Source organism: Leuciscus leuciscus (assembly GCF_965113295.1).
Source record: "Leuciscus leuciscus genome assembly, chromosome: 12".
Classification (NCBI taxonomy): Eukaryota; Metazoa; Chordata; class Actinopteri; order Cypriniformes; family Leuciscidae; genus Leuciscus; species Leuciscus leuciscus.
In genome coordinates this window covers 39694584-39766672 of record NC_138736.1, presented here as the reverse complement: position 1 = coordinate 39766672, position 72089 = coordinate 39694584, and the positions used below count along the sequence as shown (strand labels likewise).

General features: G+C 39.0%; 6 protein-coding genes and 1 long non-coding RNA gene across 10 annotated transcripts in view; 3 read left to right on the top strand and 4 right to left on the bottom strand.

Annotated features, from left to right (window-relative positions):
• Positions 1-17007: 17007 nt before the first annotated feature.
• On the top strand, positions 17008-18315 carry LOC309511652 (uncharacterized protein F54H12.2-like; the record flags this gene model as incomplete). Its single annotated transcript, XM_082186877.1, has 1 exon — positions 17008-18315. The coding sequence occupies one exon, from the start codon at positions 17008-17010 to the stop codon at positions 18313-18315; it is 1308 nt and encodes a 435-aa protein (XP_082043003.1).
• A 6856-nt stretch (positions 18316-25171) lies between these two features.
• LOC309511364 (uncharacterized protein) lies at positions 25172-29172 on the bottom strand. 2 transcript variants are annotated; one of them, XM_082186560.1, is made up of 5 exons: positions 28152-29172; positions 26612-26653; positions 26483-26521; positions 25957-26388; positions 25172-25866 (listed from the first exon to the last, which is right to left on the bottom strand). In XM_082186560.1, exons 1-5 carry the CDS (start codon positions 28159-28161, stop codon positions 25244-25246), a joined length of 1146 nt encoding a protein of 381 aa, XP_082042686.1. In that variant the 5' UTR covers positions 28162-29172; the 3' UTR covers positions 25172-25243. The 2 variants fall into 2 exon arrangements, with proteins under 2 accessions (XP_082042686.1, XP_082042685.1); XM_082186559.1 differs by having other exon boundaries at positions 25172-25869; positions 28152-29170.
• A 6771-nt stretch (positions 29173-35943) lies between these two features.
• On the bottom strand, positions 35944-42664 carry LOC309511347 (uncharacterized protein). 2 transcript variants are annotated; one of them, XM_082186536.1, is made up of 17 exons: positions 42489-42664; positions 42172-42319; positions 41393-41494; positions 41126-41206; positions 40976-41032; positions 40711-40794; positions 40190-40270; positions 39916-40011; positions 39072-39164; positions 38863-38946; positions 38529-38633; positions 38112-38264; positions 37689-37805; positions 36589-36681; positions 36391-36477; positions 36137-36273; positions 35944-36105 (listed from the first exon to the last, which is right to left on the bottom strand). In XM_082186536.1, exons 1-16 carry the CDS (start codon positions 42535-42537, stop codon positions 36183-36185), a joined length of 1521 nt encoding a protein of 506 aa, XP_082042662.1. In that variant the 5' UTR covers positions 42538-42664; the 3' UTR covers positions 35944-36105; positions 36137-36182. The 2 variants fall into 2 exon arrangements, with proteins under 2 accessions (XP_082042662.1, XP_082042661.1); XM_082186535.1 differs by having other exon boundaries at positions 35944-36067; positions 36187-36273.
• Positions 42665-48089: 5425 nt separating this feature from the next.
• LOC309511422 lies at positions 48090-49518 on the top strand. Its single transcript, XR_014210599.1, has 2 exons — positions 48090-48892; positions 49079-49518. It is a non-coding gene; the product is annotated as an uncharacterized lncRNA (long non-coding RNA).
• On the bottom strand, positions 49102-59835 carry LOC309511348 (uncharacterized protein). 2 transcript variants are annotated; one of them, XM_082186538.1, is made up of 18 exons: positions 59706-59835; positions 59523-59588; positions 59215-59350; positions 59031-59120; positions 57914-57988; positions 57357-57413; positions 57107-57190; positions 56006-56095; positions 55734-55829; positions 55551-55643; positions 55380-55466; positions 53116-53220; positions 52694-52846; positions 52478-52537; positions 52205-52294; positions 51941-52027; positions 49816-49914; positions 49102-49716 (listed from the first exon to the last, which is right to left on the bottom strand). In XM_082186538.1, the coding sequence occupies exons 2-18, from the start codon at positions 59572-59574 to the stop codon at positions 49647-49649; spliced, it is 1524 nt and encodes a 507-aa protein (XP_082042664.1). In that variant the 5' UTR covers positions 59575-59588; positions 59706-59835; the 3' UTR covers positions 49102-49646. The 2 variants fall into 2 exon arrangements, with proteins under 2 accessions (XP_082042664.1, XP_082042663.1); XM_082186537.1 differs by having other exon boundaries at positions 52478-52588; positions 59706-59834.
• Positions 59836-68922: 9087 nt separating this feature from the next.
• Positions 68923-70844, top strand: LOC309511651 (uncharacterized protein; the record flags this gene model as incomplete). Its single annotated transcript, XM_082186876.1, has 3 exons — positions 68923-69821; positions 70062-70168; positions 70799-70844. Exons 1-3 carry the CDS (start codon positions 69009-69011, stop codon positions 70842-70844), a joined length of 966 nt encoding a protein of 321 aa, XP_082043002.1. The 5' UTR covers positions 68923-69008.
• Positions 70845-72084: 1240 nt separating this feature from the next.
• The window catches only part of LOC309511314 (uncharacterized protein), an 85701-nt gene continuing 85696 nt past the window's right edge, over positions 72085-72089 (bottom strand). The window contains exon 19 of the mRNA XM_082186419.1: positions 72085-72089. This exon is cut by the window's right edge and continues 104 nt beyond it. The gene's annotated coding sequence lies outside the window, so the exon portion shown is untranslated.

The window sequence follows — 72089 nt, the reverse complement described above, 5'->3', positions numbered from 1 at the left end:
AAAAACTTCTCACGATTTGTTAATCCCGATAGCTGTAATAGTAAAAACGTATAATAGCTGTAATAGTAAAAGTTTTCCAGATAGTTCCACATGTAATGCCAGATATTTCATATGCAAGCATTTTAGCCAATCACAGCAGTGGGCGTTTACACTGAAGTCTCACAGCAGACACGCCCCTTCAAACAGAGTGTTCAAACCAGGGAATGAAATCAGGCTAGGAAATATGCCTTTTATTTCTAAATTATAACAATTTTTGATCTAAAAAACATACTAACATTATAAGGGCACCCCTGGAAACATGATAAAATAATAAAAATAATCCATGGAATGGGACCTTTAAAGTGGTTTGTTTTATTTGTATTTTTTTGTTCTTTCTTGTGAGAAATACAGACAATTCTAAACTGAATTCTATGATTTTTGTGATTATTTCTTTGAATTTATATATGTAACTGGTGGTAATTAGGCTATCTGGGTTATTTTCTTTAAACAATTGACAGGGTTACCCCTGTCTGTCGCCGAATTTATTAACTTAAAATCTTCAATTCAAATCGTTGGTTTGAATTTTGATATTATTATAGGGTTGCCACCGTTACAAGTGTTACACTTTTTTTCGTACTGGTAACATTTACTTGATTATGCTGCATCATGATTAGCTGAGCTACAGGAACACTATAGTGACACAGGTATCCTGTAACCTGGATAATCATGATCATGGTGTGAGAAAACCCAAAGTCATGGATTTGATTCCCAGGGATCAGATGTATAGATTGAATGCAATGTAAGTCTTTTTGATTAAAGTGTCTGATACATGCATAAATGTGCGATAATGAGTTGTTAAATGTGCAATATAATAAATAAATGGTTCTTGAGTGTGAGTGTGTGTTACTTGGACTGTGCAACATGAAACAGCATGCTGTACATCCGCCATACAAGAAAAAGCACATATTTAGATGCTTACATCAGCTCCATTTAGACTCAGGAGTCATAAACCTTCCCAGAGAGACATGTTTTAAGTTTTGCTTTGAAAAGCGATTATGTTGTTACTGTTTTAATAAAAAGTTGTATATACTGCAGCAAAAGCCCAGTCGGCCCATTATGCCCACATCTGACACTCGTGGAGTGATGATCTGACCCTCGTAACACATGTAATGAAGCACTTTGGTGCTCCGCTCCTGTTTGCCAGATCTGGACCACAAGTAGGCCATAGCAATGCCACAAGCAAATTAATCAGAACTGGTCCTTATTTAGGCCATAAAATCTGTGTATATTAGAGTGATCTTAGTCTCAACAAGCCTGTTAAACAGAATCAATGAAGGAAAAAAGAGCAAAAAGAGATGAGCAGAAACACAAGAACTACAACTGACTTCCAGTCACAGCATTAGATGAAATCAGAAAGAGAAAAGAAGACATTAAATCTCTCCAGATCTCAGCAGAAGAGGATTAAACAACTCCACAAACAGCATTACCAGCTTCACTTATTACTAACCAGTTTGACTTAATTACTGGCATTTGTCTACAAAGTACATCATAAGTGAAGAGCATTTGAATGAATGAGGCATTTATATAACGCTTTCATATGTACTACTGTACACCTAAAGCACTTTACAATCATATCAGGGGATCTCTCCTCAACCACCACCAGTGTGCAGCATCCTCACTTGGATGATGTGACGGCAGCCACAGTACAACGGCGTCAGTGTGCTCATAACACACCAGCTATACACTGTTAGACTTTGCCGTAATTTTACAGTTACTTACCGCAAAAAAGCCCAGTAAAATACCACTTATATTATTTACGGTTAACTACTGTAATATGCACTGCATTATGGGTATTTTTTATGAAATTTACAGTAACTTACTGTATATGGAATTTACAGTACTTTACTGTTTACGCAAAAGCAGTAGTGCTACTGTAAATGAAGAAGACAGATTTTTTGAAATTTGTATATGCATATTGTATTTATGTTTTAGGCATATTAAAATATCATATGATAATGTTTTATATTTTTCCCCCCATCTTGTTCTGCAGATGAAAATCATGAATCTGCATTCTAATTTTTAAGCTATGCAAACACTGGATGTTTATATACATATACAAAAATTCACAACTGGTTCCCATACAGGCAATATAAATGTATTTTTATTTTATTTTAAATTAATATAAACTTTATATATATATAAACTTTGCTTACACCTCACAAAATTTAAATTGTTGCAAAGCCCGCGCAACAACCTGGCAGAATGTAAACTGAGGTTTGTGTGACGTGACGTCACGTGTCGTGTCGAGTGCGCGCTCATAACGGACGTCCCTGCTGAGTGGATCGCTAGACGCCAGCTGGGGATTTTTCTGAGGTAAGTACTTTTTACTGAACAAATTTATTTTATAAGTTACTTTTACAAAGTAAACCATTACCAATACTAATTAAATATAGCTAAATTTATGAAGAAAGTCACTTAAATAATAAAATCTAATAGGCTTTTAATAACAGCTCACAGGACAGTCTAATTTTCCTCGAAACTGCTGCTTTAATATCCCATTAAATGCCATAGAATTGACTGACTGCCTATTCCAGTAGATGGACCCAATCTAATATTTACACAAACAAAGGTTTTCTGTCCTTTTTACGACCAGTTATGGCATATTTTACTCGTCAGTTAAATGCGTTTTGAAGTAAGTTAGGCCTAGCGCGTTTTTTCAAAGGCACTCTCTCGCGCTCTCTCTGCCCCAGGCCCGGTTCAAACGCAAGCAAGAGATTGCTACTTTGATACTGTTACTTGATACTGTTATAATATATTGGCGAAACAGATTTGCCAAACCAAACGCTCCAGTGCATATTTGTGCTTATTTGTTTTCGCGCTCTGGAGAACGCAGGAGTTTTTATTCAGTGCCGAATTATGCAGGCTCGCGAAAACTCTCATTAACAAAGTGTAGACACGATGTAAGAGATGTTACAGCTACGTATAAATGCTGGATTCACTCTGCACAGGACCGAAATATGACATGTTAAAATAGTAATGCATTTAAAGCAATGTAAAGGCAGACTAATTGAAAAATATTAATTGCAAAATATTCATTTTTAATTCTATGCCAATTATTGGTATTTAACTGTCATCTGATTGATCAATCTAGCATTCGTCCTAGATCTGTCATTTATCATGTTCATAACATATAGTCATTTGCCAATAATCATTGCTGAAAAATAATGTTTCTTCTATTTCTCTCTTTTCCCTGTCAACAGGAGCTAACTACAGCCCAAAGGCTCTTTTAAGAGCCTCAGCACTGAGCATCTTTGGCTTTGTAAGTATGTTTTGACTAACTATCAGATGCATTATGTGATATTGTAACATAACTTGCAGTACTTGCAGCATAACTTTTTTTAGGAGCACTTGTGTGAATCAAGAAACATTTCTGATTATTTTCAGTTGTACACCTTTTTTTTCAGGATTCTTTGAATAAAAAGTTCAAAAGAACAGCATTTATCTGAAATAGAAAGCACTACTGTTCAGTCAGTATTATTTTTTTTATTATTTTTTTTTTGGGTTGTTGAATGAAATTAATACTTGAATTCGACAAGAATGCATTAAATTGACTTAAAGTGACAGTAAGAACATTTGTAATGTTACAAAAGCTTTCTATTTCAGATTTAAGTTTGAAGGGCCATAAAGTTACTTTAACGTAATTGTACATTCAGGCAATTAATAGAGTTCCCTAACAAGGGATGTGCAATAAAGCTATACTATTTAAACTAACTCGACTGGTAATAACTGCTGTTGCACAAGTTGATTCCTCATCTGTCCATGAACAAATTTAGATTAAATAAACTCCAAAACTCCAAACTTAACCATTTCTCACACATTTTCTCTGTTTTTTTTGTTTGTTTGTTGTGTTTTTCAGATCAGCCATCAGTGGTTTACCGGTATGGAGGCCAGTCAAGACCAACTGGGATGCTTTTGTTGCGTATTGTTATGATCCCTGCTTTGATTTGTTATGAATCCAGTTCTATTTTTGCATCCTCCTTTTGATTCTAAACTGAACTCAAATGGCACTGCGAATTGGGTAAGAGACAAACATAAATTACTTAATTGGGGAAATTGAGAGATGAAACCATGCTGATGACCTCTGTCTGTGGTGAAGTAGTGAGTTTGACGTGTAATTAAACTTGAGGTTCTGTGGGGTGCGGACTGATTCGATTCCATTACTAGAGCTTCCGGACAAATCTTTGGGGTGCGGACTGATGGGGCAGTGAACCCGAGGTTACCCCGTGAGTCAGTCCTAGAGCTTCTCATGTACGATTTTAGGGAAAAATCCGTTTTTTTGGATACGTTGATTTCTTAGGCGTGCCGCAAGAACACCACAGACACAGTGTAATCACCATGGGAAAATCTCAGAGTAAAACTGGGAGTTGTGAAAAATATGATACACCGGTGTATTGCCAGATGAGAAGTTTATCTATGTATTATCTTTTTACTCTTTTAATTCATTTTATAACTGTACTGAACATTTTTTTATTGTTTTTATAACTGTTTTAAAGTGCCCCTATTATCCTATTTACTACAACACTTACCTACAACAGGTTTACGTGCATCAAAGGTAAAAAAAAACTGTTGAATTTTCTCATAATATACATTTGCACATCACCACATTTTTCAAAGATTCTTAAACGGCTCGTCAGATGAATCAATCTCTCTAAATCCCTCCTTTCCACATGCTACTGGCCAGACAGCTCAGTCTGTTGTGATTGGTTTACTGCGTACAGTGCGCGTGTCTTAAACAAAAACACCCATTGCCATAACAACATCAGCTGTCCTGAGGCTTCCTACACCGTAAACTAAACACAGTAACGAACAATGACATCGATTTGACCATATCCGAACGCGAGTCCAATAATGAAACACTGGGAGAACTAGTTATTCAACACGAACCTCCATCACAAGGACGACTCAAGCAGGACGTTTCTCAGTGATATACTGCATTAATAGACACAGTTATAGATAATCGTGGCCCACAAAGTGATTAGCATAGGTATTTAAAGGGTTAGTTCACCCAAAAATTTAAATTCTGTCAGTAATTAGTCACCCTCATGTTGTTCCAACCCCGTAAGATATTTTTTTATTAAATCTGAGAGCTGGATCACTCCTCCATAGGCTTCTAAGACATTATAACTTGCTGGCCCAGAAAATGTATTAAAGACATCGGTAATATAGTCCAAGTGACTACAGTGTCTTAAGTTTATAAAGCGACGAGAATACTTTTTGTGCGCAAAAAACAAACAAAAAATAACGACTTTATTCCACTATTCATTTCCTTCTCTCTGGGCCTCGAGTTAGTTCACGTATTATAACTGCGCAGCGCTTCTGTATTGTACGTCACACGCATCACACACATGACCAGCGTCGGCCAATAGTGTGCCTACGTGTGACGTACAACACAGTTATACTACATGAACTAACTCGAGGCCCAGAGAGAAGGAAATGAATAGTGGAATAAAGTTTTTTTTTTTTTTTTTTTTTAATTGCGTTTGTCCACATTCCTCTCCTACGACGAGACAACGTTTTGACAGGCCATCCGTCCCATATCCGATTTATATCTGATTTATTTTCACATATGAATGAGGCCTGAAACCGATCTCGAAATATCTGAATGCATGTGTTTTTTTTCCTGTTTACACTGTCATAGAACACATCCAATCTGTGGCCTTAGAGCTGTTACACACTACATGAAAGGTCATTTTCAAAAATCCATAATAGGTGCACTTTAATTTTCCTTGCTTTTATTTTGTGATTATTTTAATTCCTTACTGTGTAAAGCACTTTTAATTGCCAAAGTGTATGACGTGCTATACAAATAAAACTGCCTTGCCTAATGTTGCATCACAATAAATAAATAAAATGGATGTAATTGATTGTGAGAGTGAATAAAGAATATGCTGATGTACAAGGACTCAAGTTGATTTTTTGGAATTTATTCAATTCAATAGCATTCATGTAAAATATAAATAATAATATAGTGTAAAATGGGCTGTAATACTGTAAAATGAAATTGCGGTATGGACATCATACTGTAAAATTAAATTGCGGTAAGGGCATCTTACTGTAAAATTGAATTGCGGTAAGGGCATCTTACTGTAAAATTAAATTGCGGTAAGGGCATCATACTGTAAAATTAAATTGCGGTAAGGGCATCTTACTGTAAAACACATTTACAGGTAAGCTACTGTAAAGGGGAACTTACAGTAACTTACTGGCAATAGTGCTGCCAGTAAGTTACCGCAAAAATACGATAAAATGTCTAACAGTGTAGGTGGAGCCAGTGCGCTCGCAACACACACCAGCTATAGGTGGAGCCAGTGCGCTCGCAACACACACCAGCTATAGGTGAAGCCAGTGCGCTCACAACACACACCAGCTATAGGTGGAGCCAGTGCGCTCACAACACACACCAGCTATAGGTGAAGCCAGTGCGCTCAACACACACCAGCTATAGGTGGAGCCAGTGCGCTCAACACACACCAGCTATAGGTGAAGCCAGTGCGCTCAACACACACCAGCTATAGGTGAAGCCAGTGCGCTCAACACACACCAGCTATAGGTGGAGCCAGTGCACTCAACACACACCAGCTATAGGTGAAGCCAGTGCGCTCAACACACACCAGCTATAGGTGGAGCCAGTGCACTCAACACACACCAGCTATAGGTGAAGCCAGTGCGCTCAACACACACCAGCTATAGGTGGAGCCAGTGCGCTCAACACACACCAGCTATAGGTGAAGCCAGTGCGCTCACTACACACACCAGCTATAGGTGGAGCCAGTGCGCTCAACACACACCAGCTATAGGTGGAGCCAGTGCGCTCACTACACACACCAGCTATAGATGGGGCCAGTGCGCTCAACACACACCAGCTATAGATGGAGCCAGTGCACTCAACACACACCAGCTATAGGTGAAGCCAGTGTGCTCACTACACACACCAGCTATAGGTGGAGCCAGTGCGCTCAACACACACCAGCTATAGGTGGAGCCAGTGCGCTCAACACACACCAGCTATAGGTGGAGCCAGTGCCACCAGCTATAGGTGGAGCCAGTGCGCTCAACACACACCAGCTATAGGTGAAGCCAGTGCGCTCCCTACACACACCAGCTATAGATGGGGCCAGTGCGCTCAACACACACCAGCTATAGATGGAGCCAGTGCACTCAACACACACCAGCTATAGGTGAAGCCAGTGTGCTCACTACACACACCAGCTATAGGTGGAGCCAGTGCGCTCAACACACACCAGCTATAGGTGGAGCCAGTGCGCTCAACACACACCAGCTATAGGTGGAGCCAGTGCCACCAGCTATAGGTGGAGCCAGTGCGCTCAACACACACCAGCTATAGGTGAAGCCAGTGCGCTCAACACACACCAGCTATAGATGGGGCCAGTGCGCTCCCTACACACACCAGCTATAGATGGGGCCAGTGCGCTCAACACACACCAGCTATAGGTGAAGCCAGTGCGCTCAACACACACCAGCTATAGATGGAGCCAGTGCGCTCAACACACACCAGCTATAGGTGAAGCCAGTGTGCTCACTACACACACCAGCTATAGGTGGAGCCAGTGCGCTCAACACACACCAGCTATAGGTGGAGCCAGTGCGCTCAACACACACCAGCTATAGGTGGAGCCAGTGTGCTCACTACACACACCAGCTATAGATGGGGCCAGTGCGCTCAACACACACCAGCTATAGGTGAAGCCAGTGCGCTCAACACACACCAGCTATAGATGGGGCCAGTGCGCTCCCTACACACACCAGCTATAGATGGGGCCAGTGCGCTCAACACACACCAGCTATAGGTGAAGCCAGTGCGCTCAACACACACCAGCTATAGATGGAGCCAGTGCGCTCCCTACACACACCAGCTATAGGTGGAGCCAGTGCGCTCAACACACACCAGCTAGAAGCCAGTGCGCTCATCACACTCCAGCTGTAGGTGGAGGCAGTGCGCTCAACACACACCAGCTATAGGTGAAGCCAGTGCGCTCAACACACACCAGCTATAGATGGAGCCAGTGCGCTCCCTACACACACCAGCTATAGATGGAGCCAGTGCGCTCACTACACACACCAGATATAGGTGAAGCCAGTGCGCTCCCTACACACACCAGCTATAGGTGGAGCCAGTGCGCTCAACACACACCAGCTATAGGTGGAGCCAGTGCGCTCACCACACACACCAGCTATAGGTGGAGCCAGTGCGCTCAACACACACCAGCTAGAAGCCAGTGCGCTCATCACACTCCAGCTATAGGTGGAGCCAGTGCGCTCAACACACACCAGCTATAGGTGAAGCCAGTGCGCTCACTACACACTCCAGCTATAGGTGAAGCCAGTGCGCTCAACACACACCAGCTATAGATGGAGCCAGTGCGCTCAACACACACCAGCTATAGGTGGAGCCAGTGCGCTCAACACACACCAGCTATAGGTGAAGCCAGTGCGCTCACTACACACACCAGCTATAGATGGAGCCAGTGCGCTCAACACACACCAGCTATAGGTGGAGCCAGTGCGCTCAACACACACCAGGTGGAGCCAGTGTAACACATATATCCATGTAGGACCTACTGATTGTCGTTAATCATACTTTAGATCTAATATTGTCGATGCCATGTAAATTGAGTGATCTGCTAATCTGCTCTTGGGTCCCTTTTTATCCCAGCACCTGTAACAGTATTACTGTAATATTAAAGGTAAAAATTAGCAACAATGTCCAAATTATTGAATTCAGACAGAATAAATAAACATTCAATTAAATCTGAATTTTGTAAATGCCACATAAGGCCGGTTTAATAACCTTCAGCTCCTGAACTTCCTGAAAGAGCTGATAGGCTCTGAAAGTCTTTCAAACACTGATGGTAACAATAATGAACTCTTTTTAATAGAAAAAGAAACGTCACCCACTTCATCATTTTGATGCAAACACCTTTTAGTTTGAGTTTCTAGTTATTTTCAATTATTTAAAATTTTAATTAACAATATAATTGAAGCAGATTTAGACATGCATTAAATAATGAATACATCCCTAATAGGTTAAGAACATAACTCTCTAGTGTTCTTTCTAGCTTACTAATGAATTAGTGTATGACCATTGTATAACTTTTCTAAGTTAATGAGAATACTTGATTCACAAGCTGTTTTATCTATCCATGTTTGAAACACATTTTTCAGTAAGTTGTACCGTATATTTCAACATATATTCTTGTGTTCATGGTTCATTCATGGTTATTTCATGCTATAACTAGCAAAACAGATATGATTGGTTCTTGCTGCCATTTTAATGAAGGTTTGACAAATCGTATGATAAAGAATCTGTCATGCCACATTAAAGAACGGCAAAACGTGTTTGTCACAATTATGTTCGGTCTTGTCTGCATTTGTTCTTGTTAGTCTCAGTTAACCTTCATCCACCTGGGTATAGTTACAGTAGTTCCCTCGTTTACCCTGTGTATATATTCTCCCATTCGCCATTATAGCAGGTTTAAATCGACTGAAGCAACAAACTTGCCATGATACTATAGTGCGGCAGGCAACGCAATACTCGTTCCCTTACTCTCAGGGGACTGAGGTTACTATAGTAATCGAGTACGTACCCTTTCGAGAACGGTCACTTCGTATTGCGTAGCTAAACGCAGTGGGGACGCCATGTAAAACGAGACTCGACGAGGGAAGAAACGGGGGGAGTGCGAGAGGCGGTTTGCCGTCCGAAAGGAGAGCTAGCCGCGAGCACAGGATGTAAATAAGCCGATCCGCCGAGGGAGATGAGACCCAGTGAGACTGAGATGGGGAGAATGAGACATGCGGGGACGTGCCCGGCGTGGGCTCGCTCACCTCCATTCTTTCGGGCTGTCGTTTCCTCAGGGAAAAGGAAGAGCAGGAGAAGCTGCGTCGCCATCTTTGCAGAGAGCTAGCCACGTGCGCAGACACAGAACAGGCATACTCTCACAGAGAGAACAGCCTCCGGCAGAGAGTGCAGCTTCAGCATTGGGGCTTCCCAGGCATGTGACGCACTTCTTGTGCCCGTCGGCCTCGTGCAGATGGCATACGCACGTGGCGCATGTAGAGCGAGGCATTTGTAACAACGCTCACTTGCTCTTTAAAGGGATAGTTCACCCAAAAATGAAAATTCTGTCAGTAATTACTCACCCTCATGTTGTTCCAACCGCGTAAGACCTTCGTTCATCTTCGGAACACAAATTAAGATATTTTTGATGAAATCTGAGCCCTATCTCACTCCTCCGTAGGCTGCTAGGTGGCCCAAACTTGCTGGCCCAGAAAAGTTATTAAAGAGATCATTAATGTAGTCCAAGTGACTACAGTGGCTCAATCTTAAGTATATCAAGCGACGAGAATACTTTTTGTGCGCAAAAACGACTTTATTCCACTATTCATTTCCTTCTCTCTGGACCTCTAGTTGGTTCGCGTAGTGTTTTTGCGCAGCGCGTCTGTGTTACACGTCACCACGTAGGCTCACTATTGGCCGACGCTGGTCATGTGTGTGATGCGTGATGACGTATACACAGACGTGCAGCGCAAAAACACTACGAGGCCCAGAGAGAAGGAAATGAATAGTGGAATAAAGTCATTATTTTTGTTTGTTTTTGAGCACAAAAAGTATTCTCGTCGCTTGATATACTTAAGATTGAGCCACTGTAGTCACTTGGACTATATTAACGATCTCTTTAATAACTTTTCTGGGCCAGCAAGTTTGGGCCACCTAGCAGCCTACAGAGGAGTGAGATAGGGCTCAGATTTCATCAAAAATATCTTAATTTGTGTTCCGAAGATGAACGAAGGTCTTACGCGGTTGGAACAACATGAGGGTGAGTAATTACTGACAGAATTTTCATTTTTGGGTGAACTATCCCTTTAAGACTATGTTAATGCAGCGGCGAACACACAGTAGCAATAATGCAATGAAAATGAAAGGCGTAGATCGCCGGATGGCCACAGGAGAACGGCGTCAGGAGAAAAACAACTTCGGGTGTTGAAGGCATAGTCTGCTGTAAAATGGCTGGCTCAGGCTGTAAAAGGCTTGTTTCTACAGCTAAGGCTTGCAGAGGAGTCAGAGACGAGAAGTGTATCGCTGCAGGAGATAAATCTGCTATAATTGCGAATTTGGGCTCTAAAATAGACTTAGCCATGCCCAATTTGGCAGTCTCTGATGTGTGTCGGCGCGCTGCTAGCTCATTGGCGCCATTGGATGTGCAGTTGCCGCAGCACAGCTAGCACAGTGAGTGTCTGGCTCACTCATTGGCTGTGCTGCGGCAACTGCACATCCAATGGCGCCAATGAGCTAGCAGCGCGCCGACACACATCAGAGACTGCCAAATTGGGCGGCAAATGCATTTTACATGTTAGGCTTCAGTATTATCGAGGAAAATGAGTTTCCCCACTGCGTATAGCTATGCAATACGAAGTGACCATTTGCAAAAGGGAATCAGGATTATCAATTTAATGAAGAAATTGTGACAAAGTTTTCATTGACTAAAACTAGATTAAAAAGCCAAAAGTTGACAGTAGTACTTATCCTACGGCAAGTGTCAAAATGATTAATGACTTTGACCTTTGACCTTTTGACAGGTTGAACTTCCGGTGACCTTATGATTGATGGGTTGAACCTCCTTTATGAGGTCATGGGATTAACCTTTGGCCTATCGATCATGTGGTTTGACAGTTGCTTTTGCCCCGGTGACCTAGCTAGTCCTAAATCATAGTTTTGACGGTTAGTTTTTGACCTATTTAACTAGAACAGATGTTTGAACTTTGTCCCAGTTATGTGTGTGCGTGTGTGGTTATATGGCTTGTGCCTCCCATTACATTCCTGAGCAGTATATAAATGGGGTCAGTGTGTTCTACATGCACCACCAGAAACATGAGCTACATGAGCATGGATGGTTTATCCTCCCCTCAATCCCCAGATGCGGGGTTGAGCAACAGGATGATGGAAAGTCTGACTATGGCGCCGAGAAAACCTTTAGGACACATCCGTTTGACCAGTTTTCTCCATGAAATTTCGGAATGGACTAAAGCTGAATTTCTGATGTGTAGCGGGCGTGTATTGGGCTACAAATTTCACAAACCAACTCGAGTTGTTACGCTCTACACCACTGATGGCGTCGACGAGTTTCAGCCGGGGCAAGACGCGTGCGTGGTATTTCCTGAAAAAGACTGGACTCTATTTTACAAACGTGTCTGGAAGGATCTGAATGACGGCGGCGAGGAGCCTTTGTACGTGGGGGAGTGGGACGGGGTGACCCCGAATGTCCGGTACCGTGTGGTAGGTGACCATACTCAAAAGAAGCCGAATGATTCTGTTTACATATTCTGCTGTAAAGACAAGACAAAGCTCAACAACACTCGGATGGGGCCCATCCTGCCTAAAGAGCATCAGGATCTGTATGAAATGCAATTCTTGTTCAAGTGGTGCGATCTGGATCTGCTGAGTAGTGTTTTTTCAATCATCAACAAAATGTTCAAATGGTGCGACATGCATGACGGATACAACAAAATTAAAGTGCAGCTGTTTCACCCTGAGAGATGTGCACGCAGCAGTACATACGCTCTGCCGTCCCCGCCCATTTACTACAGCCATCATAAAGCTCGGCGGCCGGACCTTGTCAAGCGTCGTATATAAATCAAAGGCTGAAGCGCTCCAACGTCCCCACCCCTTTTCCACAGCGATCATAAAATACAGCGACCAGACCCTCCCAAGCAGCATTTATAAACCATGGCTGAGGACGACGCTTCAGAACCCGCTCATGTATGCAGCTGCGGTATCTCTTTCGGCAGCATTCTCGACCCTCCCGACGACGACGACGCAACCCTCCATACTCTGACTGACGCCTGTGGACCATCGGGCCTCCACAACGACTGGGCCTCGGCCAAAACTATCAAACGCCGCATAGACTTGGAACCGTGCTTTGAAAACGATTGGGCCCCCGGCAACATTATCAGCCCTGAACCCTCGGATCTCCAAAACGACTCTGGTCTGGCTATCAAACGTAGCTTAGACTGGGATCTGGAGATCGAGTGCGACTGCGGCTGCACTAAACCTTCACCATCCAACAAAAAACATGGATCTCGCAACCTGACTTACCTCATCAGCCCGGAATCGCCCAACGATGAATTCTGCACCAGTCCGGGTAACAATATCAACCCCGTCAAAGTATTGGATTTGGGCATCGAGCGCGCCTGCCCCCAAGGAGGGGTCCATAACGATCGGCAATCGCACGACTCATCTACAATCGACCGGACCCTGCCTCATTCTAATCGTGGCTTCAACGCCACAGACGGATGTTTCAGCGACGTCGGATTCAAAATCATAAAAGCCGCGACCGTGGTTTTGCTGCAACATCTCATCAACGACAAGCAGAAGGACGAGTGCGAGGGCTGTGCGATTAACCATCCTAGCCAGCTGCAACATTCCTGTCTGTTTGACCCTCCCAACTACTACTTCGACACACACTTTGACGAACTTTCAGGCAAGCTGTTTAAACCCTCTTTTCATTCCATCATCTCTACTCTCCTGGAGCGTTGCGGGTTAAAATCTCGACCCCATCGTATTCAAGGAACAGTCGGGACTATTCTGCGCGAATTAAAAGACGAACCATTCATCGCCGCCAAGGTGGAAGAAATCAGGGCGAGACTTCTGGACAAACCCTGCAAGGAAATAGTCTACGACGTCGTTGATCTCTGGGAAAATCTCCCCAACGCGAATGGCCAGTGACCAAACCACCTCCAACATGGGTGCAGCCTGTAGCCTAAAGTGGTGTATGGAATTATTGTTTAAAGAGCATTACAGAGACCAGATGACCGATCTCATGAGCAAGATTATTATGGACGCATCCCACACCGATACTCCGTGTCATGATACTGTGCGCGAGGCAAATCTCAAGAAAAATATGGTGTATATAAGAGGACTGGCTAGCTCATGGGACTATATGACGGACAAATGTGTTGACGGTAACGATCCACCCATTGTAATGATAAAACAGGTTCTAGATATGCTGTGTGAATCACAATCCCCGCTCGGGATCACCGATCTGCTGTGTACTTGTACGTATGTGACGGATGTCTGTATCGAGCTGGCAAAGAAATCAAAAGAATATGACTCCGATGATGAGGACGACGCTGTCAAAATCGTTGAAGTGATTAAAAACGTTGACAAAATTGTCGTAATGTACGTCGATTACATACTAGACAAAAACATGATGGCCTGCCGCGATTTTCTTTTCTGGTTAGATTACCACTGACGGCATTATTAATCCATTTTGTATCCTGTAACATCGACGTATAACCATTTGACTTTTTAGTCTGTATGTAACGTCATTATATCCCTTTTGCATGTTGTATTATATTAATCCCGCTATATCCATTTTTTTTACTTAGAGTGTGTATTTTTTGTATTATATCCATTTTTACTTATAGTATGTTTACTATCTTCTATTATATCCATGTTTACTATCTTCTATTATATCCATTTTACTTGTGTTATATCCTGTAACGTTTTTAATAAAAGATTGATTCAAACCGCTCATATGCGTCATTCTTTCCCAACGGTTGAAACGACAGCATGTCGGAGCTCATGAAAGAGGCTTATTATACGCCCTCCAATCCAGGCTCTTTAGGGGGTAAAAAACGATTAAAAGACGCCGTCTTGAAAGACAGCGGGGTCCGTCTAAGCGATAAACAGGTTTCAGAATGGCTGGCTGGTGAGGATGCTTACACATTACACAAAACAGCGCCTATAAAATACAAGCGAAACAGAGTGGTCGTGTACGGGGTCGATACTCAGTTCCAGGCCGATCTCGTCGACATGATCGCCTACGCCAAGGATAATGACGGTCATAAATATCTGCTGACGTGCATAGACGTATTTAGCAAGTACGCCTGGGCTCGCGTGTTGAAGAATAAGAGCGGCGCAGAGGTCACTAGAGCGTTCAAGTCTATACTCGAAGAGGGGCGTGTGCCGCAGAAATTGCAGACGGATCAGGGAAAGGAATTTTTTAACAAACAATTTCAAGATGTAATGAAAAAGCACGACATTAATCATTTCGCTACCGCTACCGATTTGAAAGCCAGCGTCGTGGAACGATTTAATAGAACGTTAAAAAGTCGTATGTGGAGATTTTTAACGGCTACAAATTCCCGACGATACATAGATGTCTTACAAGACATTATGCTGGGGTACAACACCAGTTATCACCGAAGTATCAGAATGAGACCCGTGGACGTCGACAAAGTAAACGAGGGTCAAGTGTTTCAAAACTTGTACGGCGATATAAAGAAGACCGAGAGAGCCGTATTTAAATTCAAAGTCGGTGACGTCGTCAGGATTTCTAAAGTGAGAGGTCCGTTCGCCAAAGGTTATGAGCAGAACTACACGGAGGAATTTTTCACCGTATCCTCGCGTATTCCGCGACAACCACCGGTCTACAGACTCAGCGATTATGACGGCGATGTCATCCAGGGGGTTTTTTATGAAAAAGAGCTGCAAAAAATAATTGTGAGTAAAAACAAATCTTTTAAGGTGGAAAAGATTTTAGGTCAGAAAAAACAAGGGAAATCCACGCTTGTTTTAGTGAAATGGCTAGGCTGGCCTTCAAAATTTAATAGTTACATAGATAAAAAAACTCTGCTGGACTTAAAACACCCCGACGTTTAACGGATGAGATCATACGAGCCAAGGACCGCCATGGATGACCACGGGTTCTACGTCACGTTGCCGTGCAATGCATCGTCCACGGTTTACCCCGAAAATCGCATATCCTCCTATACAACCAGGTTAGCAAAAGCTATAGACTTGAAAGGACAATGGGAAGTCGGACTCGCCGAAATCGAATATCCCAGAAGTTGGTACAGCTTTAATGACGAAGATGGTCATTTCATCCTACATACGGCCCCGGAACCCCCGGGTAGCAACCCCTCCAAAGACTCAGATACCGTTTTTTCTAATATTGCGAAATTATACATAAGCGGGGGTTACTACGCAAACATTCGTGCGATCCTCCATGCTATAAATCAACTTTGCGCACCAGTGGCCGTATTGAATCACGACGAATTAAAAAACAAGGTGTTTCTGGTCGCGAAACCCAACATTTCAGTGAGTTTTCGAGGGAGACTCGCCACTATTTTAGGAATGACGCTAAAACCTCTCGGAGGTTTAAACTATCATAAAAAACCCGATTTTACCGCAAACGTCATCATGTACGCCCCTCATCAATGCGATATCAACGCGGGGTTCTACACATTGTACGTTTACACAGACATCATCCAGTATCAAGCGGTCGGTGATTCTTACGTCCCGCTTTTGAGATGCGTACATATATCGGGTAAAAGCAACGACTCGGTCATTGCTAAATACAACACCCCGCATTACGCATCGATCAGCAAGGATCACATCACCGACATTACCATAGAGTTGAAGGACGATCAGAACCACTGCGTACCATTTTCTTACGGGAAAGTCATCGTAAAACTACACTTTAAACCAAAAAATGGTTTATTATAGACCCGGAGAGACCGCGGACTATGTCAGCTACTACCGAAATCAGGCCGGCGGGGATTTGCCGGGCTATGCCGGGAGGGGGGTTATGTACGGAGCAGGCTTAGGGGGTCTTTTCAGAGGCCTGTTCAGGATGGCTATACCTCTGTTAAAAAGAGGATTTAGCATCGCGAAACCCCACCTAAAATCGGCCGCTAAAAATATAGTATCCGACGTCGTCTCAAACGTATTTACGCGATCGCATAACGATAAAGCTCAAGACGGATCAGGTCTGATGGTCATGGCTCGTAAGAGGATGTCTAAACCACCGGGTGTGAGGAGGCGTGGTCAGTGGGGAAAGAAGAAAACAACACTTGGCCCAAAGAAACGCTCAGTCGTACGTAGAAAGCGTAAGAAGTCTGTTAGTCGAAAGGCGTCGATCAAGAGAGTTGGAAAAACCATTTTCTAACATGGCGTTTTTGCACCGCATGTCGGGAGAATGCATCAAGTCCGAGTTGGACCTATTTACGGTCCCCCTGACGCAGACCGTTATTGAGAAAAACGGCTATTTAGAAGTAGCCCCATTATCGGCCATATCGGACTCTGCACCATTGGAGTTTTTTATCGCCGGCAACGGCGATGATTATTTGGATCTCAATAACACAATGATCTATCTACGGGTGAAAATCAAAAAGCCTGACGGAGACGATATCCCCCACCCGACAACGGTGGGTCCAATAAACTACCTGGCTGCTACTATGTTTTCACAGGTCGACGTAACCCTCGGCGACCGCCTGATATCTCAAAGCTCCGGAACTTATCCCTATCGCTGCATCATCGAAAGTCTGCTCAACTACGGTAAAGATACGCTGGAATCTATTTTCTCCTCCGGGCTGTTTCACAAAGACACAGCCGGTCACATGGATGTGCATGACCCCGCAGGCCGTAACGAGGGGTTGACGAAGAGATCGACCTACACCAGTCGAAGCAGGGAGGTGGAACTTCTTGTCCCCATACACAGCGATATATTCTTCCAGGAGAAACTTTTAATTAACGGCTTGGACGTTAAGTTACGATTTATAAGAGCGAAAGACGAATTCTGTCTGATGAGGTCCGACGACGTGGCTTACAAATTACATATAGTGGCGGCGTCCCTATTTGTCAAAAAAGTTTCTGTATCGCCGCCGGTGAGACTGGCTCACGCCCAGACGCTACTGTCGACAACGGCCAAGTACCCCATCGATAGGGTCTGTCTAAAATCGTTCTCCATACCCGCCGGTTCTCGTGTTTCGAATCAAGAAAATCTGTTTTTAGGAACGCTGCCAAAGTCTATCGTTATTGGTATGGTCGACAACGACGCATTCACCGGCTCCTACGAAAAAAATCCATTCGCGTTCAAACATTACAATCTGGAATTCCTAGCAGTCTACGTAGACGGTCAACAATTTCCCGCCAAGCCTCTACAACCTAATTTCGATGCCGGTTTGGCAGTACGCGAATATTATCAGCTGGCGATGACGACCGGGAGACACCTTAAAGATCGACCGCTCCCTATTGGCAGGAGAGATTTCCTGAACGGATACACGCTCTACGCATTTAACCTGACGCCGGACGAGGACTGCGGACAGCACATTTCCCTCATCAAGTCCGGGAACATCAGAGTCGAAGCTCGTTTCAGACAAGCGCTGCCGAATACCATTAATTTAATAATTTACGCCGTATTCGACAGCCTCATTGAAGTGTCTAACCGCAGACAGGTACTGATTGATCACTACTGAGAGATGAACACGCTACAACTCACAGCTATCATGGATAAAATAGCATGCAGGACTCATTTTCTCGGCGTTCTACCGAGCGATCAACTACCCAAAAAACCGTTGAGGATCTTACCGTCGTTCTGCGTCATTAATACCCACCCGGCTCGATTGCCGGGTGAGCATTGGGTCGCCGTTTATTTAGCCCGAGAGGGGACCGCTTGTTTTTTCGACAGCTTCGGAAATCCGCCCAACAGCCCCCGCTTTCCAATCAGCATCAATAACTTTCTAGCCGTCAACGACGTCGACGTATTATATTCTGACAGACGCATCCAGGATTATTCATCGGAGACCTGCGGACAGCACTGTGTGTTTTTTCTATATCATTTAGCCAGAGGTCACGACTATAACCACGTGATGAAACTATACACCGATGATTATATTAAAAATGATAAAATGGTGTCCCTCTTTGTGAAGAGATTGAGACCGCATGTTTGTAATGATAAAATGTTATCCTGCATTCATTGCGTGCAGACGTGTTTGACGTATAAATAAAAAGCTTAAACCATTATATTTCTTATCGTCTTTTATTTATTTAATCATAAGATACATATTAATGCTCACACAAAATCGTTACATTTCCAACCATTGCCCTCGGCTGATAGCCGGCGAGTCTCCGAAATCTGGAGCCAAGCGAGGCGAATATCTCCTCGCCTTTTTTTTATAAGGTCTAACAGGTGTCGATGGGGTGAGAGTGTCGGGTTTACTCTTTAGAGCCGAGTTTCCGAACTCTGGAGCCAGGCGAGGTGAATATCTCTGTACCTTTTTTTTATAAGGTCTAACAGGTGTCGATGGGGTGAGAGTGTCGGGTTTACTCTTTAGAGCCGAGTTTCCGAACGCTGGAGCCAGGCGAGGTGAATATCTCTGTACCTTTTTTTTATAAGGTTCTACAGGTTTACTCTTTAGAGAGTTAATCGTGCGTCTGACCTGTTGATTGGGCACCATAGAAAAAGGAATGTTTAATTCGGCAAAGGCCCGTAGAAACTCGGACCATCCTAGAGGTCTCCGGTCATCCCTGACCTTTTGCGGGGCCGTAACATTTTTCAACAAATCGAGCATGTGCGAACCTTGTACGGCTTTACCCCTGAACACAAACTCCCCGGATTCGTTCCACGAGCTCAGTCCTTTAGCTTTAGACATCTTGTCTAATATGTATCTGCTGTTTTTCACACTTCTCGATGGCACATTCTTCAGAACTTCGTCGACGACAGCCCCCTCAACTTTACCGTCTTCAACGTTATCAGCCGGCGATTCGTCTTTATGACCGGGGTCAAGATCCGGTAACGAAAGCGTTAAAACACCGCTCTCACGATCCCCTTGTTTAACGATGGTCAAAAACCTGCTCAGGGTATGGGTGTAAAGTTTGACTTTTTCGTAAGGATTCAAATCGGTGCGGCGTAAAATATTTCTTATGGCGGCGTCCAAATCGTTCTCCACGGTCTGTTGAATGTTCTCGCGAACATTTTCACTCTTGAGCTTATCCAGTTGATGGTGAGGGACTAAATACATCTTCTCGGCATACTCCATCCTAACGATTTGCTATCAAGCTCGTGAGAAAGGGTACAGCGATGCTTAGGAGCGGTAACAGGAACCCTCCCTTCTGGTTGAAGACTCGTTTCTTGGCCGCTATGCCAATTTTTTTATTGGCTACAAATTTAATATCCGCTTTTCTCTTTTTCAGTTTTTGGTACTGCTGTCTGTTGACCGGAATGACGCCATAGAGAATGTTTAGAGCCACTTCGCAGAGCGCTAAAATGAATTCGTCGGACGCCGATTGTAAAATAAGGCGTCGTTGTTTAGGAGTGGCTTTATGTAGCAGTTTTAACACCGGCAGATGTTTACAAAGTCTGGCGGACATGGTTATCACGCTCTTCTTTTTTTCGGGATATAAACCACTTGACGGTCTGAAAGCAATCCTGTTCTGAGACGGTACTGCTCCGGAGTTTTTGCTTTATAGTCTATCATTAGATAGCCGAAAGGTCGGTCGACCGCGTCGTGATAACACTCCATAAAGTATTTTGTGTTTCCCGGGTACATTTGACGACCTAGCATTGCCACTTGATGAACGTCCCGAGGATTTTTAAACAGGATCATATAATTGGCGTTTAAACTGATGGTTCGGCTGGACTTTCCCTGTGCAAATAAATTTTGCACTATGTAAATAGAGCTGAGATTCCTGTGGTGGCAGTATTGCGTGAACACCCGTTGCAGTTCAACGTTAGCGCTAGCTTGCTCCATGAGGTCGTCCACCACGAGAAGATTAGTGGTGGTAACAGGCAGTAAATCATCATCATTCAGAGTCTGGGGTATTCCTTGTATAAATTTAATGTCATACAATTGAAGTAAATCATCGTACAAAGTTTGCCAGCAATCATACAACCAAACAATGTTTTCAATTTTCTTGGAAATGATATTCAAACCTTTTTCCAACAAAAGTTTTACAAAATAAGACTTGCCACTATTCGAGGGTCCAGAAACCACGCAACTGAAAGGGTGTTGAAGTCTGAAATCAAAATCGGAAACATCCTGAGACCCTCTGTGCATCATCTGATCAGTAGCCATAAGGAAGTGTGCTATAGTCGCTTAAAAGTCGACGTTTATTGTAGACGACCTTAAACCTTTTAACGACTGATTTGTTGTGCAATGTGAGAGACTTTTTATTTCTCACAATGTCTTCCGTCTGAGCCAGGATGTATTTGGATCTATCGTGCGACGTCACATAGCTGTCAACCAGACCAATCAGGGATTCGAGACAGATAGCTCGGGAATTTTTAGCATTCAGGGTAATACCTTTAGCTTTCATGGAAACTTTGCCTTTGGCCGTCTCAAATCCATACGATTTGGGACCGCTCGAGCAAAAGGTCGTTATATGGTCATCTTGGTCTAATTCGCTCGTCAGCTCCCCTAAATGATCACCCAGAGGAGGCTCCCAGTCGCCGTCCCTAGACACGAATACGACGCTGTCTGTGTCAGAGTATAGCAGACGGTCGCCGAGTCTATCCATCAATTCGTACAATTCCAGTCGGGCGTGCGCGGTAGTGAAAGCGCCTACAAAAACATTCACGTCGTGCGCCTTGCAAACATCCTCTTTGTGGGGTTTATGCTGGACTAGAGCTACGTCGTCTGAGATGAATGAGAAATACGTCAACGTGTCGGTATTGCCAAAAACAATTCTGGTGAAATCTTCAGGCTCGCTCACCAGAATCGTTTGAGGTAAGTTCTGTCTTAAAGAGAAGCGCCCCCACAAACTATTCAGAATTAATTTAGTGATTGCCCTTTGGGCTGCGTTGTACTTGATTTTTTCCGGATCGAGTTGAATACCCTCTTTTTCAAAATAGTCACGGATGTAAGCCTCTTTCTCTGCATCCGTGACGACGTTCGAAGGGTGGCCCGAGGCTTGTTGTTTCAAACGCAAGAAGGTTTTTACGTATTCGGCAAACAACGTGTCTGACCGTTGTGGAAAATGCCAAACCTCGTCTATCTTGGCTACCGCATAGCCCTTCTCGATGGCTTTTAAAAGCTCGATACTGACCCAACAGCCCGAGAGCGATCTTTCCTGGTCCGTGTGAGTGCAGCTCGTGGTCTGGTTTTGGTCGTGAGCGCAGGTTCTACATAGCGGAAACATGAGTTTTCCTTGGCATCTGTAAGGGAGAACCGGGTGCAGTAAGTTGCGGGGAGGGTACACGGTGGCTTTGATAAGTCCGTAATAGTTTTCAATCGGTTCGAAATCTGCGAAAATGATTTCGGGGTGCTCGATCGGGTAGCTTTTCCTGGCCTGGCAGAAAGGATACAGACTGGTGAAATCCAGATACCTTATTTTCTCATCGTCGCTCACTTTGTGGTATAGTTTATAGGCGTTCGTTCGGCCTCCGTAAAGCGCATCACGAGGATTCAATCTCTCTGGGGCGGAATAATTGGCCATAAATTCTATCACGGAGGGATCGGTCTTTTTCATGCGGTTCCATTCGCATTCCCACAGAACCTCGATTTGCAAACCGTACGCGTTCCTCAGAATTTCAATCTTATCGTCAAACTGGTTCCTGAGAACCCCGTAGGGTACTCCGGACAGGGGGTGCGCCTGATGGGGTTCAAAGCGACAGCAGTGCCCATGGAAGATGCACCCCGCGTATTCTAAGCCGTGCCTGACGCCGTCCTGCTCGTAGTAGCCGTCTAAAAAGTACTTACCGATCGATACTTCGCCGTGGTTTACGGCGTGATGAACATCCGCGTTTCGAGTCTTTTTTATATACTCGAGCCATTCGATCGAACCGCTTGAGTAGGACTTATTCTGATGGATGTACGCTTTGTTATGCGTGAGGGCGAGCGTGTTTCTGGCGAGATAATGTGTTTTGAAGACCCCCATCGCGCAGCTGGCGAGCGTCGTGAAGCCAAAAGGGTCGAGTTGGGTGCACTGTAAGAAAGACGCCCTGTATGTCATACATCCTTCGCGCAACAACACGACGTCGTTAACGCCGTAGGCGTACAGTTCTTTCTTGAAGTCAAAGAACTTGCCCTTCACTGTGCTGTACCACGCATCAAACTTGTCTCGGTCTTTATCCGACATGTTCTCGTAGTTGTAGAACTTTTTGTCGGGGTACGGTCCGACATAGTTCTCATTTTCCATCCTGTTGAAAAGATGGGGGAAGTAGCCTTTTTCAGTCGTCGTTAAGTCTAACGCCGCGGGCATTTTGGCGAGAGCGAATGGGAAAAATGAGTAGCTATCGATGTATCGCTGGGCAAAAGCGTCATCGTACATCAAGAGTAATTTGCACCCTTGCATTATGACCTCAATCGCGACCCCTGATTTGCAAAAATACTCGAGGATTAGAAAGGCGTCAAATCTGGAGGCGTAATGAGCGATGAAGCAGTAGCCCGTATATCGGGGTTGTCTGAAGTGGTTGATTAGCTTAGCGATGCAGTCCGTACCGTGAGCAGTAAATTTCTTGCCTTTGAATGTGATGGCGCAAACAAAATTAGCCACGTGCCTACCGTTTTCGTAACGCGTTTCGAAATCGTAGAAGATGTATTTCTCGCACGGCTCCTTAGGCTCTAGAGGTTGTATGAAGCATTGATGCTCACCAACGTTCGTCAGACGCTCGCGACAATGCACGCATTTGTCTGGGGCGCAGATGTGTTTGGTTTTCTTGTCGCCCGGTTTAACGGTGTAACGTCTGTTACACAGTTTGCAGTATTTAATCATATCACAGGAGGGGTATTCCTGACCGGGAGGTGTGTTTTTTTTATGCATTTCAAAACAATAAGCCGATTTACAGTACCTCAAGCAATCGGGGCAGTGTTTGATTCTTACAGGGAACCTGTAACATTCCGCATCGAAACAGATGTTGCAGGCGTGCTTACATCGATGGTCTCTGCGGTTGGTGTAAGATTTGTAGCAAAATGGACACACGTATGGTGAACCGATGAATGCCGTCAAACTCGTTATCATGTAGTAATGGTCGTTGTGGAGGTACAGGAAGACTGTTTTTGGGTGGGGTTTGTCAGAATTTTTGTAGGTTTCTAAGACCAAGGCGTTAGATCTGTGAAATACGACGATTTTAATGTCTAGAGCTCGTTCAAACGAGGCTATGTCGCCGAGACCGATTCGGTCTTGGATTGAGAAGCCGGCGCTGTTTTGGATGACGGTAGCCAGTTTTTCTAGCGCACTCTCGGGGTGTTGGGGATTAAGGAAACGGGCGAGACAGATGGAGAAGCACAAATTATTTGAAATATTGGTGGGGCAGAATAAACTCGTCTTTTTTCTTTTGATCACCTCGTCAACAGCCAGGTCAGTGACTTTGCGGCGTTGACCTCCTCCGCCTTGTCTGCTCATGGATACCGAAGCTTCAAATTCGACTGCGTCGTCGGATAGTAAGCGATCGTTACTCTGTAAAACTTTTTCAATTTGATCAAAAAGTGTATCCACGTCGTAATTATTACCGTGAGTTAAAACCCCGCTAACGGGTGTTTGGAGGCTGGGAGCCGTCAATGTAATATTGATCACCGGTGAATTTTGGTCGAATTCTCTTGCAAAATTCACAATCCCACTGAGCATATCGTGTAAGCGGGTATGATAAGAGGCCAAATCTGTAGAGTTAATCTCTCTCAGATTCGTAGTCCTTCTCAACGTCACGCTGTTGAAACGAGGTCGTGGTAAGACATGATATCCGTTAACGTCCCCACCCTCGCGAATCAATCTGTCAATGTCTATACGGCTTAATCGAGTCTGTGTAGTAGGGTCGACATTACCTGATGCGGGCGATTGTGAAGTATCATTACCGGCAGGGTGCTCTGTGTTGTCAGGATCAGGGTCGGTAGATGGTGGGCTGTTTAAAACACCGCCATGTTGTACAACGGGGTCGTTGTCTAGGCTTAGCAGAGGATCAAACAAATTCATATTTGGATTTACAGCTAATTCAAAAAGATCCAACATAGCAGGGGATTCTAGATTAAACAAATACTGTTCTAAAGAATCGGGCAGTATACTTAGCATTTCAATCTCGTCCGGTGACAGTTCTGTGGAGGATTGGTCTGATTGGCATAAGTCTGTGTCGTCTGACCCGTCCATTTTTAGATTTCAGACCAAAACACGAACTATTACAAAATCATAGAGTTAAAACAAGCATATATATGAAATATCAGAGTATATATATGTAAACAGCATACATGAACTATTACAAAATCAGAGTATAAAAAGCATAAATGACATATTACAAAATCATAGAGTGTACAAAGCATGCATGAACTATTACAAAATCAGAGTATAAAAATCAGTGGGTATACATGAAATATTACACAATCAGAGTATAAATGAAATATCAGATTATATGTAAACAAAGTATAGATGGAATATTACAAACGTGCAATATAAGAATTACTAGGAATAGATCTATATTCAATTTGGCTCCGTCGTCTCATCTATGATGGTGAGAATAAGGTGATGCAAAATGAGCACCAATTCTCGTTGGTATTGGCTCAACATACGATCATTTCTATCAAACCGCTGTTCAGTCGTTGATCTCATAGCATTGACGCGACGGAATATTTCATTGGCCAGATCCTGAATAAAGCGATCCTGCGCATCGAATCGGCTACGTGTCTCGAGGTGATTGGCACGGAGCTCACCACGCAATGCGTCTAATCTGCTATGGGTTTCGATTTGTCTGTCACGAGACTCAATCAATTTGTTGTTAATATCATCCTGTACGTCACGAAGTTCGATGTACTTGTTGTTTATGTCGACCTGTGCATCGCGAAACTCTTGACCTAATGATTCTATCGAATTAATGAGCCTATGCGTCGGAGGCGCGTCATCGAATGGTACATCGGCCGACTGAGGCGCCGGCACTTCTTCCACTTCTACTTCTTCCGACGACGGTGAGCAAGAAGGATATGGTGTTTGACCCGCGTTGGTGGTTGACACCTCGCCGCGCTCGCTCGTCCAAGAACTCTGTTCCCAAGCGTTGAGTTGAGGCGTATCCCAGGTAGTCACGTCATCCTCATGGCTTCTACTCGAGTCTGCTGTGTGTAACAAAAAAAAAAAAAAAAAAAAATCTTAATGGCGTGACTCCGCCGGAGTTTAAATGCAAATAATGAAGATGTTCTTACCATAAAAGAAAGCGGTCTCAGGACTGGTGGGCGGGCTACTTGGTGGTGTCAGACAAAGAGTTTTCCTCTCTGGAGAGCTCTCAGGACTGATCGCCGGGGTAAAACGATAAGTCTTTCTTGGTAGTTCGCCGTTCGGTTCAGGTCGGACCACCGCTGTAAAACGATAAGTCTTTCTTGGTGGTTCGCCGTCTGGTCCAGGACTGACCGGCGGGGTGGGACGATTAGTTTTTCTAGTCTTCTTTCTTGCTGGTTCGCCGCTGGGTCCAGGAAGTGGCTCGTCGTTGGATCCTATTGGATTCTCGACGCGCGCCGGAGTGGAATCAGGTAGGATGTGGGGCCTGTCTGTTACATTGACGGTGGGATCTTCATTGCCATCTTGCGTGAGATCGATAACTGTCTCGAAGCCGGGTTGGGTGATAAATTGTATGAAATCTAAAAATAAAATTTGATTTCTCATAAACATAAAAGAAATCTAAAATTTTGATTTCTCATAAAAAAAAAATGTTGGAGATGGATCTTGTTTTACCATTGGCTGCGCTGTCTGGATCAACAGCCCTAGCGGTCACTGTGAATTAAAATGCTTTAAATTTATAAAAAGACAAAATTAAAATACGTTCATTTTAATTTATAAAAAGAATAGTTAATACGTACTTACATGTATTAATAGCGTCAAAGGCTTGCTGCTCAATATTTGAACCTGAGATAAAAAATAAAAAACCCTGTTATGATTTAAAACACACGGTGAGGGTTTTTATGTGCTTGTTTAATGGGACACACACACACACACACACACACACACACACACACACACACACACACACACACACACAGACACACACACACACACACACACACACACACACACACACACACACACACACACACACACACACAGAGAGAGACAGACTGTGACAAAGAAATCATGATGTCATATCATCAAAATCCAGCAGATGGCGCAATTTTCACTATAACAGGGTGTCATAACATTAAACCGCCAGCAGATGGCGCAATTTTCACTATAACAGGGTGTCATAACATTAAACCGCCAGCAGAGGGAGGCATTTTCACTATAACAGGGTGTCATAACATTAAACAGCCAGCAGAGGGAGGCATTTCAATGTCATACCATTAAACAGCCAGCAGAGGGAGGCATTTCAATGTCATACCATTAAACAGCCAGCAGAGGGCGCAATTTTCACTATAACAGGGTGTCATAACATTAAACCGCCAGCAGAGGGAGGCATTTTCACTATAACAGGGTGTCATAACATTAAACAGCCAGCAGAGGGAGGCATTTCAATGTCATACCATTAAACGACCAGCAGAGGGAGGCATTTCAATGTCATACCATTAAACAGCCAGCAGAGGGAGGCATTTCAATGTCATACCATTAAACGACCAGCAGAGGGAGGCATTTCAATGTCATACCATTAAACGGTCAGCAGAGGGAGGCATTTCAATGTCATACCATTAAACGACCAGCAGAGGGAGGCATTTCAATGTCATACCATTAAACAGCCAGCAGAGGGAGGCATTTCAATGTCATACCATTAAACGACCAGCAGAGGGAGGCATTTCAATGTCATACCATTAAACGGTCAGCAGAGGGAGGCATTTCAATCTCATATCATCAAAATAAAAGTGTTTTTCATACTAAACACTATAGCGCTGATATTAAGACAAATAAAACATCGAGGCATAATCATAATTTGTGATAAATTAATAGAGTAGTTAAAATATCTATCAGAAGATAAAACAGCATAGTTTATGAATATAGCAGATAAAATAAAACATCATAGTTTATGAATATAGTCACTAACAGTAGATAAAATACCAGTGCATGTTTTATTACAGTAATGAATTGTAATATGGTTTAAAGACGTCATAGCATAATCATAATTTTATGATAAATTAATATAGTAGTTAAAAAATCTCTATCAGCAGATAAAATTCCAATAGCATAATGCATGTTTTTAAAAACACTTGTAATACGGTTTAAAGACAACATAGCATACTTTGTTAAATGAATATTTCCATCATCAGTTACAACAGATCAAACACCATAGCATAATTTATATGAATCAGCAGATGAAACTATAATCCATGTTTTAAAACACTAATGAATTATACTGTCTTTTGTATAAACAAACTTTTTAAAAATAAAACAGCATAGCATGAAATGAGAAAATACTCACGTTTATCCATTGTCTTGTAGAGGGTGGCAGATCAGTGAGTCGTCCGAAAAGTTTTAGGGCATGTGTTGGTTGAACAGGACAAATTACATTTATACACTTGTTTCAATATATAAAAATGTGTTGAGTGACCACTAGGTGCCATCCTTGTTCTATGAATGGACCTGTACAATCCGTGGAAAAACAGAGTAAGGTCACCCGTGTCACCATAAATTCGTGGGCACAGGAGATGTTAGACGTGGGCCAACGTAATTCATAGATAGAACCGTCAGAAAACTGTCAAAAACATGCTACTCCTTTATAAGATATAATGGTTTTAATTAACAACATCTTTGAAAGAGATTATGATTTGAAGTAAATTCAGACGAGAGTGAACGGTGGCACGTTAATTTACAAGACCCATTCGCACGCACACACACACATAAGGACTGATTTGGAGCGCCGCAGGTCAGAAAAGGTGATGTGAAAACACCGCCTTCAGCTCTCTAAAAAATGTAGAATGGATTTTGTTTATCTGAAACAATTGGTATCAGTAGATATTTTTTTATAACCATTTCATTTATAACCTTTTAAAAGAACAGAATGTTTTTCAACTTGTTAGTCTGATATACACTTAACAGTTTCACTGTTACCTATGGAATGTGGAGGAGCAGAAGGAGGGGGATGTCAGACAGAGAGAGCGCGCGCATAGACACCCACAGACGCGCGCGGCCCCCTCCTCTTGCTGCTGACACACACGCGCTCGGCTCACTATGTTTTGAGACACGGGTAAGCTCATTCAGGAAAGGAGTATTTTTGTTTTCACCACTTTTAATCATTTGAAAACATTATTACAACTTTTAAAATTTTTGGATTATAGTTTGAAAATCATTTTAACCCTAACAAAACATTGACCGTGTCTCATTCTGATCGTCGATTCAGAGAGAGACCAACAGATGGAGCTGCGAGCCCGTTTCATCCCTGGTAGGTTCTCTCTAAAATAAGGTAAGACAATTTTATATACTTTTATATACTTTTATCTAAAACTATTGGTTTTAGTAAGCTTTTAAAAGAACAGAATATTTTTCAACCAGTTAAATTGCTTTAGATTATATAATTTATGTTATACACTTTTAAAAAGAACTTTAGCATGATAATTTATATTATATAAAGGATGTTTTACATATGAATGTGAAATAACTAAATGTTTTTTCAACCTTTAATTGTTTTAGATTATATAAAGGATAGAATGTTTTATATTTAAAATGTGAAATAACTGAATGTCACATATATGAAATAACCACACACGCACACACATAACTGGGACAAAGTTCAAACATCTGTTCTAGTTAAATAGGTCAAAAACTAACCGTCAAAACTATGATTTAGGACTAGCTAGGTCACCGGGGCAAAAGCAACTGTCAAACCACATGATCGATAGGCCAAAGGTTAATCCCATGACCTCATAAAGGAGGTTCAACCCATCAATCATAAGGTCACCGGAAGTTCAACCTGTCAAAAGGTCAAAGGTCAAAGTCATTAATCATTTTGACACTTGCCGTAGGATAAGTACTACTGTTGACTAAAACTTGAAAAAACAAGTTTGACTTCATATGATAAAAACTCAAAAGTACATTTGACACAATACTAAGACTAATATTAAATTAAAAAAACTGCTGAAAAAATAACACTATTTTCATCTTTAGAGATCAAAACTCTTTTATTGGCATCGGATTGGTTATTAGACATTTTACACAGCTAGTTTTTGTGCTGTATCACACTGGAAGGAATTACCTGTAAACTCCCACGGCTTCTTTGGAGGTTTTTTCCAAGTGTCTGAACCTCATAGCCACTGGCAACTCCGTACTTGTGGCTCTTCTAAAGGGAAGTTGAAATGCCAGAATGAATATATAGACGCTCTTGAGATTTATACATGCATACACACACACTACCGTTCAAAAGTTTGTGCCAGTACAAATTATTTTGATGTTTCTGAAAGAAGTCTCTTATGAAGTAAAGATGTTTATGTTACAAGATATTTTTATTATTATTTTAATTAAGAAAGAATCCTGAAAAAAAACTAAAACAATGTAAGAACTGATTTTCCTGTTAAAACAAAACTCACCCTGCAATAACGCCATAAAATGCACCCTAGACAGCAGATAACAAAGGCAGAGCACAGAACCTTGTCCTGCCCAAACTTATCTCATTGTCCCCTTGTTTGACTTCAACTCATCTCCCCTCTCCCTCCTCAAGGCACTGAAAGGTCATATATATCACATATGGTATATCTTGTGAATATGTTGTTTTTCCTTTTCATGTTTGGTGTCATTTTAAAGGGCACAGTGCGATTGGTAAAATGGTCTTAATTTCATTGCAGTCATTGGTTTAATGAAAAAGATTGAGAACTTCTGTATAATCCTGTATCTCCTCTCTGGCTGATATCTCTTTAAGATATCTCAACAAACCAGGTGCTACCCCCCTGGGGTACATGGATTGGCCCAAACAACTCTAAACAACATTTGTTTAACCCCCTTCTGTTCTGATCTGGTATTTAAGGTGAGGGAACAGAGAAACATTTGGGAATCTTTTACCAGGATCATCCCCCATACAGTAATGCATGTCAGTATTTTCCTGTTGGAAAACCCTGACACATTACTGTGTGTCTCTGTCAGGAAAACATTACTTACTTTTAGAGTCATCTTTGAGTAAATTATGTCATGTATTTTCTGAATTGGCTTTTAATAATTTACTTCTGTAATTGGCATGATATATTTTTACCTGACAAATAAATGTTACATCTTGATTTATTCTGAAATCATTATTTTAATATATTTAAGGAGGCTGGTGCTACCGCAAGTCTTAGTTAAGGTAGGTCAAACTAAAGGCACATGTATGAACGGAGCAGTAGGCACGTCATCTGAAGACCTTTTGATTTCTGTCTATCACTGGTTTAGCAAGTTGTATGGAAATGGCTAAATTAAACTACACTCTCTAGTCCGAGTGGCAACCGACTTTAGAGGTATTATAGCAAACCCTACATCCACTGACTAAAATCAGAATTAACAAGTTTGTGTCCGTGAGAAACACGAATTGGCCGACGTGATCTCTGTGCGGCATTTGGGTCCATAATGAATTAATAACTGAAAGTATGGGATACTCAGAATAATCAAAGATCTAAATTAATTCATAATCAATGTTTATGATTATTTTCTAATCAGAAATACGATCTAAATTTGATTATCATATGAAATTGGAGTCAGATTAAGCGTAGAGCTAAAGTAATACTAAAACTAAGTTCCAATAAATTAAGTGAACATCACTGGAGCGCTGAAAAGACATACACGCTTTAAACCTTCGCCAGGCCGTTGAATTCCGTCGTTGGGCTAATGGATGGTCCTTACAACAATTAATTAAGCAGCAAATCACCATATTAGAATGATTTCTGAAGGATCATGTTCAACTGAAGACTGGAGTAATGATGTAAAACATTTCTTTTAAATTGTAATAATATTTCAGAATATTAGTCGCAATATTAGAGTATTGGTCGCAAGTTCGTCGTTACCAATAGAGTTCAATGGACATTGTGATGAACTTGCGACCATACTTGGCCAACGATGCTTTCGGGAAACGCACCCCTGGTCAAGAGACTTTTCAAAAAACAAAGTGTTAGTGTATTATATTCACATGTTACTGTTCACATTCACATGTTGCTTTTTCGTAAGTATTAAACCTTTGGCACTTAACTAGTCCTGCACTGGTTGTGCTATACCACAATTCATGTGGGAACATTTTTAAACAAAGACATGATTTACATTTTTATTTATTATAGGCCTATTTGAAAAATGTAATATTTTATTTCGGATAGGCTTTTTTTCCTGAATCAGGCAAGTAAACAACCACCTAACAAATATATCTAGCAATGCAAAATATCTAGCAATGCACTAAAAACCACCTTAAGCACTTAGTAACACCCTGGCAACCACCAACAACACATTAAGGTTATCCCAAAGTTACCGTAGTCGACCGGATCCGGTTCATATCCATAGACCAGTTGGTGGTAGACATGCACCTAGAGATGACCACAACAGATCTGGCCAGAGGAGAACTGGCCCCCTGAAGGTTTGTTTGTTTATTTATTTATTTATTTATTTATTTATGAGTGAGTGAGAACTGAACTGGGGCCTGTTTCAATAAGGAGGTTCAACCAACTCTGAGTTAAAACTTGAACTCTGAGTTGACTTACCCTGAGATGGGAAACTCTGAGTTTTCGGTTACAGAACAGCTGAAATGAGTTAGTTCAATCAACTCTGAGTTGACTGACTCTGAGTTAAGCGCGTGCACCACAACTATAAAAAGCCATTATCAATGGAGCACAGATATTACGAGTCACCATGGCAACAGCGCCAGACAAAAAGAGGTCTTCATATTTCTTCACATTTTAATTACTGTTATACAGTGATGGGTGTAATTAATTACCAAGTAATCTAAATACTGTAATTTAATTAAAGGGATTACTCTTAATTCTTCTGTAATTTAAAGTTTAATCTGATGTAATTGTATTAGACTATAGAACAATTCTGTATAGGCTATTTAACATACATTTTTAAAAGTTATATTTTTAATGTAACCTTCTCCCTCTACACACTTTGGTCAATTCAAGAATAATTCATGCAATTGTTTATTTGAAAGCATTAAAAGTGCTGTTTGTCTCTCCTTGTATTGTTCAAGTGTTTAAGGTTGACGAGGGATTTAGTAATTAGTAATAAGTAGACCAATAATTTCTAAAGATAGTCATTATTACATTAATCTAATTACACTGTTGAAGATGTCATTTGTAGTTAGTAATACAAGTAACTTACCCAACTGTTATAATATCAGAGGTGAAACTGGAAGAACAGTATGTTATTCAACATAATTTTAATTTTCATGTAGGGGCAATCCTGCAGGCATTAAAAGAACATGGCAGCAGCTGAAATTTTAATATAAAAACATAATTCAGTCAAGTAAGGCTTGAGCATAGTATGGGTGTAGGCTACCTGACTTTACAAACATGTGACATATTAAATAACTAAAGCATCCAGTGTCTAGCAGTGCAGCAGCATTTACAGCTGAGGGAATTCCTGAGGGACTTCAGAGCCAGTCCCAAAGATCCAAGGGCCTTCATAAAATTTAAGAGGTTTATATATGTGTTATTTTTTATATAGGCTATTTTTGATATTTCCATTTATTTTACTTTGGGTTAGGATTTTTGTTGGTCCCAATAGACTCTGATGGTAATATCTGTCTTTTGGAGCCTCCTGTCCCAACAGAACCCCAGGCAGTTGTAAGTCGCCTACTCAATACACCAGACATTATGACAAATAGTGTTATAAAGTTATACTCAACCAAACGCTCATCACATGGGGATAACTAGTTTCTGCTGCCACAGAGAGGCCTACAGAGGTAATGTTAACATTATGTGTCTACACATCACACAATCTACACATTCACATTTTTTCACATTTTTATGTGGAGAATCAAAGTTTAAATCTAAGTATAAACGGGTATTCTTATCTCTCCCCGCGCCCCCAGAGTGTGGAAGAACAGCAGGAGGACGGTCCATCAGCTTCTGGTGCACAGATGAACACGTTCAGTGATTTCCAGTAAATGCCACAGTTTAATTCTGCAGAATTTGTTTAGAACTACATTATGTAACTCTAATCTACTACTGTGTTTTCAGTTGCCAGTAAAGGAGTTATATAGACTTCATCTTATTTAAAAAAAAAAAAAATATATATATATATATATATATTTTTTTTTTATTTATTAATAAAAGATTAATTTTATTAATAAAAATGTACTGAAAGAATGAATGAGGTGTTTAAACACCACTTCCACTTTAAAAAGGGGAGGAGACCGAAAGAAACTCTGGGTTTACTGAAGAAAACCTGCTCCTGACCAGGTTAGGTTCACAGAGTAAGTTACCATGGTAACTGACTCTGAGTATAAGTTACCTCTCTTTCTGAAACAGGCTTGACTTACTCTGCTTTCTCAGGTTTAACATACCTCCCATTCTGAAACAGAAAACTCAGAGTTTCCCTCATTTTAGGGTTGACATACTCAGAGTTTTCACTTAACCTCCTTTCTGAAACAGGCCCCTGAGCTGGATGATGACATCACTGTTTATGCAGAGCTGCTTTATAGCTGAATTTAACTCAATTCTCATAATTGATTAACTTTACACATTTAACTGAACTGAATCAATGCTAAAATGAATTCAGCTGAACAATGACACTATTGTCTTGTGGTAAATGTTTTAACACCAAGGACCATGTTGGAAATAAGTGTTTACACTTTAACATGTTATCCTTTGGATTATGTTGTCTGTCTAATCCAAAATAAATCAAATCAAATCAAAAATCAAAAGTCTTTTTAGAGTCAATAGTTTAGTCCTTGTGAGGATCAAACCAGTAACCTTTTTACTTTTTCATTAAGTATTAAACCATAATATAACAACAAAGCTATCATTGACAATAACAATATATTACAAGTTCCACTCAATTACTGTATTCAAACTCTTTTGGTTCCTCCACCAGCAGCCAGGTGCACAGATGCATCACCCTAGTGCTGATAAAGCTTAACTTTTTCATTTCAAAATGCTTGTACATCTATCTGTTGTTGCCTTAATGCTCATTTTCTCGGTCTCCAAACAAATCAGTCACTGTGACAGCACTGCAAACAGAGGTGAGCTGATGCAATAGAAAGACCCTGCTCCAGATTGAATGCTTCTGCTGCTTAAGAGCTTCAAGTGTCTGTAATTATACTCAGCCACACAGATCTAAAGCCGACATCAAAATAAGACATTATTATACATCTTTACTCTACCTGCAGAAAATATGGTTGAATGGTAAAATGTTTTTATTTGTGTCTATCATGGTGGCAAAAGAAAGTGGTTCTGGTTGTATATACATATACATATATACATATACATACTGTATATACATATGATTTGTCTAGGAAGTGACACCAAAGACAATAATTAAAATATATAAAATCTGGTTGGCAAACAGACAGTATCTAATCTGAACTATATAATACAGCAGTCATAAACCGGTTAAAATCTTGTCAACACATTTGTGACCCTGGACCACAAAACCAGTCTTATGTGTAGTTTGAGATAAATTGAGTATAATGTTGAGATTTATACATCATCTGAAAGCTGAATGCATAATCTTTCCATTGATGTATGGTTTGTTAGGATAGTACAATATTTGGCCGAGATACAACTATTTGAAAAATCTGGAATCTGAGGGTACAGAAAAATCGAAATATTGAGAAAATCGCCTTTAAAGTTGTTCATTTCTATTGGCTATAGTGCTGCATCCATTCACAAAAATAAATGTTTTATATATTTAAGGCGGGAAATTTACAAAATATCTTCCTGGAACATGATCTTTACTTAATATCCTAATGATTTTTGGCATAAAAGAAAAATCTATCATTTTGCCCCATACAATGTTTTGTTGGCTATTGCCACAAATATACCTGTGCAACATAAGACTGGTTTTGTGATCCAGGGTCACATTTGAGAAACAGCATCAGATGCATTCTCACAATGAAAGAGAATCTCTCAAGTCAGAGTTAATCAGGGCTGATTTCAGCAAAATCACAGAAAGCACCAGAAAACTCCTGTAGAGGTTTAAAAAAGGGTAAGGAAGGGTGTCTCCACTATTCACATTCCAGTCAACAACTTCAGGGATTGAGCACTGGCAATTATACTAGAAATAGCAGAGGGAAAGTTACAAGGATTAATCATAGGACACAGGATGGAAGAAGCATTTAGAACAGAATTTACTTCTTGCCTTTTGAGAGATTAATCAGACAGCAGAAAAAACAGAGTATTAACCAGGACACTATTTGTGGCAGAGAAAGCCAGCAGCATCAATTTGCCAAGAGTTCTGGAATTGCAAAATGGAAAAGTTAGCCATTTAAATTTCTTTTGGTATTTTATAGTATATTTTTGTAACTAATTTTGGAATTAAATATTTCAGAACTTTTAAAATGTTAAAGTTCTTACTCAGTGGAAGCAGTGATCCTTTCCTCCAGACCATCGACCATTTTTACATATTTGTCGAAGACCATTTGTGTGACATTATTAAAGCCTCTTTATAACCATGAAGAAAATAGAACAAGTGTTTAGTTAATTAACAGCACAATTGTAATAGTATTATTTTAAACATTTCAGATATTTTTTATGTAGCCGACATGTAACATTTCTTACTTGTGTGCTTCATCAAGCTTCTGTTGAGTTAATTCTCCACTGTCAGTTAATTCTTTAATGAAAATGCTCTTCACTTCATCCCATTGCCTATTTAAAAAAGAACATATCACGTCAAACTGCACTGTCATAACGTGTTTGGAAATGTCAGGATTTTCTTTCAGGTTGTTTGAGCACAAAAATATTTCTGTTACGCTTTACCTTGCTGATTGCTCAAGTCCATATTTATTATAATGTCTGTTGATCTCGGTGAGAACTCTGTCCCAGATGTCAAAGCACGTTGCTTTCATTTTGCTGTTGCGAACAAAAAGAAAGAAAGTGATTGGGATCAGTTTTAATTAGAAACAATGCTTACACTTTATTTCGATGGTCCACTTTAGACCAGAATTAGTTGATATGTAGTTGCAAAGTTACTTATAGTTAGTAGAATAGTTAGTTAACCCTTAAACGCATACCTCGAATGCCTTTAGTAACCCCGGACTACCCTCACTACCCTCTCCTCCTCATTCATTAAACCTTTTTATTATTCCTCAATCAATTCATAATAAACAATATAACAAAAAAATATAATACAATTATAAAAGAATGCCCATTTTCTCATTCATTTTCTTTTACAAATTGTATAGGGTCACTAACGACCCGAGGTGTGTATCTGTAACAAGGAGGCAGGAACGAAGCGGAGAGAGAATCACTACTTTAATAAAACAAACAGGTAATCCAAGGCAAACAACAGAACTCAGAACGGAACTACGTTTCACTTATAGTGACCGCAGACAGAAAACAAAAGAATAGGAAGTATCATCAGCAAAACTTGAAATTGCTCAGCGATTTAATGCAGAGTAAGTACTGAACGCAATCAAATATAATCCTGTCACTGTCACTTGATGGTGGATCAGCGATCAAAATATTGATTTTGAAGATGTAGAAAATTATAGTTTTGAGAACGTGTTTGAGATTGTGAATATGAGCCAGATGCTGAATGTACTGGGAAATGAGCTCTGACGAAGACATCTTTATTTTATTCTTCTATAATTGCTACTCTATTATCAGGAGAGCTTTATATTATCGCGACACGTAGAGATCCATCAGTGTTAGATATAGATCTGGATCGCTAAAGACCCAAATATGTAATAATGTTTGTGAAACATTCATGCATTTAAGGGTTAATAGAATGTCTAAAGTGGACCATCGAAATGTGTTATCAAACAAATTCTTCATAAATTGTTTTGGCATCTCAGAGAAACCAACTACACAGTTAATCATATACTTACCTACAAATATCAGGACTTTACGTATCTTACCGTAAATGTCGCAGTGGGTCCTCACTTTCCACATCTGATGTAATTTGGTTTTTCTTGTTTATGGAAATATGCAAAATTTCATTACTAAAAATGTTCCATAATTCATTAAGCACACCCCTGGAACACGACAGAAGGGGAAATTATTGCATTTATGATCAAATGATAATGATGAATCATTAGATGAACCCAGACAGCAACATAGTGTGTCGGCCCAGATCCGGCCGTGTGGAATCCATGTGTACCAGATGTGGGCCGGATCTGGGCTGACAATATGTTGCTGTCTGGTTATATCTGTAAGTTTAGTTTATCTGTACATTATTGTCTTTGTACAGGTGCAATTACTCAAATGTGTTTTGTATTTGGGTCTCTATGATAGATATTTATAGTGCCCAGATTGAACATTTCAAACAAGTGCGTTCTTACTTCAAATTGCTCAAGATGTCCTCGCCTACTAATTTAGTGAGTGTGTCTTCAGTGCCGATAAAAAAATCATTGACTTCAGACATTCCAAGGCCACTTTTAGACAATCTTTCATAAATCGGAAGAGGATATATTGTCGCCATCTTCATAATGGCCCTGTGTTATAAAAGAACAGACTGAATGGGCGTACATTTATGCATCTATTTATTCAATGGATGTTCAAACAGACTAATAAAATGTAACGTAACACATTCATAACCACACAATAAGTGTAACAGCATTATGAATGATTCATGGATTTTTGTCCATGCATATTTAGTTGAATAATGCCATCTATGGTCTCAGTTAGTTATTAGTCATTAATTCACAGTCATTTATTATGTACAGTGTGCATTGAATGAAACGAACTGTCATACTCACCAATTGGATTGATTGAATCTGTCATCTCCAAAAATCCCATTACCATATCGATCATATTCAAGGGCAGCATTGTCAAAGAGATCACCAAAACGCTCATCTGCCCAGCTGGATAAAGAGGAGGAGTTAGTCAGAGTTATTACAAGACAGCAGTCACAAACACAGTTTTCATTTCAACTGTGATGCTATTTACACAGAGAGAAAAGCTCATAACCCAAACACTTCCTGAAATCTTGAGACCTTTCATGCGTTTCTCCTTAGCAGGCAGCAAACGGCTGTAAAATGGTATTACAACTGAAATGAAATGACACAAATTATACATGTGATATTTTCTTACGTCCAGGCTTGAAGTCCGGTCTCTGGGTTAGTAATCATGTGATATTTTTCAGTGTCTTTCAACACATTTAACTCCTTCCATTTCCTGCAACACAAACGACTCAAAACTCAGTTTATTATACAATTTATGTTGTATATTTATCATTTCATATTTTGCTTTATTTAAGACTACCACCCGTATCAAATATCCTAATATGATGATAGTCTTACCGTGCTGCAGCTAAATACTTGTTATGGAATGGCTGGCTCTCAGTGTATTCCAGAAGTTTATCCCAGTAAAACGCAAGAACTCCAGAGGCAGTTCTATGAAACACACAGTCCGTAAATTACAGAATAACTATTATTAACAAGCATTTAGCTTAACAGCTCAACATTTTCAAAGATGAATACGAGAACATGAGAGATGTATCTACATAGCACAGCTTGCTGCTCAAACATTCAATTACTTGGCATTGTTTGCTGTTACAGTCTGTAGCGCGCTTCAAGAACCCTTCCCCTTCCCCAGCTCCACCTGTATACTGTAGATCTGCTACAGGGTTAATTCATGTATGTTACATGTCCAGCAGCAGCTCATGTCTTACATGCTCACAGCAATGTCTGTGAATGTATTAGCAGTAGTAAGTCTCAGTACTTGCTCTGCAGCAGCAGTGAAGCAGATCTATCCCGCCAAGACCAAATACATTAACACTGCCATATCCATTACCATGCAAATCCCTATTACCATACCAATCTCCCGAGAGTTGTCATGACATAATGATTTTTATACTGTACAAACTGAATATTTATCCCCTAACCCTAGCCCTGAACACATCCCTCACAGAAAACGTTCTGCATTTTTACATTTTCCCAAAAAAATAAATAAACATAATTCTGTATGATTTATAATCTGATTCCTCATGGGGACCAAAATATGTCCCTACAAGGTTTTTCTGGTATTACCATCCTTTTTGGGAAATTTTACCCCCATAACGTAGGATATACCAGGACCACACACACAGAAAACTCTCTCTCACACACACACACACACACACACAGTCTTGCTGTATGTCCTTACCTTAATGTTATCAGAAACTCATCCTTCTCTGTCTGCTTCTCTAAGGTGGAAATTTCCATGGCCTTCTCTTTGACCAGACGTATAGCCATTTGTGCTCTAAAGAAGAATTACTGAGAATTAAATGATGACCTACAAAAATCTATATTTGTCATCTGAGTGTATTTGCATGGTTTACTCTACAGGAAAAAGGACCAGCATGAAAGAAACAACTTAAATGCCAGAAGTATAACTGATTGTGCTTTGAACCAGTAATGCATGACAAAACAGGTCTTACTCATCAAAAAGTTGACTGATGTCTATCTTCCCAACTTCCAAAGCAACTTTTAGGATTTCAACCACATGAGGCTGTGCCATCCTGTTAAAACAAAGAAAACAATGTCCTGTCAACATGAAAAATAACCTGTTGGTAATGCTTTACTATAATGTCTGATTAGGTAATGTTAGTTAAAAATGAGCAATACATTTGTTACAGTATTTATTAATCTGTCAACATTAGTTAAAAACACAATTGTTCATTGTTAGTACATGTCCATTAAATATTAACAAATTCAACTTGTGAAATTAATAATGTATTAGTAAATGTTCTACATTAGTAAAAAAAATGTGTACAATTATAGTTCAGGTGAAGACATTTCAATGTTAAATTTTAGACCAACATCTTACACAACACAATTATAATTTATAATTACATCTCACTTTAATTTAGCATATTTTTAAGATATTTATGTCATATATACTGTATATTATTTTATGTAAAGAATGTAAATAAACTGTGAAAGAAGCTTGAGGTCATACTTCTTGGACAGAAGGTGACCGAGGAATCCCACGGGATCGCTGTAGATCGGCGGAGCTCCTGGAAAGAAACGTGACTCCACATATCTGCATTAAACACAACTAATGAGCTATATGATTGAGTTATCAATGACTGAAAATAAATCTTGAGAAGGTTGATCTGCATGTTAGATGTGGTGGATTTGAACTGTTCAGTGGATGCATTTTTATACTAGCTATTTCAAATAAAATATTTTCAATCATCTTGCAGGCAAAAAAACATGCTTACTTCCAGAGCTCCACCATTGTCTCGTTTTTGATGATCCCTTCAAACATGCCAAATGCTCTGTAGAAGAACAGTCATCAGTCTTTTGTGACATGAGACCAGTCATATACTCAATATTTGTCAATAAATGAATCAGCTGAATGGCCCTCATACCGAAAAATCTCATTCTCAGGAAATGCTTCCAACAGGCGAGACAAACCTTCTCCATAAAGACGACTCAGTCTTTGAAAAACGCTGTTAAACACACATAAGCAAATAAACTGAAGTTATCATTTGAAATAGCTCAGAAGTAGAAAATATAACAAGAGCTCCTTAAATCTATCATGTTCAGCCTTAGCAATCAGTATTGCAATGCTCAAGATCACTATATAATTATAAAGTGCAAAGCTTTTTGTCTCAAGTGGACAAAGTTCTACTTACCACAGCGCCACAATGAAATCATCATGTCCTTTAACTCTTTCCTTAGCACTGATCCTCTCGATCAGCTCCTTCACAGAAATCCACAAGTCTTGCATATCAGTGCTGTACAACACAGCAAACAAGGGTTGCGTTAGGAGGGACTGAGTTTACTCTCCAGGCTCGGAGAAAAGTCTGTAAAACGTGGTCCAATTCTAAAGTGTTAATGTGAAGACATATTCTGTATTGATTCTTCACAAGCGTTTTTCTTGTGTTTTAAATTACGTTTAAATTAACATTGTGTAGTTTTAGTGTTGAAGAAAATATCTGTAAAAAAAAATATATATATTCTTACAGTGCTTATTAACTGTATATCATCCCATTAATTTAGTTTTTATTTTAGTTTTATTATATTTTAGTTTAGTTTAAGGCTTAATTTTTTTAATCTATTTTTAGTTTTGATCTATTTATAGTTCATTATTTTAGTGCAGCGGTGCACATAAAGTGCAAATAAGTGCAATTAGCCTCAAAAGTATTTTCTTTACAATAAGTTCAAATAGCAATAAATGTTAAATGCTTTTTATACTAAGTTTTATTTATTTAAATATTGCTATTTAGGTTCATTTTTGTATTTCATGTTTTTATTTATTTCTAGTTAATAATTTTAGTGCTTTAACTTTTCAAACATTGCAACATTTCAAATATTATTTTATTCCAGCTTTATTTCAAATAGCAGAAATGTTTTAATAGTTTTATTTTTATTAAACAACAATAACCCTGCATCATACATTTCTGTTTTTTACCCTGTTTTTTTTATCTTATTTCTTTCCACAACCACCTCTGCTGCCTTCTTTAAATTGTCCAAGTATTTCAAAAACCCTTCAGCTCCCATTGTGAAGAGTTTGTCTGCCATTTCATAGTCTTCATCTGTCAGGCTCACACTCTCCACACCTGTATAACAAATCAATCAGAATCAACTAAATTATAATAAGCAACAGTAATATTCAGTGACTGGATATGACCGCAGCAAACGTTTAAAGAACCATAAGAGATTATCACAGATCAAATACCACCGGATTACAACGAATTAAAAAATATATGAAGAGAAACATTAGCTTACCTTTAGAGAGAAGAACAGTTAAGATTAAGATGGACAGTGATTTATTCATTTTGCTGTTTCTAAATTCTCAGAACAAAAATAAAACGAGTAAGAGAAAACGATCACAACATGTCCACTGTGGACTGTCCGTTAACGTCAAGAGTCAAAACCTAGACTGAACTTTATCTCCATTTATATGAACTTTCATCTGTGCAAACACCAATTTCATTGCAATCATGGGAATCGTTTCAATGTAAACTCTTCTTAAGGTCACAGTCGAGCACACAGAGCATGTTTAACTGCCTGTTTTCATTTCAGAGTTTAACAACATCAGGTTTGGGTCAGGTTGATATTTTGGTAACTTTATTTCGACACTCTACTAGCTATAAGTAACTATGCAACTACATGTCAACTACCAGTCATTGATTAGAGTATAACTGTCTGCTTAATATCTGCAAAACCCCAACAGACATTCTACTGACTATATGTAACTTTGCAAGTACATGTCAACTTTTTCTACCAACCCGAACAGTTTATTAATACTCTAATGAGAGAAAGTTGACATGTTATTGAAAAGTTAATCATACTTATAGAATGTATAAAGTGACAAATTTAAATAAAGTGTAACATTTAATAGTAAACTGTATGAATATTTGACAGTAAATACAATGTCATCATTGCAAGGGCTTATGATTTTTTTTTTTTTTTGCACAAGAAATGCAATCTGTCAATATTAAATTGAATGTAGGTCATGAGTTCAATGCACTTTGCCAATAATCAGTGTGAAAGTACATGGTTTTGTGTGCTTCTGATCAATATTTATTCAGTCAACAGCAGTTTTTAGGGTCAGTAAAAGGCAGTCAATCAGGATGCTCCCTCTCTTTTCCACTAGTGTTAATATTGTTTATTTTTACATGCTAATAAAATAGACCTGCTTATCCTGCATAATTTTCAAGATCAATTTGTCTTAAATTTACATCAAATGATGTCACATAAAAGTCATTTTGATGTGGTCAGTGTAAGGGACCGTTCGGTATTTATGGAAGGGGCCACCGGAGGAAAATAGGGGAGGGTCATGTCTTTTTTTATTATTTTTTTATTATGCAATAACAAATACAAAACAACCATAAATGAGCAATAAATGAACATATAAACAATACACAGAAAAAGAGGGTTACATTACATAAACATAAAGAATATTAAGCTAGCTTAAATGATTGACACCAACGTAGAGTCTTACAAGCAGCAGAGTTTTTAGAATTCCTCAAGGAATTCAAATATATATCAAAATCTTTCTTAAAAATGAAAAAGGAAGGAGTTTTCTTTGAAAACTTACACTTGTGAATATAAAATTTGGCAAGAAAAAGTAATAAGTTGAGAATAATTTTAAAATGATATGGGTCTACTTTCATAGAGTCACCAAAAAACACAATTTTTTGGCTTATACAAAAGTTTACAGACATATATCTTTTAACAAAATTTGAAAAGTCAACCCAAAATATTTTGCAATACATACATTCCCAAAATAAATGAGTAATTGTCTCATCAACCTGATGACAAAAGGTGCACAAAGGGGAGATACTATTATTAAATTTAGCAAAATTATAATTAACTGGATAGCAATTATGAATAATTTTAAAAGATACTTCAACAACTTTATTAGATAAAAATTACTTTTTCTGAAGGAGCCAGAAATCTTCCCATACTATATTATTATCAAATTTGTTGTTCCAAAAGCTTACACAAGCAGGTAAAGAAATCTGATCCTTGTTAAGAATTGAGCGAATTTTCTTGTTTGACAATCTGCTGAAAGGAGTTTGATCAACAAATAAATGAGTGTTGTCAAATATAGGTGGAGAGCATAAAGGACCTTTAGGGCCAGGATTGACTAAAGGTTTTATACAATCAGGAATTGCCCCAAAAACAATGGCATATTCTCTTGGGGGGACTGGAAAAGAGAATTCTTGCATAAAGTGTTCATAAGAGAGCAATACACCCCTTTCATCTAAAAGTTGACTCACTAAAAGTATATTTTTATCAAACCAATTGTTTAAAAAAAGAGATTTATTTTTATATTTAATATTTTGGTTGTTCCAAATAAAATAATTATGCGGAGAAAATGTATACTTATATATCAGGGACCAGCATATTAAAGTCTGTTTATGAAAACTAGAAAGAGTTAAAGTTGTTTTAGAAATGTCATAGTTGCAGCGTAACAAAAAATGCAAACCTCCAACTGAACTGAAAATATAATTTGGGATAATATTCCAAAAAGATGTAGGATTGTTCAAGAAAGATTTTATCCACTTAACCTTGAAAGAATTATTAAGAGTGGAAAAGTCCACTAAGTCAAAACCACACATTGTCCGATCAGCTATCATAACACTCTTTTTGATTAAATGTTTTTTAGATTTCCAAACAAAGTTTACTATCATTTTGTCCAGTGTTCTAGAAATCTCCACAGGAACATCCAGAGCCATTGCAGGATAGATGACCCGAGATAACCCATCTGCTTTGGAAAGTAACACTCTACCTGATATAGACAGATATCGCTGTAACCAAGAATTAAATTTGCGTTGAATAGAAAGAATAAGAGGTTCAAAATTTAGCATTGATCTTCTTTTTTGATCTTTACAAATAATTATACCTAAGTATTTCACTTCGGATTTGACTGGAATGTCACATACTTTATCATCAGTGGAGTCTTTAATAGGTAAAAGTTCACATTTGTGAATATTAAGTATTAAACCAGAAGCGGATGAAAAGAGATCAATTATATTTAAGGCTACAGAAACTTGTTCTTTATTTTTTAGAAATAGAGTGGTGTCATCAGCCAATTGGCTTATTAAAATTGATTGGTTTGCAACAGAGATACCTTTCAGATTACTATTTTGAATATGGATGGCTAATAATTGCATAGGAAGCAGAAAAAGATACGGCGATATTGGGCAGCCTTGACGGATGCCTCTATCTATATTAAATCTATTAGTAGTACCTTGCTGTAATTTAATTGAAGCATTGGCGTTATTATACAAAGTTTGAATTGCATTGATAAAGTTTGGGCCAAAACCAAAAATATTCAAAGATTTAAGAATAAAAGGAAACTCAACAGAATCAAAAGCTTTATAAAAATCAAGAAAATGCAAGAAACCGTCATCAGAGATCAGATCCGAATAATCTAAAGTATCAAGAACAAGTCTAATATTATTTGAGATAAGTCTGTCTTTCATGAAACCCGACTGAAAGTCATCAATTATATTATCTAAAACACATTTAATTCTTTTAGCAAAAATCGAGGCTAGTATTTTGTAATCATTATTTAATAAGCTTATAGGTCGCCAATTTTCAAGTTGAGAAGGATCCCTGAGTCATAGAACATGGGAGAGTTCCCTTAGGCTTTCTAAATACACTTGGAGAAGAAATGGAGAAAGAATATTTGAACATTTCTTATAGAACTCTGTGGTCAGACCATCATTTCCAGGAGACTTATTAAGTTTCAGCTTGTCGATTGCCTCAGAAATATCTTTCAACTGAATAGGAGATTCACACAGATTTTTCCCAATATCATCAATTTTGGAAATACGGTCTGAGTCAAGAGAATTAAAAAATAAGTCAAAATTTTGTTGAGAGTGTCTAGAACGATAAAGAATTTTATAAAATTCTTCACAATACTTAGAAATGTCTTTATGATCTTTTAAGACTACTCCGTTTAAGTTAAGACTATTGATAGAATTGAGATGATTACGCTGTTTCTCTAACCTAAAGAAATAATTGGAATTTCTTTCTCCCTCTTCCATCCATCTCCTTCTTGAACGAACAAAAGCACCCTTTGCTTTACATATATATAAGTTATCTAATGAGTTCTGAAGTTCAGCCAATTCTATTTTCTGGACAACTGATACATTTTCAAAAGGGATACAGGAGAGACAGACAATTCTTTTAACAATGTTAAGTTCCTCTAATTTGGATTGCTTGGCTTTTTGAGATCCAACTTTGAATAACAATAATCTAATGTTGTATTTTAATAGTTCCCAATTAGAACTAAAATTGTTTTCAGCTTGAGCTTTATTAAAAAATAAATTAATTTTAGAAATTACAGATTGACACGTTTCCTCATCCTCTAATAAAGCAGAGTTTAGTTTCCAATATGAAATATGTTCTTGAGTAAGATGGGTTATCAAAAGACAGAATAATAGATTGATGATCGGATAGTGGAGAAGGCAAAATTTCAACCTTATTGACATAATCAGATAAAGAGTCAGATATTAACCAGAAGTCAATCCTAGACCTCAATGAACCAGAGCTGTTAGACCAGGTAAATTGTGAAGCATGCGAATGTTTTTCCCTCCAAATGTCAGTCAGTTCTTTTTTTATTCTTTGTTGAGGGGAGGGTCATCCAACTTTTTTTTAGTCTAGGGGGAGGGTCACCCAACTTTTATATTCATGAAAACAGCAACATTTCAAAGTGGCTTGTTTGGTGCTATTTTTTTTTCCATTTAGCTCCATGTTGATCTCGCGTTATCAGCCCCCCTTCGATATCAGATGGGTCTGACCCAACAAAAATCCAGTTTGGCGCTGTTTGACAGTGCGTGCGCACTTCAGGTCGCGCTTAGAAAAAGTGCATCATGTCAGAACAGAATGCCAATGAAATGTTTACCGGCAAAGCTTTAAATCACGAGCAAATAATAAACTTTTGTGATTGCGAATAAGTGCACAGTGTCCTGTGAGTGTAACTCTACCGCTGCATTAACATGTGATGTGAATGTACGTCGAGTTTTACAGTATTGCGACTGAGGCGCCAGAACTGCTGATGATAGAATGTGCGCTGTAGCGCGATACTACCATATTTTAGTTTCCATTCTTATTTTGTTTCCACGATATGTAAGATGTAGGGCTACCACATATTTAAATTATTATTAGTATTATTTAAGTTAACATAATAAAATACGTAGACCTACACCACAAAAACTAGTTGAGGATATATTCGTTAAAATTGGGCGCTTCCAGTGTTATGGACGTGACATTTGCAGTCAAAACTTGAAATATAAATTCTCAGAAAATGCATTTAATACCAGTATTTTGAAACGTCTGAAAGGAGTCAAGACATTAGAAAAATATCAGTCTACACATGCGTTTTACAATATGAGGGAACTACACATGTGACGTGACACAAAAAAATCTTTAGCTTTTAGGTGTCAAAATATTTTTTAGTAATCTGTGCAAACCAAAAGATATATACCCACCGGATGAATAAAGATCGGCCTCCACAGAACATAAAATATTATTTTCATAAAATAATATATTATATTATTTCGCATTTATGTAAAAAAAAAAAAAAAAAAAAAATGTTACGGGCGTGACAGTTCTCCATTACGGACATGACTGCTCTGAAAACGACTTTAAAAATTTCACAGAGACCTCAAACAGAAAGCACAAAGCCTTTCTTTAAAGTAAATTTCGTTTTTTATTAATTGTATCTTAATTTTAATCAATGTTTCATCTGGATTTAATAAATAAGAAGTAGCCTAACTATAGTAGAAAATAGATAATCATGACACGGAGGCGCGGGCGAGAACTGGACTCGTCTCATAAATGAACCGAAACTCAGCGTAAGGTAGGCTACTTGCCTCACAGACATGAGAAATATATAGAAAGTTTGAAATGTCTACTTTTAAACAGAACAATTCAAAACGAAGGAAAACAGACTGCTTTCTGCTTATGAATGTGCCTTTCTCTCTGGCGCGTTTTGAGAAGATCGCGACGCATCGTCAACTTCATCTTTGCAGTCGACACAGAAAACACTTGTTTATTAATAAACAATTAAAATGTCTCCTTGCTATATTTGACATATTAATAATCATTACTTTTGCCGGTTCTTTGTGACAGCTTTTAGATGCTTTGTTGGCAGCGCCACCCACATGTTGAACGAGTCACACCGCATCAGCACCGAAAACATGATTTTTTTTCTAATCTAAAATCAAAAATCGTGATACAAACCGAATCGTAGGTTTGGTCTATCGTTACAGCCCTAGTAAGATGAGAAAGCAAGAGTTTATGGTTGTAAAACAAACAAACAATGGCTATCTGAACATCTTTGCCAAGCGCAGTACAGAAGTAGGCTAATCAATAAATTATCGGGGAGGGTCATGCCTTTTTTCACAATCATTTTGGAGGGTCATAGAAAAATGTATTGCTGGCGAAGGGAGGGTCATGTCTTTTTTGACAACAGATCTCAAAACTCCTCCGGTGACCCCTTAAATAAAAAACGAACAGTCCCTAACAAATAAAAGTATTCACCAATATAAAATCAGTATAAAATCAAGTTAGTAGTTTTGTTATTGTTGCTATTTCATACTGCAGGGACATGTTTTTGATGGGTACTTCTTAATTTGCACTTGTGTATTGGAGACCAGCTAGTAAGATAAGTGCACTGTATCAAATTATTAATTATAAATGTTATAGAACATAGTAGTTAAAGACACTTAATTTTAAGTGGAACACTTACACGTAATACGTGAAAATAGACACATGAAAATAGATTCTAATGTTGTTGATTAATGTGTTCAGATGTATAACAAATCTAAATAAACAGTTTTTATCATGTGAAAAAGTTTACAGTGGAAAAAAAAAACTATTTTTTTACTCAGTATTTACTAATGTATTTTATTTTCATTTCAATAAGAGCATGTTAAATACTGTTAATAATACATTGCTGGTATAAATCATACTTATTGACAGCAGCTGCAATCGTATGAAAGAATAAAAAATAAAAAAGAATAATTGCAACTTTTCATATCACAATTCTGACTTTTTTCTTTTTTCAATTGCAGGTTATAAAGTCAGAATCGCGAGATATAAACATGCAATTGCGAGAAAATGTCAGAATAGTGAGCTGACTTTTATTCTTGGGACTTTATAACTCACAATAGCGAGTTCATATCTCACAATTCTGACTTTATTTATTAGAAATATTAGTTTATATCTTGCAAATTCTGATTTTATAACGCACAATTGTGAGTTTAGGCTATATATCACAATTCGGACTTGCAATTCTGAAAAAAAAAAAAGTCAGAATTGTGAGATTAAAAGTCGTAATTATCTTTTATAATTTTTTTTTTTTTTTTCTGTGGTGGAAAACAAGCCTCTATACAATCCTGACATGTTATTCATAGAGAGAGTTTACTCCACTAGCATATCCCAGACTTCATGAATCTGTATGATTCTGTAGTGCAGAATCTCCTCGAAGCCTCTGTGGGAAAAATAAAAATTGTGAAGACTGAATAAAAATGTATATTTATCTATGGCTTCTATTCAAATGCAAATATGGTATGAAAATGATAAATCTTACAAAGCAAGAAGATCAATCAATCCTTTTTCAAAGTCATCATTCAGATCAGTATACTCTTTCAGTTTCTCTAGGATCCGATGAATGGCTTGAATAAAGTTCCTTTATGATTCAAACAACAAAAAACTAAAAATAACTTGTCAAATATGAACTGATTTCAAAAAGATCAAACAAAGCTGAAATCATCAAATCAAAAAGAGGAATGAAAAGAATTCATGTTTCAACATTCAGATTTAGAGCAAAGTATTCATAAATAATTCATTGTTCTTAAAGGAGAACTCCGGTCAATTTTAACATTGAGCTAATTTTTTTGTAAATTTGTAGTGCTGTCAGTACAGAGAACAACGACAAAAATCGGTGTTGCCTACACCGTGTTATCCACTTTTGAAATTTGCACCCTGTTGACTTCAATGGGGCAAGTTTTAAACCTGCTTTTAGCCTCTTAACATCCTTGATGTGTCATCACAAGTGCACCAGCCATGTGAGTGATTCCTTCAGAGTGAACACGAGTGAATCTGACTGCAGTAGATGTGAAAGATATGTATAAAAATGATGTTAGCCAGCGCACATAACTGGTTTTTCTTCCCGTTTTCGGTCGAAGTCCACAGTAGTCGATTGTCGAGAGTCTCCACTGTTGCTTAGTTACCCATGATCACGCGCGTGAACTCGACAATCGATTACTATGGACTTCGACCGAAAACGGGAAGTAAATACAGGTATGTGCGCTGGCTGAATTAATATCACTTTTATTAATATCTTTCACATCTACTGCAGTCAGATTCACCCGTGTTCACTCTGAAGGAATCACTCACATGGCTGTGCACTTGTAATAACACATCAAGGATGTTAAGAGGCTAAAAGCAGGTTTAAAACTTGCCCCATTTAAAGCCACAGTATGGAATTTTTCTCCACTAGGGGTCGCTAACCTCTTTACAATAACAAAGGCGTAGTTTGATGACGCAACACATGCTAAGAATTATGGATGTTGTCATCAACGTCAAGCCGACCGATCTAATAATGTTTATGGATGACTGAATACATCGATGCTTTTATCATGACTGTGATATGAAGCAGTTCGGGATTGCTAAGAGACAGCTATCAGGTCCACACGCGACGCGAGCTCCCGCGGATATAAAAGGAATATGGACATTTCATTCTACCGAACTACACGCAAGTGCAGAATTACAACTCACAGGTCAGTTTATTAGACAAATTAAACTTGTGAGGTAACGCAGCGCTGTTTCATTGGTCTAACATTACACTAACGTTAGCACACTAAACTGCATTTGAATGTGTTGAAATGTATTTGTTAGTTTGTCTGTATGAGACTAGCAGTAAGCTAGATCAACATTACAATAACATACAGATCATATTCTAACATTTTATCATTGTTGAACTATATAACATTGATTAGTTGTATGTAAATGTGCTCACCTGTTTAATAAAGTACATGTAGAAGCGGTCGAAGTCTCGGACGTGGAGCTCTCGTTTATATACTGTCTATGAGAGCTCTAGGCATCTCGAAAACACCGTGCTGATATTGATTCTCGTTTTAGTTCTCCTTTTGTATCCAAAGTCTGCTTGCCATGGTCCATAATGTTTGAACGAAAAAACAACAGCGTGCAAATAGACATTGTGAACTCCACAGTTGTCCACGTCTGTCGCCTTGGTTAATCAGAGGGCTCTGCTCATAGCTCTGGTTACCATGGCAGTACGGGCGGAAACCATAGGCGGAAACCAGGGACAACGCGGATATGACGCCATTGACTGCGACAAAATGGAAATAAGGAAACGTCCCGTGTCTAAAAATTAAATAACAATTTCTCCTGGTTTGAAAGTTGTTGGAAACAGTCGGGATAATGTAAGTACACAACTAAAAAAAAAATATAACATAGATATAGTGATTTTTGTTAATTTTAAAGCAAAAAAGTGACATATTGTGCCTTTAAGTCAACAAATTTAAAAAGTGCAAATTTTAAAAAGAGGATAACACGGTGTAGGCAACACCGATTTTTGTCATTGTTCTCTGTACTGACAGCACTCCAAATTTACAAAAAAATGAGCTCAATGTTAAAATTGACCGGAGTTCTCCTTTAAAATAACACTTGATCTTTCTTGTTCCTCTTACTTTGGTGCTTCTTCAAGCTGTTTTCGGGTAAATGCTTCACTTTTCAACAGCTCATTTATGACAACGCTCCTCACTTGATTCCATTCACTGTAAAATATAAGTTATACCATTTCCGATTGATTATTCGATTGCAAAAATCATACACAAGAACAAGCTAAATTTCAGCCAACAAAGTGTTTCAGAACCAGACAGTGTTTTACCCAGATCTCCAAGATTTTTTACTGAACATATGAAAAATAAAGAGGATAAAAGTCCATTTCTTACTTCGCTGATTGCTGGAGTTCATCTGAACTTCTGTATTGTTCTCTGATACCACAAAAGTACCAACTACAGAAGAACAGTATCCTAATTACGCTATAGCAAACAAAAGATTATGAAGAGGAATATATTATATATGCATTACATAGAGAGCACGAAGCATTAGTTTTCTAGATAAATTTATCAAGAACACACAACTTGTCTTTACTGAAAGGTGATCATAAAACAAGATAATTCATTCACTGTTTTATTTTTTTATTTTTTTTTACTTTGTCTTACCGCAAAGGCAGTAATAGTTGATCATCTTTGCCCCTGTTTTTCTCTGCTTCAATAAATGGACTACACAGATCAGAAAAAACAATCCTAAAGATGGCCTCAAAATAAGTCTGTCTGCAAGACAGAGAAAAACAAATAAAAAAATGTCTTACTATTTTAAGATTAACATATTAAATCAATATGATATAATTAAATATGAGAAAATGTTTCATGTCTTACCTGTGAGTGCGTGATACATCTTTCCCTTCAAGAATAAGGATTATGTTATTTACTCTGTTCAGAAACCTGTTGATCTCAGTAATCCCAAAGCCGACTTCAGAGAGTTTTTCATAAACAGGAAGAGAGTAAACAACAGCGCTTTTGCCAATAGCCCTGAACAAAATAGAGGGATCATCTTTGTTTTATCATTGATTTGTCATTATTATCGATTAACAATTATTAATTATTATTAAAAATTCTCACAAATGTTATCTACATGTTTACGTGTCATTCCTTTCTGAAACAACAGATGAACAACTTTTGAATAAAAAACTGCTATTTCCTTGAGCTACTAACAAACAAAATCCAAAGTCTCAGATACATGGATACATATTCATTAATCATAAATCATGGTTCATTTCATGTAGTAGATGTCCACTTGCCAGTTAGACTGATTGAATCTGTCAGAACCAAGAGCTTCATTTCCACGTCTGTAATATTCCAGGGCCAAGGTGTCAAAGAATTTATCAAAATGAAGTTTAGTCCACCTAGAAAAGAAAATTGGAATCAGTTACAGTAAAAAGGCACAATAAAAAAAAAAATTCCAGCCCTTGATTCTGATTGGTGGAGCCACGTTCAATGTACATTACTCTACGAGGATACACGTGACCTCATTAGTTAATATTGAAATAAATATTTTTTTATGGACTAACCGTTTTATAAAATCAATAAGCTCTGAGAAGCTGTGGTTTACAGTGAATTTAGATCTATAAACCACAGTTGATTTATTTACAACAGCGCTATCTTTGATTTTTAATGGGAATGAAAGCAGGGCTGTGAGGGACAGGCCTACATCTCTACAGTGGGATGTACTGTTATTTAATAACAGTATTAGTATTACTGATACTAATATCAGTAGTATTGTTTTTGGATTGTTCTGCTGACAAAACACTGCAAAAATATCTTTCCAAGAAATTTCAGTAGATGAAAAAAAACTCTAGACAACATCAACAGCGGATGCCATAGATAACACAGTAAGCCAATCCCTCACAGCCTCGCTTTCATTCCTGTCATGGCGCTGCTCTGAATAAGGTTTATTGCTTTATTTAACAACATTCAACAGAAGCCCTGAATCACATGTGTCAAACTGTCCTGCGCTCTGCAACTGAGTTTCTCCAACTCTGCTCCAAAACATGGATTTGTTAAACAAGTTTAACCCTTTGGTTATCTCTGGGGTCTTTTTAACCCGCAAATGATTTTTGCTCAAATAAAAAAAAAAAAGTTCTCTTTTATCCAAATGGTATGAACTTTCTACGGCTCTCAACATTTTCTAGATAAGGGATGGGCAACTTCGGTCCTGGAGTGCCACTGTCCTACAGAGTTTAACTTCAACCCTTATCAAACCTGAACAAGCTAATTACAGGCAGGTGAAAAAAATAAAAATAAAAATGGAATGATATCTGTTATTATGTTAGCGTGAAAAAAATTGTGACACTAGTTGTCTTCGGGGTCCCTGGAGACCCTGCAATGTAAATATACAAAATTCATCACCAAAACACATAGACAGAAATAAAGTGGCACACTTACAACAATGCAAAAAACATCCACAATGCAAAATTATCATGCACACACACACACACACACACACACACACACACACACACACACACACACACACACACACACACACACACACACACACACACACACACACACACACACACACACACACACACACACACACACACACACACACAGAGAGAGAGAGAGAGAGAGAGAGAGAGAGAAGTTACTGCTTTATTTGCTCATTTGTTATGCTGTTCAGTTCATTGCATTTTGGTGTTCATGTCATGTATTTGTACTCAATATATAATATAACTGTACATATCTGTTCTGTTACAGTTAACTGAAGTGTAGATTACATTTGTACAATTATATGAAAAAAAGAAGATTGAAATAAATTATATACTCTAAAAATTAAACTTTTATCTTTGATTCTAATCACAATCTAACATTTGGGGGGGGGGGGGGGGGGGGATTCTTGACAAAAAAGTAATTTAGATATGAATCCAACTGGAAAAACTTATCTTTAGAAAAAAAAAATAAACTTATCTTTAGATAAAAAGTTATCTTTCAGTTAGTCAAATAGCAAATAGCATATAGTGGAGCTCTAAAGCAATCTAGTGGCTAAAATGATCATTTTTTACTTTTAAAACTACTTTTTACAAAATATGGGCAAAAATGTTACACTAAACCATGTAAAATTATCCATGTTATCCCCATTAATGATAGTTACAAATATGGGTCTTTAATAAAGTGAATTTTACATAAAATGTTGTTTTTTTGTAAAAAGCCTATTTAAATAAATAAATATTTATTTATTTATAGAAATTTTAAATATATCATAAATCCTCCAAATACTGCACAGATGTTGAGTAAAAACATTAATAAACAGAGTAATCCCAATTGGGATTGGGATCCCAATTCGTTAGTAACTCCTACCGACATGACGTAGGAGTGACCGAATGAAAAGGGAACTATATTTTTGTCGGGGGAACACAATACAAGGATCATGATCGTTCAAGTGGTTTTAAAGATAATTAGGAAAAAGTTTTAGTTGCCTGAAAGAATGAGAAATGCCAAGGTATAACTATTAATTATGTAGTGGTTTAAATTATATTTGTAATATTCAAAATTTCTTCCTTACTTCAATAGACCATTCCTTGTATCCGGGTCTAAAAGCACATGATAATTTTCACTTGCGTTTCTCAACTTAATCAGCTCTGGCCATTGCCTGTAACACACAAAATTCAGGCATGTTTTAAATGCTCATTTAACTTTATATTTATCAATCTGTCAATCAGTAGCATAGTCTTACGTCATAGAATCCAAGTATTTCACATGGAACGACGGACTTTCAGTGTGTTTCAAAACTTCATCCCAGTAAAAAACAATCAGTCCAGATGTGGTTCTAGGAAACACAGAAGAGAATTTTTTTGATTTAGAGATGTCATTAAGTACAATATTGAAGTTTAGAATTAATATTAATAAAGGTTCTTACCTTAATGATATAAGGAAATCATTCTTCTCTTTTTGCCTTTCCAAAACTGAAATTTCAAAGGCTTTGTTTCTAATCTCTTCCATAACCATCTGCACTCTTCAGAGGAGACAACAAGTGGTTAAAATTACACTTTATGAAATGTAATAATTTTTTGTCATGGGCATTTTAGCCCAACACTTAAGTTTGGAGGACAATAATATAAAATGCATCCATTTATTTTATTGCATCATTAATCCATAGTTGCAAAACTTAAAGCTCAAAACAGCTCTTACTCCTCATGAAGTTGGTTAAAATCAATTTTTCCGATGTCCAAAACAGTAACCACCCCTTCCAGCATGTTCACCAGCCGGGATCTCACCACCCTTTTAAATGTCAAAATACATAATGTCACCTTTTAATATGCTACCCTTTAAAACTACAAGTAAAATTATTTTGTAGTACAATGCATGTTTTACTAACTCCGTGCCTACAATGAATGCGAACGGCGCAATGCGAAGTGCCAAACGACAATAGAAAACATTAAAATCAGTGATGTTGTCTACACTGGATGTGGCGCAGCACAGCGTGACACGACACAACAAATTCCCAACAGTAAACTGATGCCTCATTCAATTTATGACATACTCCATGCATCCACAATATTTCTCCCAGGAATGACAAATGGATTTGTAACGGTTACTTTTTCGAGTTGCGTCCGGTGTTGACACGGTGTAATCATCACAGAATCTCATGGAGACCCTAAAGAGACATGGTGATGGGAAAAAATTGAGATGGGAGGAAAAAATATGTCAATGCTTTAGCGTTCCCTCGCAAAAGTTTTGTGTTCAACCTAGAAACTTAGTGTTCGCTCACAAAACCTTAGTGTTCCCTCGCAAAAGTTTTGCGTTCCCTGAGAAACTCTGCGCTCACTCGCAAAACATTTGCGTTTCTTCGAGAAACTCAGTATTCGCTCGCAAAACCTTTGTGTTCCCCCAAGAAACTTTGCTTTCACTCGCAAAACCGCTGCATTCCCTCGCAAAACATTAGCGTTCTCCCATAAGAAATTTTGCTTTCGCTCGTAAAACCTTTGTTTTCCTTCGCAACACTTTTGCCTTCCCCCAAGAAACTTTGCTTTCGCTCGCAAAACCTTTGTATTCCTTCGCAACACTTTTGCATTCCCCCAAGAAACTTTGATTTCGCTCGCAAAACTTTTGCGTTCCCTCACAAAAGTTTTGCGTTCCCCCAAGCAAAACCGCTGCAATCCCTCGCAAAACCTTTGTTTTCCTTCACCATGTCCCTTTAGGGGCTCCATAGAATCTTCGCATAGCTTATTGCTGATAATATTTTAAATACAACATTAAACAAGTTTAAATTAAATTATAGAGAGGTCCTACGCCTTGGCCAGAAGGTAACTGAAGAACTCCATGGGTTTACTGTAGATTGGAGGGGCTCCTGGGAGATAGTATGACTCCACTTCTCTGTAATAAACAAGTCAGATGAATAAATCAAGTTATGTGCAAAACAAAAGGTATATGGTGTGGATGGTGGATTTGTAAAGCCAGTGCAAAATCACATCTTAGACAAGCACTTTGACAAAGGAACACTGGATCTTGTGTTCTCCACTCTCAATGAACACATGCTTACTTCCAGATCTCCACCATCGTCTCGTTTTTAAAGATCTGGCGGTAAATGTTGAAATACCTGTAAAGCACATTGATAGGTATTATATTGGGTTTCAGAGAACTTGTCAGAAGAAAACGAGATCTTTTAGTGTTTTAAAGGTGCTATATGTAGTTTTTCTACTAAAATGAATCCTTTTTTTATTGCCTGTGTGTGAAGGGGTTGTAATCTCACATTAAAATGATCCACAATGATCCAAAATTCGGCACAGTTGCTAGGGTTCCATACTTATCATGGTACGAGCATGGAGCATTAGTTCAATGTCAAGCTGATAAAAGTAGCCTATTATTGTAACGTTGCAGTGGGAGTTTACCTGAGTTTCCAGCATGTTGTGTGATGCTTTCTCCGGTGTGTTGCGTCTCAGTCTGGTCGATACCCAGAGTGCTCGCTCATGAGTTCGAGCACGCGCACGAACACTCGCTTGTAAACTTATTGGTTGCAATCTGAAACATCACCGCTAGAGGTCGCTGAAAACTACATATAGCCCCTTTAAGAATGTGTAAAGGTGATAAAGCTCTTACGGAAAGAACACATTTTCAGAGATGTCCTTCAACGTTGCCACAAATGTACCAGCAGCCGCAAACGGAAATAATTTCCTGTGAAATAAAGAACAAGCAATATAAATATATTTTTTAATCACCAAAAATCCTACATAAATAAAACAAGACAAATTTGTTCTTTATCTAATAATTTTGACCAGTTCTAACTATAACCATGAGGTTCTAAAAATCATTCTAACTCATTCTAATGGATCTAGGTGAATAGCAGAGTGAGTCCACAACTATAACAATAGCGGAAACAGAGGAAAGATATTGGTCTAAATTATTCTTATTTTGTCTTCTGGAATCAGGGTTTAAACAACAATTAATATTCAGGGTCATTATCGATTTAACTGCACTGACACTATCGGCGGAAAACAAAATTTGAACTGAATTGAGCTGGATAATGACACTAATTGAGCTAAATAATGAAACCATTGTCTTCCATAGAGATGCTTATAGCTGATAGGTTTCATATCTGCTGAACTTTGCAACATTGACACTGTTATTGAATTGACTTGAGGAGAACAATAACACTTATTTTCTGAAGATCTGCTTTACAGCTGAAATTGAATTGGTTTCATAATTGATTAACTTTACGTTAACACTCTTATTTTCCTGTTCATTTAAATGTAAAGTTGCATTGAGAGGATCTTTAAAGTGCTGTATATAAATACATGTGACTTAAATAAATGTGAGACAAGTAAATATCTTCTGAAGCTTAATTCTTAATTCAGTACTTAACAAAACAAAACAAAACAGATCTTTAAACAAAAAACAATTCACACCAATCATTCTGTTCAAAGGTTTACACCCCTGTTTTGCCTTTTTGAACATCAATGAACGCTTGCACCTTTTGTAATAGTTAAGGACGAGTCCTCAGTGTGAAAAGATCATAACCATACAGTTACTATTGGAAGGGGTTCAAATATGCAAAAGGACAAAGGACTCATTAACATCTATCATGAAACATCCAGGTAACGACACAGTATTAAGGATCATCTTTTCAACTGGTTCATTGAGATTTGTATTCATGACTTGTGCTTAGAATAAACATTACTTTCATTACACAGTATTTGAGAGCATTGGACAGACTTACTGTATTACATCTGACTCATCCTGGCTCCCGCTAGCGCTCTCTGGTTTTGCAAACTCTCTTAATTTTTTTACCCAACTTTGGACAGCGATCCTGTAAAAACAGAAAAAGGTTATGATCAGGAAACTGTTGAACCTACATATCAGTAGCAGACACTTTAAGGTACATTATCCACTGCTTGACTTACCTAGATTTCCTGAACTGATCATCTCTCACTATTTTCTCTGTAACGTTTCTGACTTTCTCCAGGAAGTCTATAAAGACTACATTCCCAGAGTTGAGGATTGTATTTGCACGAGATGATAGTTTAGCACTCTGCCCACCTTTTAACAAAGACAGATTCTTTAAAAACTACAGAGAAACTGGGGGGGAAAGAATTACTACCACAAAAGACAATGCCAACAATTGTCAATATATCCAGAACATTATTGTTAGAGCTATCACATAAAGGTTGAGTTTAATTGTTCAACCACAATAAGAGAGAAAACAACGTACCGTAGCAGCAGAGAAATGCAGTTAAACTTACAACAGCCAAAACCTTAATCATGTTTCCGTCTTATGCTAAAAGAGAGAAAAAAAGATCTAAGTAGGCTACTAAACATGCCAGAAAGGAACGAAAACCAATGGATGTGTACTTTGTACTGAATATTATTGTGGACAGAAGAGACAAACACTTACTTTTTGATCGGCGAGTCTGTGCACACTAAATATCCTTCACTGTTTGACTCTTGGCTTATATCGGTCATTACATGGTCAATCGTCCACAGCAGAGCAAATGTGTGTACTTGTCGACAACCGAGCAGGGCAAAAGGGTAGATGGGTCGCTAGATGGGTCTAAACAAACATTTATCCGTAAATATTTGAGTGTTTTGTCCATCTTACTGTTGGTGTTATTTAAGGTTACATTTCCAAAAAATAAATAAATACAGACATGTACCAGGGTGTAATCCTTATTAATAATGTACATGGAACTAAATTGTAACATACAGTATAGAGATTAGTTTAGCATGGACAAGATAATGTTTTATTCAGTGGTATTTTATAATCATTGGCATACTATAATAGCTTTTGTATTTGTATTTGGTTGTGTTTATGTCAATTATTAGTAAGCACACTGAGGAAGGTAGTTTTTTTTTTATTATTAGTTTAAAAAAAAGAATGTAGGTTAATATTTAAAAGTTTTAGTTTATTTGTTCATTGTTTAAATTATTGTAGTTCTTCAACTAAACAAAAATAAGAATTTTCTTGGCAACCAGCTGATTTTTTTTAAAAGGGTTTATTGTAGTTTTTTATGGTTTTAGTTATAGTTAATTAATCTGGTGGTGCCATCTGTTATATTATTTCGAGAAATAAACTGAACCATTGGAAAATGTTATTGAAAATGGCATGTCAAAATAGAAATATAAAATCAGATTTAATGATTCTGGTCAATTATGATGAATGATAAATAATAAAAAATAGAAAATTACTGAAATGTAATTAAATGAGATTACTATTATCGATATCAATTAAATAACTAATATTTATTATTATGAATTCTAATAATATTTCAACTTTATAATAAATGTAATACTTTTTGACTTTCCTCCCTCCAAATTTAAATTGACCTTGCTCACAAATCCGCCATTACTAAATAATAAATCTTACAAATGTTCAGGTGAAAGTCAAAATAAATATTTAATAAATCCAGATTTATTAAAGAGCAAAGATTATTAAGGTGCTATTGAGGACGACCCATCACAGGAACTCATCCGATTCAGTACCAAAAATAATCGCACCCTTTAAAACTTCAGGCTGTCTTACACTATGAAAACCTCTGTACATTAGTTCTGACAGCTAAAGGATTCTTCCAGAAAAGATCTACTGTATTACCAGTGGCAAGATTTGAAAGGCATGCTGGGGAAAAGTAGCATAAGGACAGGTGAAGTAGTTAAGTAAAGGGTATTCGTTTGAGGTCACAATGTTTAATTGTTAAAGGAGAAGTTCACTTTTAAAAAAACTTTTGCTGATAATTTACTCACCCCCATGTCATCCAAGATGTCCATGTCTTTCTTTCTTCAGTCGAAAAGAAATTAAGGTTTTTGATGAAAACATTCCAGGATTTTTTCACATATTATGGATTCCATTGGGACCCAAACGGTTCAAGGTCCAAATGACAGTTTCATTGCCGCTTCAAAGGGCTTTAAACGATACCAGACGATGAATAAGGGTCTTATCTAGCGAAACGATCGGTCATTTCAAAAATAAAATAAAAAGTTGACGTTTTATAAGCACAAATGTTCGGCTTGCTCTGTTCTGTGATGCGCGTTCGTGACGTCACGTAATACGCAATTACGTTGAAAAGGTCACGCTTGAAAAATTGAAGAAAATGTTCTTTTTGGCTTTTTAATATTAAAACACTCAGGATGCGCACACGAAATGGGCATTTTAAACGATAAACTGACACAAATACATTTGAAAATGTTTATATGGTCCTCCTTCCGCACATTTGTAAACACATCAAACTTGACCTTTTCAACGTAATTGCGTATTACGTGACGTCACGAACGCGCATCACAGAACAGAGCAAGGCGAACATTTGTGCTTATAAAACGTCAACTTTTTATTTTATTTTTGAAATGACCGATCGTTTCGCTAGATAAGACCCTTATTCATCGTCTGGTATCGTTTAAAGCCCTTTGAAGCGGCAATGAAACTGTCATTTGGACCTTGAACCGTTTGGGTCCCAATGGAATCCATAATATGTGGAAAAATCCTGGAATGTTTTCATCAAAAACCTTAATTTCTTTTCGACTGAAGAAAGAAAGACATGGACATCTTGGATGACATGGGGGTGAGTAAATTATCAGCAAAAGTTTTTTCAAAAGTGAACTTCTCCTTTAAATCAAAGCAATCATCTGCCTCATCCAGTCCAGGAGTCTCATTTATAAAACTGTGCGTAGGAACCTTACTAAAAGTGTACGTGCGCCCGAAAGCCAAAAAAGGCTTACGCAAAAAAATATTGAGACTTATAAAACCGTTCGTACGCCAGAACCTGCGCAGAATTCACTTTGTAAATCCCAGTCAGCGGAAGATTGTGCGCACATGCGTCTCCACCCCGAAATAACCATATATGGAGCTTACAACGCCTAGTTTTACTATGCAGATCCTCATCTGCATATCATTTGCATATGATTATTCATCCACGTGATAACGTTTAACGGTACAAGACACATTACATTAATAAAAATCACGTAGTTGCCTAGCCTTGCCTTGTTTTTGAATACATAAATCAAATAGTGTATAAAATACATTTCAGAGAAAGTTTTTCTCACTCTTTCCCACTGGCCGAATTGCATTTTTAATGGAAACAGATAGGCCTTGGGCATTATTTGCACAAAACTATTTTCTCAGACAATCTGGTATTATCATGATAAGCAATTATCTCTGTGGTTAAAACATTTAAAGGGATACTTCACTTTAAAATGAAAATGCTGTCATCATTTACTCTCCCTCAAGTTGTTTCAAACCTGTATGAATTTCTTTCTTCTGCTGCACAGAAAGATAGATATTTTGAAGAATGTCAGTAACCAAACAGTTAACTGGAACCATTGACTTCCATAGTAGGAAAAAAAAGTACTATTGACTTTCTTCAAAATATCTTCCTATGTGTTCAGCAGAAGAAAGAAATTCATACAGGTTTGAAACAACTTGAGGAAGAGTAAATGATGACAGAATTTTCATTTTAAAGTGAAGTATCCCTTTAAACACAGCACACCACATCCACAACAAATATTTCTATTGATTGAATTTGAATATAAAAAATGTTGTAACTTCTCAGTAATGATTTCATGTTTAAGTGTTTAACTCCATTAATTTCAATGGCATATTTAATCTAAATGTTTATATCAGAAGTAAAACATAGTTTGAATCATTATTTTATTTATTTAAACTGGTATTTGCGTCAGTTTCACTAAATGGCCCAATGCGCTCGCTGGCGCGGACATTTAAGATGGGATGGATATTTGCTTGAAGTGATAGGCTTGGTGAGTGAAAGTATATTTGTATTATCTTTCTGTACATGTTTAATTTTATTTAGATTTTCTGTCTAAAAGTGACCAAAAAGACACTTAACTCCAGCTCACCATCGGTGTCGCCAAACGTCTCCATCTCCAAAGCTTTCGTACGCATGGGTCAGAGTTTGCGTGCAGGTGCGCAAATTTTCCCGTCAAGTTTGTTTTTATAAATCACAACTTATGCGTCGGAAGTGGCGTACGCCTCTTTCAGGGCCTGTTTTGTGCGTACGCAACGGTTATAAATGAGGCCCCAAGACTTTCCAGGTTGTAGAATGTTGGGGTAGGAAATATGGCTCATACGAGGTAACCAATCAAGACGTGAGTGGTGGTCCTAAAACCCTGCACACCTGGCCAATCAATATCAATATGGCGTATCCTTCATCTCCATACACTCAAGCACCTGTAATGAGGGTCTTCCTTCAAAAATAGCCACCCATACCAAAATATCCCCTCACAAACCTCCTATTTCCACCCATTTGCCAGAGTATACCATGGTGACTTTAGTCTTTAATCTATCATTGTACCTCAGATCAGTTGAAGTGTGTTTTCCCTTAAATGTTATTGGCTGCCCCATAGACGCGTCACTTCTCGCGTCACACATCAGGGGCCGTATTCACAAAGCATTTTATCTTACCACTAGGAGTACTCCTAAATCGCACTAAAATATTTTAGCTAGGAGTTTTCTCTTAAAAGTTATTCACAACGACTTTCAGACCTACTCTTAGTAAAGAAAAATGACAACTCCTAAACTAAGAGTGAGTCTTCGTTGCTATGGATGACGTCATTACTCATGCACGAGCTTGACTGAAGTGACCACCTTGATTGGCTGATGATTGTAACGCCGGAATGATTCCAAACACCTCCCCTACGATGATGAGTGACAGGTGACAGGTCTGAGAATGCGTGCGCTACACAAGTAGTGCGAAGGACGGAAGATGATGAATAACTGAATAAATAGCCTAAATGAATAAAGAGTAAGGCAAAACAAATAGCCTAGTAGCCTAATGAAACATATGGATTGATGCAATATGGGGTAAACTGCACTGAGCGGTTGAATGCGCTTACTCGATCCGCCATGTTTTTTGCTTTGAAAAGTGTCTTATTTTATCCAGAATGCATTGCAGTGTAGTCCTTTTTAAGGTAGTCAGAGTCTTAAGTGCTTTGAACAACGGTCTGATTTCAATGTCTATCTGAAGTCTGACTATCTACTATATCTAAGCCATAGTCAAAATCTATCTTTGTGAAACCGGCCCCTGGAGTCATAAATCTTCCCAGAGAGACATAGGTTTTAAGTTTTGCTTTGAATGTTATGTTAGGTTGTGAATATCTGCATTTATCAATAATCTGAAGCATGTTGTGTTGTTCACTGAGCAATATCTCTACTAATGATAGTGCAGTGACAAGTTTGTTTCTGTGCTGTGATAGCAGCATACAGTCTTTTAATAATACAATATAACTCAAAAGTCAATTATAAACAGGTCATTTCCATTCACTTGAATTCACACAATTTTGAGAGTAAAACATACTTAAAATAAAAAAGCATATTTAACTAAAAATATTAAATTCATCATGTCATAGATTAAATAAATTGGGGGATTTTACATGATTTATTCAGGTAGATTCCATGAAAGAAATCAAGCCTTTACGCAAAAATATTATGTGTAATATTGTTACCATATTTTTTTAAGTAAATAGTAGTAACATTTTATACAATGTATGATTCAGGCATTACAGGTGTAACCCCTTTGAATTGTACATTCATGTTTTAATTTTTATTTTTAGTCCTAATGTAAATTTATTTGTAACTACTTTTTGATTTGTATACCACAAATAAACTCCTGGGCCCGTATTCATAAAGAATCTTAATGCAAAGAGTAGCTCCTAGTGACAAAATTCTAAGAAAATTCTTAGAAATGTGGGCGTTTACTCTTAAAATTAAAGAAAAAATCCTAGTAAAGAAAAGAGTAATTCAGAAAGCATCTTAACCCTTAAAAGAGGTCTTAAGGTCAAAATTGTTAGGAGCACGGACGAGGACTTTTAAGAGGCTTAAGAGTTTCTTTAGCAGAGGAGAAAATGGCAGAAAGACGAAGAGGGAGAAGAAATGTGTTGAAGACAATGAATAACAGTGAGTTAATAAGACGCTATAGATTAGATCGTGCAGGGATCATGTTTGTGACAGATCTTATTAGAGACACGCTAATATCTCCGATACAGCGCATATGCCATAGCGCCAGAAATGAAAGTAATCACTACATTACGATATTTGCCAACTGGGAAAATTCCATGTTTGATACATTAAAACCAACATTCAAACCACCACTTAAATAGACATGCCAGCAATTAGTGTAATTGGAAAGAGTGGAACAATTTTTATCATTCTAAGCCAAGCAAATACCTTATAGGAAATTAACAGCATGGTAAATAAAAATAAAAAGGATTTATATACACATATATAATGTGTGTGTGAGTGTGTGTGTGTGTGTGTGTGTGTGTGTGTGTGTGTGTGTGTGTGTGTGTGTGTGTGTGTGTGTGAGAACGGTCAAATAGGAAAAATTACGTATGTAATTTCAAAGTGAAGGCTTAGAATAGACCCTATACTTAAAATCACTTTTTTTTCCCTTCTTGGACAACCAACCAATCACAGTCGTCAAAAGATTGTGTCATACATAGCAACGGGGTCAACCCCGCCTCCTTACTAAGATGAAAGTTTTTGTCTTTTCCTTACTCAGAGTTGCTCTCAGATCGGTCCCGAATCGCTTTTAAGCTAAGACTCCTACGTAAAAGTTTTTAAGCTAAATTAAGAGTTTTCTGAGAGGATTCTTAGAATCTTTATGAATACGGGCCCTGTATCTTTGGTGCAGTACTATGATTAACCACTAGATGGCGGTTAACTCTGCGGTATGTTGAGCGAGTCGCTTTATAAGAATGTTACTAATCGTTCAGGTAACCAGGTTGCCAATTCATCCTGTTACTGAGGGAAAAGGAACAGTCAATACTTTTGAGTAGCCTACTGTTTTTTCTTTTACGAGAACTTGTGAGTTTTGATTGTTTATTCATTACTTTGACATTCAAATTGACAATCATCTTTCTCTCTATATGTCCTAAAAAACAATCAGAGTTATATATGATGTTTAAGAATGTATTTTTTATTTTTAAAAAGTCAAATTGGTATAGAGTTAATTAATTTGTGTACAACATTAGTTTTAACTGTTTTGGTTGAATGATTGCATCATCTATGACTATGTTAATGCTAACAAATGAAAGAAATATGTTTTACAACAAGATATGTTGCATATTTAAACCATAAACGCATGCTGTCCACTCAAGTGGACATCTGAAGATCTCTTTGAAAAATTTGTAAAAAAAATTAAATAAAAATCAATTCTTGTTTTTCATGCCCTAAGAGCAATAAAAACACATAGGAAAAAAATCCTGACTGAGGATATCATAATTCATGCATGAAAGGGTTAAGTGTTATTTCATGTGTTTTTGAGAACAGGGAAACATCTGTTAATGTTTAATGTTCAGTTATGTTTGACATTTGAAAGAGTTTCTATTATGTTAAAGTTTTGATCGTTACCATTGTGCAGAAGAGTAGGGCTTATGGTTAGGTTGTTGTTTTGTTCATTGAACATGAACAATAACTCTGCTAATTATAATGCAATGACAAGTTTGTTTCTGTGCTGTGCTAGCAACATACAATCTTTTAATCATACAATATAACTCAAAAGTCAAATATATACAAGTAATTTCCATTCACTTGAATTCACACAATAATGAGAGTAAAAAATACTAAAAAATAAAATAGCATATCTCACTAAATTAAATTAGGCATTTTACATGATTTATTCAGGTAGATTCCATGAAAGAAATCAAGCCTTTACTCAAAAATATGTGTAATATTATTGCCATAGTTTTTTTAAAGTTAATAGCTGTAACATTTTGTACAGTGTATGATTCAGGCATTACAGGTCAGAAGTCAGATTGGATCTGGACATTCAGAATATGTCTCCAGTTTCATCTGGTTGAAGGTTTCCTTGTTTGACTTCTGATGAAGGATTGGATCATTCTGTAAAGTTACACAAACACGTGTGTGTGTGTGTGTGTGTGTGTGTGTGTGTGTGTGTGTGTGTGTGTGTGTGTGTGTGTGTGTGTGTGTGTGTGTGTGTGTGTGTGTGTGTGTGTGTGTGTGTGTGTGTGTGTGTGTGTGTGTGTGATGATCACAGTGGGTTTGTGTCTGTTGATTCTGTTGAATGTGATTGTGTCTGTAGAGGCTCTTTATTCTCCATCAGCTGATCCAGAGAAGGTCAGACTAACATCTAAAACCTGCAAGTAAAACAGACAGTCAAATGTGTGCGACATTATTGAATTATCTACTTTAGAACAACTTAAAGAAACTACTTAGATGAATAATTGAAAGATTATAATATAATACAATTTTACACAATTGTTAAAGCTGTTTTTAAACATTCAGATTTTGCTTCTAAGTGACCATGAATGATGATCCTTGACCCTTATCTATAATCCTGTATGACTCTCCTCTTTCTCTGTCACTGGGTCAGGTTTATTTATGATGAAGAAATTGACCCTTCGCTAAGCCCCGCCCTACTTAATTAGGTTTCTAAATACTGTTGCTACACCTGACAAGTTTTTGCACCTTGCACGTCTATTACAGTATGTATGCACTGGTGTCAGTCATTCCCAAGAAGATAATTAGTAATTTTTGGCGAACAGGTGAAATATCTGAGAACGCAAGACAAAAGGGACTGCAGTATACATTCGAGGGATATATCCACAACTGTCACATGCCTGTCCTGTCTCGTGTAGCACATGTGGTGTTTGTGTTCCTGTCTCTGTTTTGACCCCACCCTCCTTGTTATCTCATTATTGGTTTCATTTGTCCCACCTGTTGTTCCCTCATCACCTGCCTGATTTGTCCCTTTTATAAGTTCCTTTGTGTTTGCAGTCTGTGTTGGATCGTTGTCTTGTACACGTCTCCCGTTCTCCCGTGACCTTTTTGGTATGTTTGTTTTTGAAGTTGTATTGTATTATGTTTTTCCCCCTTGTGGGTTTTTGTTTTACTTTGTTTCTTTTATTAAATAAGTCATTATTCTTTGCATTTGAGTCCTCCCTTAGTTTTCTTTAGTTAACGTGACAGAACGATCCGACCATGTCGAGGACTCAGCAAAGGGTTTCACGTCACCCACCAGCCCCCTCTGTCTCGTGCCCCCAATACGAACGTATTATCCGTTTTCAGGCACTAAGTTCCCTCCGCCAACAAGGGGCTGATTTGAGGAAGTTCGCGGCCGAATTCCTTAGAGCGGCGGAGGGCTTACAACTGAACGAAGGGCCTCTTAAGGACCTTTTTTTTTTTATGCTCTCGACGAGCCCATGGACTGGTTACTCAGGAAGGTGTATGAAAGGAGTACCTTTGAGGCAATGGTGGAGGGTCTCGCTCGCTTGCAGGAGCGAGAGGCCAGGAAGAGGGTCCCAGTTCCGGCGGCCTCAGTTCTGGTGGTCCCGAGTCCAGTGGCCCCAGTTCCGGTGGTCCTGAGTCCGGTGGTCCCGAGTCCAGTGGTCCCAGTTCCAGTGGTCTCGAAACGGAGGAGGAGAAGGAAGACTCCCTCCGTGACTGTTCCGGTGGCCTCAGTTCCGGTGGTCCCGAGTCCGGTGGTCCCTGTTCCGGTGGTCCCTGTTCCGGTGGTCCCTGTTCCGGTGGTCCCTGTTCCGGTGGTCCCTTTTCCGGTGGTCCCTTTTCCGGTGGTCCCTTTTCCGGTGGTCCCTGTTTCCGGTGGTCCCTGTTTCCGGTGGTCCCTGTTTCCGGTGGTCCCTGTTTCCGGTGGTCCCAGTTCCGGTGGTCCTGCTCGCACTGCCTGCACCACCCCAGCGATCCGTCACGTCTGCCCAGCCAGAGACTGTTCACGTCATGTCTGACGGGCCTGTGTCTTTGGACAAGATGGCCGCTACAGAGACTGTTCACGTCACATCTGCCGAGCCTGTGTCTTCAGACAAGATGGCCGATGCCGAGCCTGTTCACGTCACGTCTGCCCAGGCAGAGACTGTTCACGTCACGTTTGCCCAGCCAGAGACTGTTCACGTCACATCTGCCGAGCCTGTGTCTTCGGACAAGATGGCCGCCACAGAGTCTGTTCACGTCACGCCTGCCGAGCCTGTGTCTTCGGACAAGATGGCCGCCGCCGAGCCTGTTCACATCACGTCTGCCGAGCCTGTGTCTTCAGACAAGATGGCCGCTGCCGAGAGTGTTCACGTCACGTCTGCCGAGCCTGTGTTCCCTGACAAGATGGCTGCCGTCGAGCCTGTTCCAGTTCCTGGGCCGGTGGGGTTTGTTCCAGTTCCTGAGCCGGTGGTGTCTGTTCCGGAGCCGGTGGGGTCTGTTCCTGAGCCGGTGGTGTCTGTTCCAGTTCCTGAGCCGGTGGTGTCTGTTCCAGTTCCTGAGCCGGTGGGGTTTGTTCCAGTTCCTGAGCCGGTGGGGTTTGTTCCAGTTCCTGAGCCGGTGGGGTTTGTTCCAGTTCCTGGGCCGGTGGGGTCTGTTCCTGAGCCGGTGTCGGCTGTTTCTGAGCCGGTGGTGTCTGTTCCAGTTCCTGAGCCGGTGGTGTCTGTTCCAGTTCCTGAGCCGGTGGTGTCTGTTCCAGTTCCTGAGCCGGTGGTGTCTGTTACTGAGCCGGTGGGGTTTGTTCCAGTTCCTGGGCCGGTGGGGTCTGTTCCTGTTCCTGAGCCGGTGTCGTCTGTTCCTGAGCCGGTGGTGTCTGTTCCAGTTCCTGAGCCGGTGGGGTCTGTTCCAGTGCCTGAGCTGGTGTCTGTTCCAGTGCCTGAGCTGGTGTCTGTTCCAGTGCCTGAGCTGGTGTCTGTTCCAGTGCCTGAGCTGGTGTCTGTTCCAGTGCCTGAGCTGGTGTCTGTTCCAGTGCCTGAGCTGGTGTCTGTTCCAGTGCCTGAGCTGGTGTCTGTTCCAGTGCCTGAGCTGGTGTCTGTTCCAGTGCCTGAGCTGGTGTCTGTTCCTGTGCCATGGCCTCCTGAAGGGTCGTCTCCTCCCTGGCCTCCTGAAGGGTCGTCGCCGCCCGAGGGAGAGTCTCCGCCCGAGGGAGAGTCTCCGCCCTGGCCGCCCGAGGGAGAGTCTCCGCCCTGGCCGCCCGAGGGAGAGTCTCCGCCCTGGCCGCCCGAGGGAGAGTCTCCGCCCTGGCCGCCCGAGGGAGAGTCTCCGCCCTGGCCGCCCGAGGGAGAGTCTCCGCCCTGGCCGCCCGAGGGAGAGTCTCCGCCCTGGCCGCCAGATGGACTGACATTTCCGTCCTGGCCTCCCGAACTCTGTGGTCCGCCCCGGCCTCCCGAACTGTCCATTTTCCCTGCCCCACCCTGGTCTGTCCTTCCTGTTACCCCTGTTTCACCCTGGTCAGTCCCTCCCGTCCCGCCCTGGTCCGTCCCTCCCTGGTCTGTCCCTCCCGTCCCTCCCTGGTCTGTCCCTCCCGTCCCTCCCTGGTCTGTCCCTCCCGTCCCTAGTGGAGCGTCTGGTAGCCGCTCCTTAAAGAGGGGGTAATGTCACATGCCTGTCCTGTCTCGTGTAGCACATGTGGTGTTTGTGTTCCTGTCTCTGTTTTGACCCCACCCTCCTTGTTATCTCATTACTGGTTTAATTTGCCCCACCTGTTGTTCCCTCATCACCTGCCTGATTTGTCCTTTTTATAAGTTCCTTTGTGTTTGCAGTCTGTGTTGGATCGTTGTCTTGTACACGTCTCACGTTCTCCCGTGACCTTTTTGGTATGTTCGTTTTTGAAGTTGTTGTTTTGTATTGTATTTAGTTTTTCCCCCTTGTGGGGTTTTGTTTTACTTTTTCTTTTATTAAATAAATCATTATTCTTTGCATTTGAGTTAGTTCTTAGTTTTCTTTAGTTAACGTGACAACATAATATGCAACCGAGAATAATTTAATCATAATTGAAGCTAAAGCCTATAGGTCCCAGCGCAAGCAGCAGCCGCCTCAAAAACAATTGTAAAAACAAATATTGCATCACAATAAGTGTAATTGTGATTGTCAAAACATTTGGTAACTAAATAGAATTTTATGAAGTTTAGTGACAACATGTTACAATGTTTGTACAATGTCTGGTAGGATACAGTTTTTATTATTGCTTGACAAAAATGTCAAGATTTCAATTCCATTCTTGTGATTTGATTCCGATTTTGATTCAATATTTACTAATTTGGATACATGTTTATTTTAAATTGTATTAAAAAAAAAAAAATCTCACCTAATGCTGTAAACATAGAGGGCCCAATCTGGTATTATTAAAGGTTAAAAATAACAAATTAAATATAATATTTTTGTCTGAATTTCGTAATAAAATTGACGGAATCTAAGAGCTGAGAATTAGTTTAATATTAAAAGTACCTCTTTGCTCCGCAATTTTTCTGTGCGTGAGAAAATGGATGTGTGGCGTGAGAGCGTGTGAAAAGTGTCAATTGCGTGAGTCTCACGCTCAGTGCGTGAGAGTTGGCAGCCCTGAGATTTGCACAATCCATACGCACAACGCTTCGGCAAGTTTCCTTCGCTCGAAAGCTTGCCAGACCTCCCGCGCCTAGTTACGGTTTCTAAGCCACGATTGGCCTGTGGCAGTTTTCGGGCTCGGCTTAGCGAAGGGGCAATTATAGTGATAAATATTTACCATTATATTTGATTGCAATTTACATTCTCTAAAAATACATAATTTAGGGATAAAAAAACAATGATAAAAGCAAAATATTGAATTGTTTGAAATAAAAAGAAACTTTAAGATATTTAATTGTTGCTATAAACTATTATAAAAATAAATAAATGAATCAAACTCTTATTAAACATGTTTATAGTGTGCAATTCACCATCACAAGAAAAGTAAACTAAATTTAAATTATAAAAACGTATCAACAGTTGTAATCATCACTACTTACTCAAGTGTCTTCAGTTTATAATGTGGATCTTTCCTCAGATCAGAGAGCAGCTTCACATCTGAATATCTTA

Bases quoted from the DNA above. Each gene is read 5' to 3' on its own strand.
- LOC309511364 (XM_082186559.1), bottom strand. The intron at 26,522-26,611 runs GTAAGTACGTAT...TTTAATTCACAG, and splicing joins CTTTGACGCTATTAATACAT to TGACCGCTAGGGCTGTTGAT. The intron at 26,389-26,482 runs GTAAAACAAGAT...TTTTATTTTTAG, and splicing joins TCCAGACAGCGCAGCCAATG to ATTTCATACAATTTATCACC.
- LOC309511347 (XM_082186535.1), bottom strand. From the start codon at position 42,537: ATGAATAAATCACTGTCCATCTTAATCTTAACTGTTCTTCTCTCTAAA. The intron at 38,634-38,862 runs GTAAGAAAATAT...CTCTTTATCCAG, and splicing joins ACCGGACTTCAAGCCTGGAC to CTGGGCAGATGAGCGTTTTG. The intron at 38,265-38,528 runs GTGAGTATGACA...TTTATAACACAG, and splicing joins AGATTCAATCAATCCAATTG to GGCCATTATGAAGATGGCGA.
- LOC309511348 (XM_082186537.1), bottom strand. From the start codon at position 59,574: ATGATTAAGGTTTTGGCTGTTGTAAGTTTAACTGCATTTCTCTGCTGC. The intron at 57,989-59,030 runs GTAAGTCTGTCC...TTTATTTCACAG, and splicing joins GATGAGTCAGATGTAATACA to GAAATTATTTCCGTTTGCGG. The intron at 49,717-49,815 runs GTAAGATTTATC...TTTTTCCCACAG, and splicing joins TTGATTGATCTTCTTGCTTT to AGGCTTCGAGGAGATTCTGC.